Genomic DNA, 72,089 nt, shown 5'->3' with positions numbered 1-72,089 from the left:
AACCGTTCCCAAATCAGCTGGACCAACTGGGGGTGGAGCCTCCGCTGACACGGTGAGGCTGCCCATGATGTGAGTTTCACGCAGTGAATTGAGCTGGCTCCAAAGACGGTGGGCGAGTTGTGACATGTGACGGGAGCGTACGTCGATTTGGCGATTTATGTACGCTACCATCGTGGTGCTGTCTGATCGGATCAAGACGTGCTTGCCCCGACTCTAGGTAGTTGATGTGCCAATGCAGCAGGGGCCCTTTCCAGAGGCCCGCGGCTGCGTGCCCGTTGAACACGGTGCCTCAACCCTGTTTGGAGGCATCTGTGGTGACCAGAACGCTTCAGGACACCTGCTGAAAAGGGACTCCTGTCCGTAAAAAAACAGAGGTCTGTTCAGGGTCTGAAAGTCTGGCGGGGGTGATAATCACACGGTGCGTGCTGCTGCATATTTTTTGGTTTTATAAATATCCATATTTATAACTTTATAAACTATAATCACTGGCGGTAATAGCCGTCCATGCATTCACTGGCTTCCTCTATCCTCTGCGCTTCCACGTTCGTCACTTCTCACCGGAGCTTACACTACCCCTACGTCATAAGCCGGAACTCGACTCTCTCATGAACGCATGGACGTACCCATCAGAATGAACTACTGCCTTAATAAATTATGTAAAAACAGGGGTAACACATCCTGTAAGCTTGAGATACCCCATCAGAATGAACTACCACCTTAATAAATGAAGTACAAATAAGGGTAGTACATCCTGTCAGCTTGATATACCCATCAGAATGAACTACAACCTTAATAAATTATGTAAAAACAGGGGTAGCACATCTTGTCAGCTTGATATACCCATCAGAATGAACTAGGGGGGTAGCATGTCTTGTTAGCTTGAGACAAGCTACATACCTGTTTTTTGAAGTTAACATGGCACAGAACTCAAAATCCTTGGACTCTGGAGATATTTATAAACACTTATGTGCTCAAGCTGGTGTCTTGGACAGGCCGGTAGACCAGGGACTCGGTTTAGACGGTGCGGCAGGAGAAATCCAGCGGCAACTGGTGAGCATGTCTGTTATACTACCAAAAGTTGTTGCTGTAATATGCCAATCAATTACTGTGATGGAAATTAAATTCTGTAGCACGAGTTGGTTATCCCAAATTATGTATCAACAAGTCCCCTTTTTGCTGGTCAGAGTGAATTGTGAGGGGGGTTACTACACTCGGTGACCTATATGAGTGTGGAGTGTTGAGATCCTCTCAAAATTTGGTTAAACTTTTAGGGATTCCCAGATCTAAGTTCTATAAGAATTTACAGCAGGGCCACCTGTTCTCTACTGTTTTTGGGAGTAGCTTACACCCCCCTAAAGCAGAAAATACTGGAAAAGGTCATGAGGCATCAGTGATTACTCCCTGCTAATTCAGAGTCTGGAGGACAGAGCTTCAGCTTCTCTCAAGAAATTATGGGAAAAAGATCTGGACTTGGTATTGGAGGAGGTAGTGTGGGCTAGGATTATAAAAACATCAAGTCTACATCTAGAGATGCAAGGGTTCGCCTTATGCAATTCAAGATTTTACATAGAGTCTATTAGACCCCCTCTAGATTGCATAGGTTTGGTCTTAAAGACACACCACCTGCTGGTGGTGTCAATCAGAATATGCAGACACAACCAATGTCTTTTGGGGATCCAAAAATTTTGGTTGAGGATACAGTTTTATGTGTGGGGTATTGTTCTCAAATTTTATTTTGCCCCAGACTCTGTATTTTAGGAGATAGGGCGGTCGTTAATTTGGAGAATAAGCACATAAAAACTGGTTCCTAACTAGTATTATGATTGCCAGACAGACAATTTTTAGGTGGAAGTCGGCTGGAGCACCCTCATTTTAGGAGTGGTGTTCGGAGATGGCCAGGGTGGCAGCTTTTGAGGAAGGGGCATTCAGAAGACTGGGGAATTAAGACATGTTTGTGGAGAAATGGGGCAAATAATGTCTTTTTTGAAGGGCTCTCAGGGAGGGAGAGTGGAGAGAGAGGTGTAGTGGATGTGTGTGATTATCATATTTTGTTGTTTTTGTTATTTGTGTCTATAATTATGTGACCAAATATGGTTAAATATTGATTCTGTTTATTAATGTTTTGTTGTTCTTGTTCAATAGATTAATCAATAAAAACATGTTAATCACAAAAAACAAACAAATGTCCAGGGACGTAACAAAAAGCAACCAAATAATCAAATAGTGAAACAACAGATCAGCTGAAAAAAAATAAAACGCTATAATTTGCAATGGGTGCAATTATATTCTATTGGCAGCTCCTTAAGTGTTCCCACCTTGAACACAAATTGCACTGCACCTATAAAGAATCAAGTGAATTAAATCAACAATACATCAAATAAATGTTATAGTGTGAACATGGTGAATCTATGTGTCATTTACCATGGTAAAGCTGTCAGAGATATCATTGCATGGGTTTATTTTGTTACAGGCTGTGCAGAGGGCATTAACATTACCTTGTGGGATAAAGATACCAGAAATACTTTATCACTACGATCCACTTTATCAATACATTGTGCTTGGTTATGGAACCTTGATAATAAAGAAACATTAGCAATGCCAAGTATATGCTGATGAAGAATACAAAAAGGACTTCTACAGACCATAATATCAGTCTCCAGAAATGACTTTAAAAGGGGATTGTGAATTTCACGGCAAATAAACTTACCGATATGCTCAATTAATGTGCATGCTATACAATTTCCACAGATTTTGTATCCATCTGGACATTGAGAGCTGTTCCTTTAAGTAATCCTCTGCAAACTAACAAAAAAAAGTTAAGCAAGAACATTATTATACAGGTGAAACTCGAAAAATTAGAATATCGTGCAAAAGTTCATTAATTTCAGTAATTCAACTTAAAAGGTGAAACTAATATATTATATAGACTCATTACAAGCAAAGTAAGATATTTCAAGCCTTTATTTGATATAATTTTGATGATTATGGCTTACAGCTTATGAAAACCCCAAATTCAGAATCTCAGAAAATTAGAATATTACATGAAATTAATAAAAAAAAAGATTTTAAATACAGAAATGTCGGCCCTCTGAAAAGTATAATCATGCATATGTACTCAGTACTTGGTTTGGGCCCCTTTTGCATTAATTACTGCCTCAATACAGTGTGGCATGGATGTTATCAGCCTGTGGCACTGCTGAGGTGTTATGGAAGACCAAGATGCTTCAATAGCGGCCTTCAGCTCTTCTGCATTGTTTGGTCTCATGTCTCTCATCTTTCTCTTGGCAATGCCCCATAGATTCTCTATGGGGTTCAGGTCAGGCGAGTTTGCTGGCCAATCAAGCACAGTAATGCCATGGTCATTGAACCAGGTTTTGGTACTTTTGGCAGTGTGGGCAGGTGCCAAGTCCTGCTGGAAAATGAAGTCAGCATCTCCATAAAGCTTGTCTGCTGAAGGAAGCATGAAGTGCTCTAAAATGTCCGGTAGGCGGCTGCGTTGACTCTGGACTTAATAAAGCACAGTGGACCAACACCAGCCGATGACATGGCTCCCCAAACCAACACAGACTGTGGAAACTTCACACTGGACTTCAAGCATCTTGGATTGTGTGCCTCTCCATTCTTCCTCCAGACTCTGGGACCTTGGTTTCCAAATGAGATGCAAAATTTGCTCTCATCAGAAAAGAGGACTTTGGACCACTGAGCAACAGACCAGTTCTTTTTTCTTTAGCCCAGGTAAGACATTTGACATTTGAAGCCCATGTCCAGGACCCGTCTGTGTGTGGTGGCTCTTGATGCAGTAACTCCAGCCTCAGTCCACTCCTTGTGAAGCTCCCCACACATTTGAATGGCCATTTCCTGACAATCCTCTCCAGGCTACGGTCATCCCTGCTGCTTGTGCACCTTTTTCTTCCACAATTTTCCCTTCCACTTAACTTTCTATTAATGTGCTTTGATACAGCACTTTGAGAACATCCAACTTCTTTTGCAATTACCTTTTGAGGCTTTCCCTCCTTGTGGAGGGTGTCAATGATGGTTTTCTGCACAACTGTCAGGTCAGCAGTCTTCCCCATGATTGTGAATTCAACTGAACCAGACTGAGAGACCATTTAAAGGCTCAGGAACCCTTTGCAGGTGTTTAGCTGATTAGAGTGTGACACTTTGAGCCTACAATACTGAACCTTTTCACAATATTCAAATGTTCTGAGATTCTGAATTTGGGGTTTTCATAAGCTGTAAGCCATAATCATCAAAATTATATCAAATAAAGGCTTGAAATATCTTACTTTGCTTGTAATGAGTCTATATAATATATTAGTTTCACCTTTTAAGTTGAATTACTGAAATTAATGAACTTTTGCACGATATTCTAATTTTTCGAGTTTCACCTGTACATAATGTAAACCAAATCTTTGCTGATTTTTAAATACTTTGTTTCCCTACTTTTAAAACTAAGACTCCACAGCTGCTCCCATTCATCCGTTGCTCATGTTGTAAACTATGTGTAGTCCAAGTCGCAAGCATCAGATTGTGACTTTGCATGTTTAAAAATGAAACCTTTAAAAGCAAATATTTTATATTTGAGAGGACAGTTAAATTATGATAGACACCTATAAATGATTTTACTGCTTATGAAAAGTAAATCTTAAAGATGCAATCATTTTTTTTTTTGCCTCAGTAACTGTTTAGGTTTCACTGACCAATATGAAAGTGGTCTTGGACTTATACTAACACCTATTATTACATAGCTGTCTGGAATCCTCAATTCTGATTGGTCAATGGCAATCAAGTGGTCTGATATCTCCTTGTAACAGCCTGAGAAAGACATATCAGACTGGTCACCCGGGTGCACGCCATCTTTACTGCTTCTTGGATCTTTGCATTCTCTATAAGTAAGCTAATAAAATATTTTCAACTCAAATTAATGTTTCATGTGCATTTATTAATTAATTTGGCAAGTAATCTTATAACAGGCTCAAAAAGTTAGATGGTAATTTTCATAAAATTCCCAGCAACAAAACTCAGAGGTGGATTCAAGCAGTTCAACTACATATTTGTTCTCACATAATTTCAACGCAAATCAATATTAAATGTCCATGTATTCATTTATTTGGTTAGTAGCTGTGGAATAAGCAGGATTATGCACAGACAGCAGGTTGTTATCACAAAATAAACCCTGACGGACCTGTACATTATCCCTTACAAAGTGTGGGTGGAGCATCACTTAAAAATAGTTTTGGTTGGTTACCAGTGTCACTGTAGATCTGCTCTATTCACTGTCAGCCATGATTACTACATTAGTGACAGTGATTACTTTTCTTAAAGGTGTGTAAAATTTGTCTTTTGTCATGTTGTCTTTCCATTTCTGAGGTAGACTTTCTTCTTTCTGAAAAGGTTGACCTCCCTCCCATTCCACTGTTTTGGACTTATCTTCCAGTGTCACCTAGTCAACTTCCAACTCTACAGCTTTCCCTTTCACTGAATGTGACTTATACCTTTCCAATTCACTGTACTTCTCATCCAGTCTCACCTGGTCAACATGCAACTCAAGTTGGCCTTGCACTGCTTGCCGCTGTTCAGCTAACATTTCTTTTGTGTCCCCTTTTTTGTGTCCTTCCTTGTATGGTTTTACAAGGTTTAAATTGTATGTGGTTTTCAAAATAAGTCCTTCCTGATTTTTTAGTGCAACCATCTTCACTCTGATAGTGGAAATGGAGTAGGGCCCAGAAAAGTCTGACTGGAGTCTACCCCCCTTCCATCATTTTTTTGTGCATTAAAGAGTAAAACCTTGTTATCAACATTGAATGTGATGTTCTTGTATTTTTTATACATTTAATATAGGCCTCCTGTTGCTTATTCTGGGATTTCACTATATTTTCACTTGTTCTTTAACAAGTTATATTTGTTCTGCTCTGGTTTCAACAAATGTTTCAGAAGTGTGGGGGTGAACAATGTGAAACAGCTATGATATGCAGAGTAAGCCTATAGGTGCTGTTAGAAACTCAGCTAATCATAACAACAATGCTATATTTACACTGCTAGTCCTTTCTAATATTTTACTCAAATGTGATATGGCTAATTGATATTGGCACTAATAACTTTAAATCACATTTTCAATTATGTATTATATATTTTAAGAAAATGGAAACAGTTCTGTAAAGCTGCTTTGAAATTATGTGTACTGTGAAAAGTGCAATACAAATATATTTGACGCATATCCAATTTTCGTCCCACTTTGTTTACATTCACTATAATATAACCATTTGTTATAAGGTTTTACATTAATATCAATACATTAATACCCCGCAAAAAGATGGAAACTAACCTGTCTTTCGTGAACCACTTACAGAATATTCATGTATATAATATCTGCAAACAAAGCATGAAAAATGATTCGTGTGATTTCTACACATTCGTTCTACTAAGGAGCTGATGAGATTAATCAGGTGTGTTTGATTGAGGAGACAATGTAGTGTTGGGAAGCGCTGGTCTATGACCATAAAAATGTATTTTACATCACCACATAGACTACTAGCCAATTTAATATATTACGCTAGCATAAAAACGTGGTTGTTTTTTAATGTATGATGTCTTGTCAGTTACAAAATTCTAGAAGTTATTGGTGCTAAACAAAGTTCCATTTAAGTAGATTTCAGATATCGTTCTAGAGTATTTATATATATATATATATATATATATTTAGACACCTTTTTCGAACACACGTACTCTACCTATGGAATGATATTCCGGACATTGTTCAAAAGGAATTGCAAATTGTATTTGCAATTGCGTTTTCAATTTGTGGACGCATAAAATGTGACATAAACCAAACACAATTGCAAATCGCGCATTACGGTTTGCATTTTCGTTTAAGCGAACGCACAGTGACTGCCAAATTTCAAATGGAAAAGCAAAGTCCGTTTGCAACTGTGTTTTCCATATCTTACGAGTTTTGGCCCTGTCATATTTAAATAGCAATTTCAATTACCACGTCTGCTTTTTCACTTTCTCAGCGTCGCGTATGTAGCCAGCCAAAACTCAAATGGAATACTAATTCCCTTAGTATTTCCATTTCCGATGCCGTACACAGAAACCTGTCAATCAGGGTCAAGGGTGGGATTATGCTATGGGGCGTGTTTTTCTTGGGAAGTGACATCACTCACAGTCTATCAGGATCAATAATTAGCACTGCACTTTATTCATCTATAATCTCACACTGGACTGTCAACATATTCTCCTCAATATACTACTTCATATATATATATATATATATATATATATATATATATATATATATATATATATATATATATCATATACTCCTACTTATTGTATTGTATATTGTGTGTATTGTTTACTGTACATTGTATATAATTATTGTGTTGTGTAAGTATGTGTACATTTGATTTGTAAATTGTTTTGTGTAAGTATGTTGTTTACTGTAATTGGTATATGTCTCGTCACTGTCATGACTGCTATGTTGCTCAGAACTGCACACAAGAATTTCACCTACTGTTGCACTTGTGTACATGGTAGTGTGACAATAAAGTGATTTGATTTGATTTGATTTGATAAACCGGCGTCTGTTCAGGGCATCACCTCTTGACCGTCGACTGTGAGTGACATCACTTCCCAAGACAAACACGCCCCATAGCATAATCCCACCCTTGACCCTGATTGACAGGTTTCTGTGTAAGGCATCGGAAATGGAAATACTAAGGGAATTAGTATTCCATTTGAGTATTAGAAAATCAGTTATTTTGAATTCTTATAATAAAGGTGGCTTAAATTTCATTGATTTTGATTCTCTTAACAATACCTTAAAAATTAATTGGCTTAAACGTTTCCTTCACAATCAATCTTCTATTTGGAGTATAATCCCAAGATATATTATTTCTCAATTAGGAGGTATACATTTTCTTTTAATGTGCAATTATTCAATTAGTAAACTTCCTGTCAAACTTTCCAATTATCATCAGCAGATGCTTATGGCTTGGAAACTTATTTACAAGCATAATTTCTCGCCACACAATTTTTTAATTTGGAACAACTGTAATATTCTTCATAAGAGGAAATCTTTATTTCTTGAAAACTGGTTCAATAATGGGGTGATATTAGTAAACCAGCTATTTGATAGTGAAGGTAATTTATTTAATTATTCCGATTTTCTTTCAGGATACCAATTCCCAGTATCTAGTAAAGAATTTAATATAGTTTTCAAGGCCATCTCTTTGGAAATCTGTATGCTGTTTAGAAACAATAATAGTGCTACAGTGACTTCTGTTTCTCCCCTAGCCCTGAATCTACTGTGGTTGGTTCTGTTTGTTTTTCAATACATAAATCCAATTATAAAATTAGGTCATTATTTTTGGACCCTGTTACTTCAATTCCTTCCTCCATTTCTTATTGGAATAACCTTTTTGATGATATTAAATGGTCATATGTTTGGTCACTTCCTCAGAAATTCTTTCTAACTAATAAAGTTAAAGAAATATCCTATAAAATTATTCATAGATTTGATCCAGTTAAATACTTTTTTAAAGAAATTTAGAAATGATATTGATACTTCCTGCTCTTTTTGTGAAGCCTCCTCTGAAACTGTTGATCATTTGTTTTGGGAATGTCTTTTTACTCGGTCTTTCTGGAACAATATTGATGCTCTGATTGTCCAAAAGGTTTTATGTAACTTTTCTTTATCATATAGACACATTCTTTTTGGATTTTATGTTAAAGACAAGAATCTAATTAATGCATGTTTTTGTATAAACCTTCTTTTATATATTGGAAAGTTTCATATCCATAAATGTAAATATATGAAAAGTAAACCCCACTTTAGCTTTTTCAAAGAAGAATTGAAGATGTATTTAAATACAATTTCAACTTCTGTTAACAAGAAAGCAATGAAAACATCCAGAATTAGTGCCATGTTTGATATTCTCTCTTAATGTTTTTTTCTTTTGTGCCCTCTTCTTCTTTTTTTTCTTTCTTCTCTTACTCTCTTTTCTTTTTAGACTATTGTTGAATATATTTAAATTTCTTTCACATTTCCTCTCTTAATGTATTCTGAACCATAATTTCTCTTTTGTTTTGAAAGATTGTTTATATTTCTTGTATGTATCGTCTTGTTCTGTTTGTTAATATTGCAAAAAAAGAAAAAAAATTAGTATTCCATTTGAGTTTTGGCTGGCTACATACGCGACGCTGAGAAAGTGAAAAAGCAGATGTGGTAATTGAAATTGCTATTTAAATATGACAGGGCCAAAACTTGTAAGATATGGGAAACACAGTTGCAAATGGACTTTGCTTTTCCATTTGAAATCTGGCAGTCACTGTGCGTTCGCTTAAACGAAAATGCAAACCGTAATGCGCGATTTGCAATTGCGTTTGGATTATGTCACATTTTATGCGTCCACAAATTGAAAACGCAATTGCAAATACAATTTGCAATTCCTTTTGAATAATGTCCGGAATATCATTCCATACTCTTCAGTTATGTAAAGGTGGTGTTTAACTGTCAAAATCCTACCGCGTATATTTGTATCACAGAAAATGCAGAAATTATTACAATTATTGAGATTTGTATTTACCACAAAATACTATTTATAATTGTTTTATTATTCAGCAAGATTTTACTTACTTTTCTCACCCAAACTCGTGATTTTAAGGCAAGGTAGCTCAAAAGTATGGGCGTGTAGCTAGAAAACGTCTTGCGCATGCGCAGTGCGTGTAGGTAGCACATTCTGAGAGGTAGGTCAGATTGTCAGAACACCTGTACGAATCAGGACAGTGTTTACACCTCAAATGAGATTACATGCGTTTCTGACTACTGTTGTATGTGATTTTTGTGATACAGTCACAAAAGTTTTGCACCTTGATTTCAACAATAATTAGCGCTGACTATTTGTGATAGGATAATTCAAAACGTGTCTAAAATTACTGCAGCCGAAGCTAGCGAATGCTATGGAATGACTTCCAGTGGAAGTCACACCCACATCCGTTTCAAGCAAGAAAGAAACACTCTTATAGCTAATGTAAGACAAATGGGAGAATTTAAACCAGTAGTTTTAAGAGTATCTATAGTTTATATGGGGTCTGCATATTGAGCTAAACTGCAAAGAATAGTGGAGAAAAATAATCAAAAATAATTTGAATACAGTTCTGCATTGCAAGAATGGTACTAAATGATAACGAAGGAAAAGTTTGTTAGACTGATACGAAACGGCAGAAGCATGCTCAATGTCCAAATAATTTAAGAAACATAAGCATATCGATTCAACTAACTCGCGCATTTACGTGGGGTAGCCTATCAAGACTATTTCAATGCAGTTCTTCAAACCCAAGCCACATATTAAGTTGTGTAATTCTTTAAAAAGCGCTCTAATTGACCCGAGTTCAAGACTGAATAATGCATTTGATATTCGTTTTGAACTATACACTCCCCTGATGTATGCATGACTATCAGAGGGAAGAGAATCCGCTAATTTCCTTTCCACTTTGCATACGCAGTGATCATGCCCTTATGCCACCAACATCCCGGCAGAAAATCTATTTTCATCTCCAGCAAAGTGCATCTCGCGCTTAAACTGATTGGATTCTTGATGAGGCGGTCGGGGTGGCTCGCGCACTTCAGGCGAGGACGCGTCGAGCGCACGGGAGCCAATTCGGTGCAACTGAAGTGATTAAACGCGCTCTCGAGGCCTCTGGTAAATATCGGAGCGTGCATGGACCGTAATCAGCGCACACGGACGACGGAAAGTATAATAGCATTGCTCTGCTCCTTAACTGGAGACCCCGTAGTCTACAAAGTGCTCATATTCCCACCTAACCAGCATATCAGTGTTCTGGCATTGTCACAAGACTAAGAGGATGAATAATGCAGTTCAGTCCTAAATCATTTGCATACAAACTAGCAGATAACATGGAAGATTTTCATGCTTTTTCACATTGCAAAACAGAAAGATGCTGTTTGACAATTGGTTACGCCTACTCATAACACTATGACTGAAGCATTGGTTATTGTTTTGATTTTGTGCATGCACTGGCCCCATCCTGATACAGGTCAATTTAAAGCAGCATATATGGTTTTATTTATTATTATTTATTCACATTTAGTCACTGTATGTTTTACGGATGAGATGGCTATCCGATTATGAAGAACAATTGTAAACGCCCTCCAAAAATGAATTTTAGATGGATGGCAATCCGATCACTAGAAATGTAGGTGGTAGTATGAGAAGCAAATGATATGCAGCTCAGCCAAGTGTACATGAATCTGGTTGTTCAGGCCACATAAGTAAACTTAATGTAAATGGAACCATGTCAGCCATGTGGAAGTTTGGGAGCCCCAAAGGAGACAATGAAAACGATGGCGCATTACTATTGTTGCCTTATGTTATGTAATTTTATAACTACTCACAGCTTATTTCACTGCCCACCATTAGCATCATTGCGAATGTGAAATCCATAATGTTTGCATATAGCGCAGGAAGATCAGATTATATTTGTTTTTCCATTTACATCTATGTGACCAAGAGTCAATAGAATTTGCATAATCGGATATCAATCCAATTGATCAAAACACATTAACTGACTAAATGTATATAAGCCCTATATATCTGCATTCCAAGTCAATTCAAGAGTTTACAGAACCAATTGACGTGTATATATTTTCAGCAACAGAAGGAAAAACATTTGGTCTCCCAGCTGCTATTGCAATCCTCTCCATCATGGTAGTGGTCAACACAGCAGAACACACAGTAATCCACTTGATAAATGTCAAGTGAAATGAAGCTATCAGCTGAAAGCAATTTTCAGGGCAGCACGCGGAGCCAGCGACTCAAGATTTTCACCCCTCCATCGATCATGATCCTCTCTCTCAGGCCAAGGTACACAATGCCCCCAAATTGCTGACATATGGACCGGGTGGGGGATGCGGTCGGTGGGTTGGCCCTGCCCATTTCCTCTGTTTGCGGACTACCTCCTCTAAACATATGATTATACAATGACCTCCATGTTTTCACCCTTTATAGACAATGCTTCTCAGACCAGTTACTGGCATTGGGATACAGTGACTAGCACAGGTGTGCAAGGTGTTAGTTATTGCAAAACACTCCCACAATTCAAGGGCATTCTGGATGGTCGCCAGTGGGTGGCTATGTGGTGCTAAGTTATTTGGGTAATTGCTAGGGCATTAGTTCTAAGGTCTTCTGGGTGGTTACTTACTGGCTTGGGTGAAAATACCCCACCTTCAAGTGTCTATCCTCTGGTCCCTAGATATGGCTCAGATCATGACATTTATTATGACCATGAACTGCCAAATAATGTACAAAATTATTTAAGGGCCGGATAGGAAATTTGGCAAAGTAGTAAATACTCAAACAGCTTAAAGGAATAGTTCTCCCAAAAATGATTCTCTTATCATTTACTCACTCTCATGCCATCCCAGATATGTATGACTTTCTTTCTTTGGCTGAACCCAAATGATGATTTTTCCATAGATGGTCCATAAAATGCAGTACCCAAGTAAATGGGTACCATAATCTTTAAGCTCCAAAAAGCACATGTACAACTCCAGTGTTTTATTCCATATCTTCAGAAGTGATATTATAGGTGTGGGTGAGAAACAGATCAATATTTCAGTCCTTTTTTGATAGAAATGCTTCTTCCTGCCCAATAGGGAGCGATATGTACGAAGAATGTGAATCACCAAAAACACAAGAAGAAGGTGAAAGTGGAGATTGACCGAGGAGAATTTATTGTAAAAAAAATTACTTAAATATTGATCTGTTTCTTAACCACACCTATCATATCGCTTCTGAACACATTCATTTAACCACTGGAGTCATATGGATTACTTTTATGCTGACTTTTTGGAGCTTCAAAATTTTGGCACCCATTCACTTACATTGTATGGACCAAAAGAGCTAATATATTCTTCTAAAAACCTTAATTTGAGTACAGCAGAAGAGAGAAAGTCACACACATCTGAGATCGCATGAGGGTGAGTAAATGATGAGAGCACTTTCATGTTTGGGTGAACTATCCCTTTAAGTTTAATTGGGGGAAAAAAGGGGCCAAATCTTGCATTGGCATTAGCCACAATACGAAGAAACAGATGTATGTGTGCCTAAATAATATAGAGTTTGATTGGACGCACTGCCTTTGACGTCAACAACAAAAGATATGGGAAGTGTTTTTTGCCATTCTAACTATACACAAATACTATATATGGTTAGTTGAATCTTATTATTTGCCATGTATAGCATTGCTTTTTCTTATCAGAACAGACCCAACAGTTGAGAAACCCTGCGGTAAAACAATCATGAGCATAAAGTTCCAACATTAATAAACATAACGAGGCATGAGGAAATATGACTCAAACGATGAATAAAATAAGAAACACACAAACAACAGCATTGGCAACAGCACCAGAACAATAACTGATGCATTTTATTCAGTTTACACTGCTAGATGTGCTTAGTCCGATCATAAAAATGGGAAGGACAATTTTTAGCCTGGGGCTGCAACAGTGAATGCGAAACAAATGTTGGCAGCATGTTATGGTGTGCACTCGTTCCCCACCCTGTGCGACTTTCACCATCCTGTAAAGACCACAATTTACATTCAGTGCATTGCTTTTTATATAAACACCACGTTTGTGGCATTTCTTTGATTAGGAGGACTAGCCCAAATCACATTAAAAGTTCGTTTTCCTCCATTTGTTTGTTTGAAGATGTTAGAACAAAGAGCGCCACAAGCCACTGGCGTGCCACGGCAACATTTGTTTATGCATGAGAAAAACACAAAAACACCACCCAAAATGGCACCTTCGGCACTTGCGCTTCCATCAGCACCATCATTAAGTGTTTGTTTGTTTGGAGTTGAGAGATCAGGGGATTTTTGTGCCATTTGTTAGAAAAGCACACTGCCTTTGACCTGAGTAACACAAAAACTGAGAAACAAACAGGGTTGTAATGAGAGTTTGGAAGACTTGTTGTCAACCAAGTAACTCCTTGGTTTTAGTGACTAGTTGTTTGTCAACGTCTGCCGCAAAACTGTCTGCCATTTGTTGAACCTGGTGATGTTAGGAAAATAGACAAATCAGAACAAATGTCAACTGTTACTAATACATACTGGAATTGTACACTCAATATTCATGTACAACATACAAATATACATAAGTGTGTAATAATTAACTTAAAAAGCCCAATGAATTTCCATGACTAGTCTATGATTTTGATGACTTTTCCAATCGTTCATAATTTCTGAAAAAGGATTAAAAAAATGATCTTATACTAGAGATTACACTCAAAAGGAGCATTTTCTAGCCATCAAAATATTTTAGAGCCGAGCATAATTTAAAAAAATATATATTTACATATATAGACATTTCCATTGTATGACTTCATAATTATTACTTTTTATTTCAATGGCCTGGAATTGAAAATTAAAAAAGTCAATGATATTTCCATATTTACCATGAATGTGGCAACCCTGTCAAAGACAGTGATTCAGTTTCATTAGTTAATCCTCATTTATATCACCTGTTTTTCTATCAAGCGAATGGTGTCTTCGGAGACGCCCTCTTTGGACTTCTTCACTTGACTGACAGCGTTGGAGCGGACTCTCCTCAGCGAGTCCTTAGCCTTGTTACCGAACTGCTTAGCCAGTTTCACCAGATTCTCTCTGTGCTCTCGCGTTACCCTGGGAGTCAAATATACGGTTGAACAAGTTTATTACATTACTCATTTTAGATCATAATAATCACTGAAAAAGGATTCTATCAGATGTGCTGACTTCCTATTTATTTTCAGAGTACATGACATTTAAAGATATTTTTATAGATGCATTAAGAGTAAATTGTAGTCAGAAACCATGTTATTTACACTTTTATATTGCAATGCTGTCAGATAATCCGTTTATATGACAAAGTGCAATCCAAAAGCAGCTACAAGCTGAAAACTACAGGAAAAAAAAAAAAAGTTTGACAAATCAACAAACTGTTGTTCTCTCCCTGTTTCTGATAGGTGTAGAAGTTCCCCCATCTTATAATTGCCATTTTGCTGCGAGCCATTTGCAAACAGTCCAAGAGTAGTGTCTGTTTACGGCAAACAATGTTTATAATTACTGATTCCGAGCCAATCAAGCCTCCTGCTCTCTTTAGAGATGCAAATGTGAGCAAGGAGGCCGCGTTGATTATGGGTGAGACGTTCTGCCCCTACGTACGAGCTGCCAGACAAGCACCTGCTGATGTAGCTGTCGCACAGCCTCATAATAAAACAGGTTTGTGGTTTGTAGAATGAAGGCTGTGCAACGAGACTATTTGGCTTGGCAGGAGAGGAGAATGCGGTCAGGGATTGAAGACCACTGTGGAGTTTTCTTTTTTGTATAACATGGAGAGTGTATGGATTATAGAGACAGCATGTAATATTACAATAAAAAGATATGCTAACATGACTGAAATATTATTTGAATATATTTTAGATGTAAAACAACAGGATAAGATTAAGAAGAGATTAAAAGAAACACAATGGACTTCAAAAGGAATATCTCAAGAACAAAAAGAAACAAGATGATTACGTTTTCCATAAATGCAGTGCTTTTCATACAAAACCAGTCACCACGATGCAATGGTGTTGTCGGTGGTTGCCAAGGCATTGCTATGCAGTTGCTTTAGTAACCATCGCTTTAGTAACCATCACTTTAGTCACAAAATGTACATTAAAAATACATCACCATTGGCAGCCAGGCATAGTAGAGATAGAAAGACAGGAACAGGGGTGAAAATGATGTTAAAAGCAAAGGTGAGTGGTCATGAGGATTTAGGCCCTGGGTGGCAAAACACTCACTTGGGAATAGGCACCCTGATGATAGTGCCCTCCACCTCCGGGTTGAGTCCCATGCTACTGTCTTGCAAGGCACGGGTGACAGCTGCCATGGCCTGAGGACACATCACACACACATCAGGGCAAATGACACCCAGCTGGGTTTGTGGTACCTGTTGCAACCCTTAAAGTATCAGTTCACCTAGAAATTAAAATTCTATCATCATTTACTCACCCAACATAATGGTGAGTAAATTATGACAGAATTACATTTTTGGGTGAACTATCCCTTTAACATACACTTTGCATCTCTCCAAACCTCATTCCTCACTAGATCCCCACCCCCCAGATCAGTGAAGTACCCTGACCACCGGTCCTTTGATCCAGAAAGAGCTGGGCAGCATCTCCTCAAGATGGAGCTCTTGAGGAGAGAGAGGTGGAGGGTGTGGTGTAGGAAACGCTGCAGGGCATTGTCAGCACCAGATCCCTCGAAATGGAGCTGAGATGTAACAGTGCAGGGCAGTGACCCACCATGACCCAGTGTCGGGGGTTTCTGTCTGTTCACCTCATAACCCATTACTATTCCTGTGTCCAGATTAGCCTCAGACTACACTCTGAACTTGCCTGCAGGCAGCGTAGTAAGTATAAATCATACGGCTTTTGGATTCATAGATAAAGATTTAATTATGTTCAGAATGAAATAGTAGGGCACTGCTGAGTGCATACTGTATACAGCAAACAGTATTTTTTTTTGTTGGCAATGTTGTACACAATAACAAATTTATTTGAATATGTAATTGAGAGTCCATTTCTCATCTCAAAAATATCTTGCAATTTAAAAATAAAAAAAATGTAAATGGTAATACATTTTCAGTCTCGAGAATTTGTGTTAATGGACGGATTATTTTGAAGTATCTGATGCAAACAGATGAGACAAATTTCTATGTTTTAAATGGTTCATTAAAACATTTTCCCTCATAAATGCAAAAAATTAATATCAAATCCAAGGGGCAAATATTGCCCCTTACAGTAAAATGTATTTTCTTACACTGGTGGGCGGTATGATATTCCGAAAACAAAGCCTTATTTAAAAATAATAATAATATGCAGTATGCTACGATAAACACCATGTGTGCTCTGCTGCATATATTGGCAGTCATAGTCATCCAGGTAATTCTTGCTTATAAATAATGTGCATAATATGTACTGTATACACTGCATACAACAGAAATAGTAAGAGACGTATTGTGGTACAGTATGCCATTCTGGACTTCCCCTTAGATTAGTTTTAGACTGAGTTAGTGACATTAATTTGTGCAATCAGTAACACTTTAGCTTTGTATATGTTTGTTGGAGTCTGACTTTGGTAGAATCTGACAAATTCTGATGGAAAATGTTCATTATTGGTTCACATCTCTGTCAGACAAGTCCACTTTATTTATGTATGTGTATGTGCCCAAAGCTGTACACACATTCCCATAATCTTAAAGGGATAGTTCACCTAAACATTCTCTCATCATTTACTTACACTCATGCCATCCCAGATGTGTGACTTTCTTCTGCAGAACACAAATTATGATTTTTTTAGAAGAATATTTCAGCTGTAGGTCCATACAATGCAAGTGAATTGTTGCCAAAATGTTACCCTCCAAAAAGCAAAAAAAGGCAACATATGTTATCCATTTGACTGTGTTTTAATCCATAGCTTCAGAAATTATATAATAGGTGTGGGTGAAAAACAGATATTTATGTCCTTTTTTGTTATAAATTCTTCTCCCTGCCCAGTAGGTGGTGATATGCATGAAGAATGGGAATCACCAAAAACACAAGGAGAAGTATGTGAAAGCTAAAGTGGAGATTCACTGAGCAGGGAGGAGAATAGTAAAAAAGGACTTAAAATTTGATCTGTTTCTCACCTACACCTATCATATCGCTTCAGAAGACTTAAACCACTGGAGTTTTATGGATTACTTTTATGCTCAATTATATGATTTTTGGAGCTTCAAAATTTTGGTACCCATTCACTTGCATTGTATGGACTAAAACAGCTGAGAAATTCTTCTAAATACCTTCATTTGAGTTCAGCAGATGAAAGAAAGTCATACAAATCTGGGATGACATAAGGGTGAGTAAACGACTAGAGAATTGTCATTTTTGGGTTAACTATCCCTTCAAATGTCTGTGCTCTACACTTCTTTAAAATGCAGTCATTGTTTGCAGGCAAGTGTGATTCTCTTTTAACTTCATTTCATCATTCATTTCTAGAACGTATGACTTTTACGGTAAAACTTGCAATGTTCTGGTTAATGTGTTTAAAAAAAAGCGGTAAGCCTCCGCACTTATGATTAAAAAGCAAGTGGAGTTCAAAGTTGGCCCGAAGAAACAGTGAGTTAAAACTCCTTTCTTAATGATTCTGGATACCACGCAGGCATACGGAGAAAGAAAGCTTATGACGGCTGTCAGCACCACAACACACAACAGCCACTGGGGTTTTTCAACAAGACTGGACCTATTCTAGCCCTTTAATGAATGACTGAAAAACAATGTCCACGTCTCCAGAAGTGTGTAATGGATTAGAATAATCATGAAGCTGTTTACTTTTGGTCTGGGCCAGTCACCTCTGTGTTGTTTTATGCAGGCCTGTTAGGTAATGGCCAGTTTTTATTGACACCCTAAATAGCCACATCTGGCATTATGGTCAAACGCACATGAAAACTGACCCTTTAATATTGTGCAGGTTAGTTAATATAGATGTGATGAATAGAAAGCCAAATTCATTTGTAAGTGGTAAATTGTTATATCAATAACATTATACATGTCACCGCAGCCGCTATTACAGTAAGGAAATTTAAACTTGGTGATATATCTGGATATACATTAGAGTATTAGTATACTGCATCCTATTAACTATGTTTTATAGTTGAGAGACGATATTTCAAAGTATTACAATATTTCATCTCGCAAAACTATATTAATATTCTAACTGTATTCAAAATTCTTTTTAGTTATATATTTCAAATTCATATTTTGGGAAAAAAGAGATTATGAACCACTTAAATGTGTGAGAAGATGAAAGGTATTGCACATTAGGTCAAGGAACACTCAATTATTTCTATTTGTCTTTACATCTCGCATGCAGTTGGGGGTTCTAGCCTTTCAAAGTATACTCTTTTGACCGCAAGACTGTACAGAACTTTTGACACATACGTACTAGTACAGTAAATTCAAAGGACATGCATATGGCACAGAGTAAAAGATTGCAATCTATCACAATTCTGAATCGCAATACACCAAACATATTGAATCAAATATTATAATATTTTGACCCAGGTACCAGTATAACTTCGTATTGCCAGGTTCCTACAGATTCCCACCCCTAATATGTGCAAGGGCTTGTAGTCTTGAAGGATGGATGAAGAAACGGATTGTTGGGTTTTAGGCCCACAACGAAACCAGAGAATTTGGTATTGAGTGGACATAGTCCAAGAGGAGAGAACATTCATCTCATTAGGTTTATCTGAGCATCAGGCAGTAAGACAGATATATCAGTAGAGAGTTTGGTGATGGAAGAAGGGGAGGAAAAAACAGAAAGACAGGGTCTCATAATGTATGGAGAGGCAGCAAGACACAAGGAAAGAGGGAGAGATATCACACATTAACTCAGGTCTAAGTTCCAGAGGGCATTTTGTGGTCATTTCCTGTCCTCTGACAGCTAACCACAGACTCTTGGCCTACGTATCAATCGTTCTCCAAGAACAAAGGGCTTCCTCCTACAATCAATCAATTTCTCTGAAAATCTCAGGCTGGAAAGAGTCCATCACACTCAGGTTTCAGCAAGCGAAAGAGTGTCTTTGGTGTGTGTGCTTGACTATACATGCCAATGTATGAATGGAGAGGGTCTGGTATGAGGATCTGCTAGGAAACCATCCATGTTTTGGTGCCATACCTCTGGGAAGCTAGTCATATTGACCACAAGAAGCTGTGGAGGCTTCATGGATATCTGGCCCAGCTGGTTGAGGGGAAACTTGCCATCCTTTGTGGTGACTGTAATGTGGTCCAGTGCCCCTGAAAACATAGAAACACAACCCACTGAAGTTAATACCATAGAGTTTCTAAAACTTAAAATTGAAAAAAAGTAAAAACAAAACAAACGCTTACACATAAAAAAAACAGCCCTTACTAGGCACGTCACAAGTTTGAATTATCAAGTAATTTTCCTGTACTTGATGAAAGCAAAATGTGTGAAACAACAAAATCAAGGCCAGTCAGAACATATTAGATGTTTAAATTTACTGTTATTTAGAGCAGGTTCAATGAGTTTGGACCAATGAGATTTTACTGTGGGCAGAACTACCCAGTGAGACACGATGAAAATTGTGGAACTACCCAGTGAGATGCATCGAGAGCTGTGGAACTACCCTGAGAGTTGCAACGAAAACTGTAGAACTACCCAGTGAGTCACAACAAAACCAGCACAACTTCTGAGTAAGATTAACGAAAAACAGCAGATCTATCCGGTGAGATGCAATGAAAGCCATGGAACTACCCAGTGAGATGGAAGTGAAAACCGTAGAACTACACTGTGAGATGCAGCAAAATGCGCAGTACTAGTACCCAGTGTCATGCAACAAAAACTGAGGAACTACCCAGTGAGCCACAACGAAAAGCATGGAACTACACAGTGAGATACAACAAAAACTGTGAAATGCAACGACAACCACAGAAGAACAAAGTGAGATGCGCAGTACTAGTACCCAGTGTCATGCAACAAAAACTGAGGAACAACCTAGTAAAACACAACCAAAATCACAGAACAACCCAGTGAGATGCATTAAAACCATCAAAATGTTTTGTTGCGCAATACTGTTCACAATCAAGGCGAGTTGACATGCTGATAACAGTCATGGTTGTCAAAAAAAAAGAAGAAAAAAATAAAGAAATGTGATTTATTGCTTTAGGTTACCAACACATGTTCACACCATCAAAGAGTGTGGTAAATCCACTGATTTCAATAGGGATAATGCATTGCAAGGACGAAGAGGAAAAACTCAACAGGTTCGCAAAAATAATACTTTGTCATGCAACCAAAAGATGAGAAACATTTTCCTGCAACACATAGGCAATCTGATGTAGGCATCCTTTGATTGATGAGAATTTCAGACAGGCAGGTCCCATCTAGCTTTTGGAAACCCAATTTGTGGATTTAAAAAACATCAGGCCCTTATGCAAATGTTTGGTCAGAGCTTTCTCTACCAGTAGGGTCCTGGGACTTTATCGCAGCACGCCATAGCTGCAATATCAGCATTAGAATGAGTACTAAAATATAATTCAACATTTTATTAGCATCAACATGCACATGCTGTAATACAGGGGTGCCCACACTTTTTTGTGTGATGATCTACTTTTAAATGACCAACTCAATAAGATCTACCAACTAAAAAAAACACAGTTTCATTTAAAATAAGAAAATGCTTGTTGGGACTACTGCATGTATCCCTACATGGAATTCATCTTCTAATTAATAAAAAAATATATAATAAAGTTCAATGTTGATATCATTCAGTTTTAAATCTAAACCCAAAACACCTACAGCACAATATAAACAATAGCCAGGGCATTTACCTTATTCTGATGACGAGTAAATATTGACCAGGCGAGGTTTTCTTTATTCAGTTGCCATGACGACTAGGTTTGCGCATGACAGTTTTGCCTAATACGCGCAGTAGCATCGCAATTTCGCGCTAGTGCAATTTCGCGCTATTCTCAGAAGTCCTTGGAAGCCTGAACCTAGTTGTCATGGCAACTGAATAAACAAAACCTCGCCTGGTCAATATTTACTCGTCAAGTGCAATTCAGACAGAAACTAAAAGAAGGAAAGACATTATATTTATTTTATTAAAATTTAACCAAAGTACATTTACATTTTGTGCGATCTACCAGCATTACCTTTGTGATCGACTGGTAGATCGCGATCGACGTATTGGGCACCCCTGCTGTAATGATATAAACTACAATACATTCATTTTCTTCAATTCAGTTTAGTTTGACAGCATCTAGCCAACAAAATTATATTTAAAGTTGGAAATCGAGGAGGTTGGGGGCACTTCATTTAGGGAAAAAAAAAAGAATGGAATGATGTCACTTACTCATGATTAGACACTTGTTTGTATTCTGTATCCATTCCCAAACTACCTCTAAGAATCAAACAATGAAGAGGCTGCTGTCTATGACTGTTGTGATGACACATCTCACTCCCCTCAAGGGATGAAATCAGTTAACCTCTTCCATTCTCTCCAGACATGAGAGCCAGAACGTTTCGCCAGCATGTCTCCTTCCCAATCTGCCTTACCTCACACAACAATATTTCTCTCTCTCCTTGTCCTACCTTACTTTATCCCACACTCATGAAAGGGTGGAGGGCAGCTGAGATGCATCATTTGATCTTTTCAAGAACTAAGAGAACCTGCATGTGCCTTTTTGCTCTGAGAAAACACTCAAGAGCTTGAAATTCTCCATATATGTACAATTTTGCTAGTCCACTTGTTGAACGACAACATCTAAGAAGGTAATTTTGCTGCTCAGTGAGCTTTGAAAATCAGCATCTGTCCAATCTTTGAACGGGCTTAGCAGTACAGATAGGATTTCGACCAAACCTCCATCTTGTCAAGTGGTGAGCAAAGATTTGGCTGCATGCATTTGGCCTGGAGTATGGACTTGCGGTAGACAGCTTTGAGATCCCCTTTGGCACTGGAACCCATCTCAGCTTGTGCGTTCTGTGTACGCTACCTGGAAGCATTCACATCTGCTAACGCTTGCATAGAACACATTGCTGTTTCCTCCGCTAAAAAACTTTGAGGATCAACAGGGAAGCTATTAGCCAAATGGGCTCTTCCTGGTCATGGAATCACCTGTTGCCCTCTCCATTTCAAGTACCTAAAGGTTACTCAATATTCAGAAGCTATATTTGCCTGATGCTAGAATTGTTTTCAGGAAACAATTTTGAGCCCTCTGTTGGAAACACGTTAGATGGATTATCGTAAGGAAGCCGAGCCCTCGTTCTTGAGATGAGGTGTTTGGAAAAATACAAACGGGCCTGTGAAGCGATGTCCTCTGATGGCAGATTTATGCGGAACAGGAGAAGGTATGTTTGCGGAGATCCAAGCGCAAACAGTTGATCCTATTGCTGAAAGACAGACAGGCCGTAATCCCTGTGCAGTGTGCCTAGACACCAGGTCACCACATTAATACCCTTCTCTGAAACCTCTCTCCCTGGCCAAGGTGATTCTCCTGTCCTTCTCGTCCTTCATAGTAAATGCATCATTTAATGAAAGCCAGATGATTTGCTTGAAAAAAAAAAGACGTCAATAATTCTGCCTTCTCACTGGCCCAAGTCATTCCATGAATTTAGCCATGTTCAAGTCCAAGATGGCCCAAACAGCAAGGATGGGGGAGGGAAGATTTGAGAAAGGTCATGATGTGAAATTGAAGAACATGGTCTCTGAAGAGAGGCTACACCCTCTAGACCTAAATGTCTTAAAATGTCTCTCAAAATTGGGCTGCAGTGAACAGGGCTGACCTGGATGTACTTCAGGAAGCAGAATCACACACAAGGTAAATGACCCCATCTTGTGGAACAATAGTAATGGCCAGAATATCTGCAAAGGTGGATCTCTGTTCATTAATCCTCATCTGAGAATGAGGTAACAAAATGCTCGTCTAGTCTTGTGTAACCTCAGTGACCTCAACAATACAGATCCCCTTAAATGACAGATACAGATTCTCACTCAGGCCAGCCTTAATTGGAGTGGTGTAACATAGGTCACAAACACACTAAGTTTCGGGTGTGACAACCACATTTAAATGCAGGAGTGAATTCCAAAAATTTTCATTTCATGCATGTACGGACTACAGAACTAACTGCCGCAATTGCTAAGGTTGACAAGTAATAACCATAGCAACGCTACAGCATCTCGCACCTGAGAACAAGAAACATGAATGCCACCCCTTAACCAATTTTATACTGCCACGGTCCAGCCAGGTAGAACCTCAACCCGTCAAGGTGACTGGGCAGTGACATCAAGATAAAGGAGATGATAGTGGATTGCAGTGAGACACAGAAAAGTGAACATGTTGTCCACCTGGATGGAAAGAGTTTAAAGCTACAAGTTCCTTCCTCACCACATCTTTGAATATCTTACAGCATATTTTGTTATTCATTACACAGGCATCTACTTCAATGCTCCTGATTCATTAATGCTCTTTGCTTACATATACTGTAGAAGATTTGTATACACTACCAATACAAAGTTGGGACACACTTGACTGAATTATGTTTGTCATGATCTTAAAAACACGTTGATCCAAAAACTTGTAAATGCTTGAAATTTGCTTTTAAAAAACTAAGATTGTAATTCATTTATTTTTGGTTTAATGGATTGGCCAGGATTGTGAAGGAAAAGCAGAAAACAAGTGTCCAGAATACATGGGAACTCCTTCAATACCATTTAAAAAGCATATCGGATGGACCTCATGAAGTTGCTGGAGAGAATGCTCAAAGCTGTAATCTTGACAAAGGGTGACTACTTTGCAGAAGCTAAAACATACACATTTTGATTGGTTAAACATTCTTTGGTCACTACATACTGTTATTACCATACTTAGATTTTTGTTATTTCATAGTTTTTATGACTTCACTATTATTGTAAAATGTGGAAAATATTAATAATAAAGAATGGGTCCACACTTTGACAGGTAGAATACCTTATGTAATTTTGTGATAATAAACAATGTCTGTTTGCTGTATTGTGTTTCTGTGTCTATATTGTTCTGCGACTTGAACTGTGTATTAAGTGTAATGTACTGCCAAGATATGTCAAACAAAATTGAAGAACGAAGGGGTGTGACATCGTTACAAACAAAATCTGGCCAAAATGAAGGTGTTTTCTAGACTGTTGTGGTGGTTCGTAACAGCTTGCAAGCGCAAACATTCATAAGAACTATGTAACGGCTGTTCAACATCTTCTCACTACCATTGCTCAACATTATCAGTGGGTGTGACCCAGTGCTCCACCTTCAGTTAATTTCCTCACTCAGGCAAGATCAGTAAACATTATATATAAATATTACTTTAAATCATCATTGATTGGTTAAAACAGCTTCTTTTGTTTTAACTGATCTCATGAGGATTTTATCGTAGAATTAGTCATGTAGCAAATGGTAACACATTTAAATGCTCCTCTAAATGCCTCCCCCTGCAGCATGGTCGGTGTACAAATATTGCAAAACCAGTATACCATAAACTCGGGAGCAAAAGAAAATGAAACACAGTGAGTGTATCGGAGCCCTAGGGTGCTTTAGATAAAAGTGACAAAGTGACATTTGGGCAAGTCAAGTCATTTTTATTTGTATAGCACTTTTCACAACACACATTGTTTCAAAGCAGCTTTAGAGGAAATCATTCATTAACCCAAAAAAAAAGAAACCGTAACATCTACTTTATAATGCCTTACAGTGATTACTCTGTAGTTTGATTAAATATGATTGCAAAATGGGTATAGAAATTAACTAATTAAATAATAGTTGTATTTAGAACCACTGTGAGCTAGCTGAAAGCGACTGTGGCAAGGAACACAAAACTCCATAAGATGTTAATTAATGGAGAAAAATAACCTTGGGAGAAACCAGACTCACTGTGGCTCATCTTGAATCTAATGCCAATATTAGTTATTTATGTGCAGTGCAAGTCATGGTTTCAAATGTATAAAATGTTAAGGTCCAGAGTTTTAAAAATAAAAGTTTTTCTTTTTTTTATGAACTTTAAGATTTGTTAGTGGGCTGATGAATGCTTTTGTTGGCAATTAAATTATAGTCTATGTATTTCATTTCAAGTGTGTAGTTCACCAATAGGCAAAGGTGATGCAGACAGAGATAAATTATGAGGTGCATCGCAGTTCAATCTGCAGGTCATTTCGTTGAGAGTCGGTGGGGTCAATCCTTTGTCCAATGTTAAGGCCATGGCACATGAAGTATTTGATGTCTTAAAGTTGAAGTTGGCATCAGTTCATCTTCTGAAGTCAAAAACTGAAAGTGATGTCTGGCTGTAGTTTGTCACCAAGCAGGAACAGAGCTGGATCTGGCAGGCTCTGGTAACCTTGGGATATGAATATTAAATAAAATAATATTAGCGTAGATGCCATTCAATTTTATGCTGAGTTATAGATCATGATGGATGTTTCTGGTTCTGGCAGACCTAACTAAAGCAGCCTAATTGTGAGTTGAAGGATAAATTAGGTGTATGCCTGGCAAAATAGATGAGTCTTTAGTCTAGACTTAAACTGATTGAGTGTGTCTGCATCTCAAACAGTGTTAGGGAGACTATTCCATAGTTTATGAGCCTAGTATTAAAAGGATCTACAACCTTTTATGGATTTTGATATTTTGGAATTATTAACAAGCTAGAATTTAGTGATCATAATGAACGTAACGGAATATGGCTTGGTAGAAGGTCACTTAAGTACTGCGGAGCTAGACCATTCAAAGCTCTGTATGTAGTTAACAGAATTTAAAAATTAATATTAAATTTAACATGTAGTCAATGTAACAAATATAACTATATAACAAATATAATTGTGCTAATATGATCATATTTCTTAGTCAGCACTCTGGCATCTGCATTTTGAACCAATTGAAGTTTATTTATTGAACTTGCTGGACATCCTCCCAGTAATGCATTACAATAACAGTGAGCATGTGTCATAATTTTGCAATATTTCTCAGGTGGAAGAATGCTGTTCTACAAACATTGGATATTTGATTTTCAAAGTATTGGGCTAAGTTCTTTGCCGAAGAAGATGACATAACGGTACATTCATCGAGAGACAAATTATATTTTAGCAGCATATTTTTAGAGGTTTTTTGTCCAATCATTTTTACATCTGTTTTGTCGGAATTGAGTAGAAGGAAATTTCTGGCCATCCAATCTTTGATTTTATTGATACACTGTGCTAATTTGAAGACTTGTGAATTTTCGTTGGGTTTAGAAGAAATATAAAGTTGGGTATTGTCGGCATAAGAGTGGAAACTTATTCCATGATTCCTGATAATATCTCCCAGGGGAAGCATGTATAAGGAGAAAAGCAGAGGTCCTAAAACTGCCTTGTTTACACATACAAAGTGGTAGTGGTCTGATAAATAGGACCTAAACCATGCTAATGCAAGTCCACTAATACAACATAATTCTACAGCCTATTCAATGAATGTCGTGATCTATCGTGTCGAAGGCAGCACTAAGATCTAAAAGCACTAGTAGAGAAATGCAGCCCCAATCAGATGATAAGACCAAGTCATTTGTAACTCTGATAAGCGCAGTCTCTGTACTGTGATTGTTCATATATTCCACTTCTCTGTAGAAATTAATATAGTTGGGAGAACACTACTTTTTCTAGAATTTGACATAAATAGTAGATTTGAAATTAATCTGTAATTAGGCAATTCTCTAGGATGAAGCTGTGGCTTCTTAATAAGCGGTTTGATAACTGCCATTTTAAAGTCTCTTGGGACATGTCCTAAGGAGTTAGGAGTTAATAATATTAAGAGTTTCTGAGATTACTGGGAATACCTCTTTTAAGAGCTTTGTTGATATTGGATCTAACAAACATGTCGTGGCTTTTGGTGTTTCGGAAAGTTTCATTAGCTCTTCATGACCTATGACAGTGAAGGATTGAAGTTGCTCATGAACAAAATTCTGAGACATTGTTTTCTGAGGTGCTTTGACAGTTGATTGCATAGTTCCAATTTATTTCAGATTATTTATATTTTATCAGTAAAGAAATTCATGAAGTCATTTCATGAATTTATATTTATGAAATGTAATTAATTATTAATTTCTACATTAATATTGTGCTGCGATGGAGTATCTGGTTCAGTCGATGCTTTATTCCTTACCAATTTAGCCACAGTACTGAATAAATACCTAGGATAGTTGTGGTTATTTTTTATGAGTTTGCTCAAATATGGTGACCTGGCAGCTTTTAGTGCCTGTCTATAGCTACAGACACTATCCTTCCATGCACCACGAAATACCTCTAATTTTGTATTCTTCCACTTGCGCTGCATTTTCCGAGCTGCTCTCTTGAGAGCATGAGTGAATTGAGGGGGGGCGACACTTTCAAGTGTGCTAGAGATGACTGTATTTATATTTTCTGTTATTTCATTAAGTTATTCTAGGCTTTGGGGTTTACTGAGTGTATGAGGTAGAACTGGAAGGTTATTAGTGAAGCTATCTTTGCTGGTCGAAAGAATAGTTCTACCTGAACGATAGCATGGTGTAGATTGAGTGACATTAGCTGATCGCAACAAACAAGAGACGAGGTAATGATCTGAGATGTCATCGCTCTGCGGTAGAATTTCTATAGTATCAACATCAACTCCATACGACAGGATTAAATCTAGTGTATGATTACGGCGATGAGTTGGTCCTGTCACATTTTGTCTGACTCCAAGAGAGTTGAGAATATCAATAAATGTTAATCCCAATGTGTTACTTTCATTATCTATGTGAATGTTGAAGTCACCAACAATTAAATCTCTATCTACATTAACTACTAGATCAGAAAAATATTGCTAATTCACCAAGGAAACCAGAGTAAGGCCTGTGTGATCTATATAATGTAGCAATGGCAAAAGATGACAGAGATTTTTTATTGTCATATTAAGCATTATTAGTTCAAAAGACTTACATTTATATCCTCTCAGTAACACCAAAAACTGCATTATTTATTGAATTTGCTGGACATCCTCCCAGTAATGCATTACAATAATCTAGTCTTGAGGTCATGACTGGACTGTACTGTAAATTGTAGCAACACCTCCTCATCGACCCTTCAGATGGGGTTCATGTTTCTAACAATACTTTTACATTTATGCATTTGGCAGACACTTTTATCCAAAGTGACTTACAGTGCCTTTATTACAGGGATAATCCCCACGGACCAAGCCTTGCTCAAGGACAAAACGGTGGTGTTTGTGGGGATCGAACCGACAACCATCTGCTTTCCAGTTCAGTGCTTTATCCCACTACGCCACCACCACTCCCCAATAACCTGAAGGAGTAGGTTAATTAAACGAATATATTCATCCGGTTTAAGCCAGGTGTCAGTCAAACAGAGCACATCCAAACTATGATCTGTAATAATTTAATTTACAATTAGTGCTTTGGTAAAAAGAGATCTAATGTCTTATATGTTTACCTATATTTTAACTTTTTTTTTCCAAGTTTGACCATCACATTTTTTCTAAATGATTTAGTGAGAGTTTTGCTTTTGGTAGTTCGGGGAACAGACACAGTCTCTATATGATATCTAGATGATACAGTCTCTATGTGTTGTAGATTATGTGACATCTCAAGGCATCTAGCAGACGTTCGGTTTAACCAGATTGTCTGCTTCCTGACCTGGGCCACAGTTAGTCAAATACTATCATTATTAAGACTATGATCCAAATTACTAGAAGAGAGTGGCACCTTCCCTGGAGGGATGGAGTCCATCTCACTTTAGCAGATCAGGTCTACCCCAAAAACACTTCCAATTGTCAATAAATCCTATGCTATTCTCCAGACACCACTGAGACATCCAGCCTTTCAGTGACAATAATCTACTATAAACCTCGTCACCATGACGAGTAGGGAGGGGGCCCGAGCATATTACAGTGTCTGACATAGTTTTTGTTCACACACCTCTTTAACATTATCTCTAGTGATCTCTGACTGGCAAAGCCAGACATCAATAATGCCGACATGAATAACAATTTTAGAAAATCTACATTTAGCATTAGCCAGCACTTGTAAATTTGATCTGATGTCAGACACCCGAGCCCCTGAAATGCCTTTTAACAATAGTGGTTGGAGTCTCTATTTCCACGTTCCTTACAATAGAATCACCAATTATTAGGGCTCTTTCAACATGATTCTCAGTGGGTGCATCACTGAGTGGGGAGTAGGGCGGGGTATCGAGATCGATACATTTTAGGCACCGACCGAATTGCCTCTAAACTATAGAGTATTGAAAAATTTCTTGTCGTTCGGTACCAAATTTCGATACCTAAGGGGTTAATCTCGTCAACGTCAGTGATAAGCATGTAGCATGCTAGATGTGCCCATATCTAAAAGTGCCGGTGATTGGCTGTGTTTAGTCATGAAGGAAAAACACTAGTTTACGACGGTTACACCTAGAGACAAGGCTCACACATGAGGATGTAGTGTGTATGCATCTCAACCCCCATAGATGTAAAAGATGTGGAACATTTGTGGCAAGATAACTGCTGCCAAGACCGGCACCACAACAAATCTTAAACTTAATTTAAAGAGCAGAAAGTTGCTCTGTCTTCGACTTCAAGAAGACCGAGCTGGTGCAGTCATCCTCTCAACATCCTCCTGCCACAGAGCTTCCTTCAAAACTACTGATGAATGAAGCGGCGCTATGACTGGGACACCAACAGTTAAGGTTAACCTTTAGCAAACAAATCAACAAATAAAATCGGCTAACTTGTAGTGGTACATGCTTGTGTAAATGTTAAATTAACGTTTCTGTGCGCAGTGACATAGTCCTATAAACTGGGACCTACGTAACGCAAAATATTGTTTGGATGTATGGCTATAGATAGCCAACTAAATCGATGCTAAAAATGCTTTAAAGTTGACAGTAACTGATCAAGTTTAACGTACATTAAACTAGTTATCTTGTTAAACCGTACTTATCCATAGGGTTGGCTGATTTAAAAGTTTTGCTTTCTTGTTTGTTTGTTTGTTTTTCCAATTCGCATTAATGTTACGGCCTCTGCCGACCCTGGCATGAGGAGACCACAAGGCTCAGGTGATGAGTCTTTCAGTCTGTAAAAAAAAAGTCAACAAAATGTAAAATTAAAACCAAAGTTTTTTTGAGGTATTGTGTAATTTTTGTAATCTTGTTCAAACGGATTTCCTAAAATTGGTATTGAAAAAGTATCGTTTAGGAACCGGTATTGAAGTCAAGGTATCGATATCGACATTTTTTGAACGATACCCAGCCCTAGTGGGGAGAATCAATTGGAAACCCTAACAGGAACTGGAGAGTGGTGTCACTTTGCTGAGCGAGTATGCCGCTGAGATGCACCCAATCGCCCTGCTGCGGGGGCTCTAGAGCCGGAACCAAAGTGTGTGTGTTGCTTGCTGTTCTACTCGCATCCGAAACAGTATCTACCGGCTTCTCTTTCTCACTGACCTCCACTAGTGTTCGGATACGTGTCTCTCGCTCATTAACCTTCTCTGTCAGCCTGACTAATTCCTTACCTTTATCACATGTGAATCCCTCACTGCTGACGGAAGAAGCTATAGTAAACATGTGTCATGTAATGAAGGAAGAAATAACATGAGCTGATGCCATGTCTTACCGCAATTGTTTGTTGTTGTTATGGTTGTTCTTGAGTGGCGAGGGTTTGAGGTTGATGTGGTTCCTAATCAGCAGATGTTTGAGACTGATGCAATAATCAGTGTAAAACACAGTGGAGAAAACAAATGCATGCAGTCGAGACGCAAGATATAGACAAGCGGAAAAAATAAAAAACAATCAGAGAAATGGGTGCACACAGTATAATACACATAACAGAAAATAATAGAAAAGGGGAAAAACCCAAAGCATGCAGTAAAATGGCAAAGGATAAAACAATGAATGTATAAGAATAAGCAGTGCCAAGCAGGCTAGCAAGCTACAAACACTCGTGCAGCATGCCATCATCAACAGGAGCAGGAAGTGATGTCACTGGGTAACAGGTTTAATACAGGTTTGCATGTCTGTGAGTTTCTATTTCCTGACCTGGTGAGGTTCGGATGCTGAGGTTGCGGCTGAAATCGTCCTTCAGGATCGTCAGAACAGCCGCCATCTCTTCCTTCACCTCCTCAAGACTGATAATATCCTCCACCAATGCTGCATTGATGTTCACTTTGGCTGTCTGGCCTTTTGCCTTTGCTAACATCAAAAAAGTAACAAGAAGAAAGAAACATTAATGTATTCATCAATGATGGCTTTAAAAGGAGCAAGATGGCTATAGAAATGAAAGACTGTGACCAGCATGCAGGCTGATTGTCTTAGCTATTACAAATGAAAGCAGGACTTGGTGGTCAGATGGCAAAAAAGGGAATTTCTCCTCACTTCAGAAGGGCTCAAAGCACACTTGTGTGAACCTAAAAAAGCACTGCTATGGAAAACAAATACAGTATCCACTCCGACCCCTATGATATACGGTCTTTGTTGTGGTTCTGTGAGGGATAAGTAGCCATGGTGCTTCACTTGCCTTTACTCTTCTTTGTGGCATAATGACGGACATAATTCGGCAGAACCACGGGACAACTCGCTCTGGGTAAAGAAGGGACTCTTAAGGCAGCTTCCAACGGGATCCTTGTGACGGAAGGCAGAAATCTGCACAATACTGGCCGCAGCAGGCTAAGATGACTCAACACCATGTCTGCGTAGCTATTGAAAAAAGGAGAGCAAATAATTTAATGCAAAGATTACACAAAATTAAGCAATGTTGCCAAATAGATTAGGTTAACTCTTTTTGTTTTTTATATACATTGACTGTTAGGACTGAGTCAATGTTACCACCAGGAGGCGTCTTTCAAATTTAAAAAGCTTGTAGAAGAACAGAGAACCAGAGCACCACTTCAAAGTCAATATGAACTCAAAACCATAAGTATATTTTGAAATAGGTGAACCGGTAATTGTACTTTCAGATCAGACACCTCTAATCTGAGTTCTTTTAAATAAGATCATAATCTATCCAACAATTTTTATGAAGATGATCCATCTCAAAACATATTCTAAAGAAAATGGTTTCTTGCTTGCAAGTCATAAAAAATTGCAGAAACGGTTAACCCATACATAGATTGATTTCCCTGAAAAGTGTAACACTGTTTTGCAATTAAAAAATGTAGCCTTAGCAAGCACCACTAATAAATATAGATCACTGGTCCTTTATTTGCAACTGTTTAGCAGCATAAATCTTACAATCATGGCTGTTTATCAGGCTTGACTGTGACAAAAGTGGTGTCCCGCAGGTGCTTTGACAAAAGCTAGCTCACGGGCTGCTCGCGTCTCTGTCATTGCCTCTTTGTTATGTCTATGTTTGAAGTATCCCTCTAGTCAAAATATACCTTTGATTCTCGTTCCCCAAACAACAGCGAATGAAACAAGTTTTTTCAGATGCTGTACTCCACCGTGATAGAGATAACTCAATGGCACAGGTCTAATAGCAGCCACTACGGTTTCCCCCTAAACACACGAGCTGCGATTTTTATCAGGCCTCGATGATGTATGTAGCAGGTTCAATGCAAACCGCAGCTGTTATGGTAAGAGGCAGATAAAAAATGAGAAGCATGACTCTTCTTGTCATCCATGGGAGATGGGAGGTGTCTGGCAAGGGTGTTTTGATCTAAAGGGTGAGGATGGAGAGGAGGTGGTGGTGGTGGTTTTTGATGATAAGTCAAGCAGAAAAACTGTTGCACAGGTGGTCCATGGGTAACAGTACACTGCTATTTGATTTATACGGTTTGGAATGAGAGTGGTTGGTGAACCCTCATTGGATAAGCTCACCTCATGAAAGAAATGTTTAGTGTGAACTGCTAAAGTCCTTACTGGACAAACTGAGACAGCGTTGCTTGTCAGATTTGTTGTTGTACACAGTAGACCTCTGGTAGAATATCATGAAGTACAGTTGATCAATACATTACAACATGCGAGAGCACAGGAGTAAATGGCTCGCCAGTGATTTTTTCTACAGCTCTGCCTTACATAATGTCTTTTAAATTAAAGGAATATTCCCAGATCAATGCAAGTTAAGCTCAATCGACAGCATTTATGGCATTATGCTGGTTGCCACAAAAATGAATTGCGACTCCTTTTCTATAAAAAAAAAATCTGTGTTACAGTGAGGCACTTACAATGAAAGTAAATGGGGCCAATCCATATCAACATTAAAATACTAATTATTTCAAAAGTATAGCCACAAGAGGTAAACAAAATGCATGATAACATGATTTTAATACAATAAAATCACTTACTAAACTTTTCTGTGTAAAGTTCTATCTAATTTTACAACTTCGCTACCATGACGACATAATGTTACTGAAAAATAACTAAAAGTGAATCTGCCAAGAACAGTATTCCACTGCAATAACTAAGAATTTAACAATACATAAGTTTTAACAGAAGAATGAATATAGGTGCATTTATAAAATAGTAAGCTTCAAATATTGGCCCCATTCACTTCCATTGTTAGTGCCACACTGTATCACAGAAATTAGCATTTTTTTAAAGAAAAGGAGGGAGTCATCAAAATCATTTTTTGTGCTAATCAAAATTATGCCACAAATGCTGCTGATTGAGCGTAACACTGAAAATTCCTTTAATGTTTTTACTAATAGCCAATTTATTATCCTAACTTTAGTCTTGAATCTTTAATAACAGTTAGTTGTTTGTTTGCTTATTATTCTTTTAATGCCATGTCAGCATTAATGGCTATTTTCATGGCAAGATCAAGGTAAGTAAAACAAAAATAACAACAAAAACTATATAAGATCCTTCAATTTCACATTAGATTAAAACAAAATATTAATTCTGGTGAGGCATTTTGAAATAATTCCAACAAAGTAATTTAAATAGATATGTTGTGTAGTAGTGTTAAAAACAGGACAGTCCAGTAAAATATGCTTAATAGTCATTCTTACAGAAATCACATGCTGGTGGTTCTTCACCTTTCAATAAAAACATAAGTAAGTCCTGAATGACACCTTGTGTATACAGTATGATCATGTCTAGATTCAAAGGGGAAATAAAGTATCTTTCATTTATAACAGAGTTTTATTAATAGATATTAATACGATAGAATCAAGGCCAATAGATTGGTCGATATTTTAACTCACCCTTGTTCATTCAAAAATCTAAGGACATCCTTGTCAATTGATGATTTTTTTTTCTTTTGTTTTCAAAACTTTTTTGTACAAATTTTGTAAATATTGTGTAAAATAAGTGTTCATTTCAGCAATTTTATGTACGTCTCAGTTGCTATAAAATGTAATCATTAAAGTGAGCCATTGAAAAACCTATAACATCAACCACAATTATATATATATATATATGTATAGTGTTAATTCAAAATAATTTTTTTAAATGTAATTATTTAATTTATTGCTTTAGTATTTTATTCTAAAGGCTCAAGCAATCAGAGGTATGCTGTTATTAGAATGTGATCCATCATATAGGAAAGGACATTTTAGGCCTTGTTAATAAAAGTGGAATAATTCTTAAACTATCCTTCCTAAAACCAATGATATGTGAATATATACTTCAACTCAAGAAAAAATGCTTTGCTTTAAATATAATTTTTTACAGTATGCCATATTCTATTCATATGTTTATAAGGATTACCCATGAAGTAATTTATGAACAAAAGGATTATTTATAATATTTTTTTAGATAGAAAGTGTAGTTCATTGCATGCTGCTAGGCTACATAACTGAGCCTTGGAAAAAAATGTCCCCCATCGCTAACAAACACAAACTGACAAAACTGTGAGGACAAAGAAAGTCAGAACACATTCAAATGTAATAATACAAAATCAATATACACATACTTACTTTATTCATGTAGAAGAGTGTGCATTGACAAGCATGTCTTGCAGTGTATTCCTTTTTTGACAAATGGGCAGCCCAAGGACACACTTGTGGAGAAGTCATCGCATTTTGTTGTATTACATCATCAGAATAGGCTGTAAACGTCACTGGACTGCGCCGTTGTTGATGTTTTGAATGCTAAGCTAACTGGAACCAGCCGATGTTTTGTCTGACTCGTTCGTGTGGCAGATATACGAGGTGACGGTTCAGTTTTGAGGCATTGACACCCATTTGTATACATCGTGTCTTTTAGTTGTGTTTACAGAGCAAAAGGGAGAAACAGGAAAAAAGGGTGAGTGCTCTGCTTACGTAATAATTGTGTTAGCATCGCTCGCTAATTGTTAGCACATAAATGAGTCGTTGATTTCTAAATTATATAATGATTTTCATCTCAGTTTTCTTAATTGTGACATTGTTAAGCATAATAGTGGTTTTAAACGCACTAATACAGTGCTGTGCTTGTTTCTGCATGAAAAATATTTTGTAAAATGCACATTGACATTTTTTGCATTCAAATTAACACACTGTTATGATTGATTTGAGGTCCAAAATTTATTTGATGTCCACTTTTACAAGACATAAATTTTCATAATCAAGAATGCTTGAGTAAAAACATGAGTATGCATGACTGTTATTTTTAAATTCAATGATTATTAAGCCTATGTATTTATGTGATCACTCATACAATGCAGTTTGTTCAATGCTGTTGTCTAGATAGATAGATACTTTATGAATCCCATGTGGGATTTCAGTTATGATGCCTTAGTAGGGAGGCAATATTGTGTATTGTTCATTGAAAGACCAATGTTTGACATTCAAATACATTTATACATTCCATTGTATCATGCTCACATGACAGTTATTTGTTTGTCTATTTCTTTCATTCTGAAGTCACAGAAACGGCTCATTCATTGTTCTCAGGACCCCAATGCAGTCAGCTGCAGAGACTGTGGAGAATGCCTCAATCCTGTCAGGTGGCTTGGCACAGGAGGGTCATCGGCTCTGGATCGGCAACATTGACCCCAAGATCACAGAGTGAGTCTTTGCCTTTGTAGAAACCCTGGGCCGGGCTCTCACTGCACTGCCTCCCAGGCAGACCTGCGGACCTGTCCGGGTGATTGATTAGCTGTATGTGTCTTTGTGCTGGAGAATGAGCAAGGCGTGTTAAAGAGAGCCATCCGGCCGTGGAGACCTGTTTTGCTGAGGGGCTGCCATAATTTCTAATTCACCTGGCGTGTTTACTCTGTGAACCTGTAGCGGCTGCTCAAGGTGGAGAGGGGGTGGGTGGGTGACACAGAAGGGAAGCCGGAGAGAAACAGCACACATTGCGAGAGCACCCCTGGAAAATGTACAGCTTGCCTGGGCTGGCGTCTAGACAGGCGTTTCCTTCCCACTCGTTCCTCTGTTTTTCTTTAAATAACATGCTTGAATGAAAACAGCCGTGATGCCCACAGGCTGGTGATTGGGAAGATTAATTAGTTCACATACTGGGAGTGTTTGTAGTAGCGACCTTCAGGGTCCTGCAGATCTCAAACAAACACACATATGCACACAACACACACTGGTGTAATCTTGCTATGTGAGATCAGCATTCACCCAAATGCAATTTTTCCTAGGCTTTTCAGTAAGTGGATCATTGAGAACAGTAATTGAGATTTGGGGTAAAACTGGACTTTAGGTTTTGCACTGTAGCTCTTGTGGACAGATTCAAAGAGAGATTTATGAAGGCTTGGAAATTGGTCAGTTGGTGTTCAGTACCAAGACTGGAGCACAACAACACAAATGTTAAAGGGATAGTTCACCCAAAAATAAAAGTTCTCTCATCATTTACTCACCCTTATGCCATCCAAGATGTGTATGACTTTCTTTCTTCTGTAGAACACAAATTAAGATTTTAGAAGAATATTTCAACTCTAGGTCCACACAATGCAAATGAATGGGTGCCAAAATTGTGACTGAACACATACACAAACACAGAATAAAAGTAATCTATATGACTACAGTTTTTTTTAATCCATATCTTCAGAAGATATATGATAGGTGTGGGTGAGAAACAAATCAATATTTAAGTAATTTTCTTGCTTGAAATTGTACTCCCTCCCAGTAAGGTGCGATATGCGTGAATATATACATTTAATCACCAAAAACACATGAAGAAGAAGGTGAACGTTAAAGTGGAGATTGACTGAGCAAGGAGGAGAATTTATAGTAAAAAAAGACAAATATTTATCTGTTTCTCACTAGGGCTAGGCGATATATACAAATATTATATCAATAATTGCCTTAAAAAATATTGCGATATCCGATTACATCGTCAACCCACCTGCCAAGGGTCCGTGAATCTTTTTGCTTTATTGATTTTGCTTTAAACAAAAAAAACACTTAAACAAAAAACATTTCTAAATTCATATTACACTTTATACTAAACGAAAAAAGCATTAAAATAACAAAGTGATCTAAAAATCTTATTTAACCACCTCCCCAAATCCAAACATTTACTGTCGCCAAGAGCTTGATTTGCCATCATGCAAGCATCCGTCAATGGGTGCAAAGTTACTAATAGCCTACAGATTTAGAACTAAAGACAATTATAAATGTAAAAACATTCAAAATCAAAATAAATAAGCCTAATAAATTTCCTTGTGTTCCCAAAATAATGCTGCCAAATGTGTGTTCTTCTCGAATTTGTGTTTGTATTGCTAAAAAGCTTCATTGGCCAAAAAAATTTACTTTTATCACAAAAACCAAATTTTTTTTTTGGTCCTGGCACAAAATGACCAGCCAACATTAATTCACTAATCATATTAGCAGAACCTGGGAAAGTGTGAACGAGTACTAGTCAGGTGAAATCACTCTATCATTCTGACTGGATTATAAGAGCAGACTGTTTGCTATAAAAGGAGAGAAGGAGTGCTTCCAATCATTGTGTTCTTGTTAGCAATGGTTACCTGGAATATAGATAGTCCGGAGAAGAAAAGGTGAACGCTACCATGAGTCCTGTGTCGTGCAAACAGTGGAGCATCCTGAGACCATCCATGTATGAGGGAGTGGGCTCTCTCACAATTTTGCCCAAAAACACTGCCATGAATAAAGAATGGTATCAAAATGTCCTGCAAGAGCAACTTCTCCCAACGATCCAGGAGCAATTTGGTGATGATCCGTGCATTTTCCAGCATGATGGAGCACCATGTCTCAAGGCAAGAGTGATTATGAAGTGGCTCGGAGATCATTACATTTAAATTTTGGATCTGTGGCCAGGCAACTCCCTGGAGCTTACTCCCATAGAGAACCTGTGGTCAATCCTCAAAAGCAGAGTGGACAAACAGAAGCCCACAAATTGTGACCAAATCCGAGCACTAATAAGTCAAGAATGAATCGCCATCAGTCAGGATTTGGCCCAGAAGCTGATATCCAGCATGCCAGAGCGAATTGCAGAGGTTATGAAGAACAAGGGTCAACACTGTGAATATTGACTCTTTGCATAAATGTAGTGTTTTTGCCAATAAAAGCCTTTAAAACTTATGAAACGCTTATCATTGTTTTCCAGTATACCATTGAATCTACAAATACTGAAGCAGCAAACTTTGCAAAACACAATTTATGTCACTGCCAATACTTTTGGCCACGGCTGTATTTGCCTACTTCCCAGATCCATGGTTTTGCCATTTCCCGATATTGTCGATCATGTCTGTTTGGAATCGGCATCAGGATCTTTGTAAGACATTGTTGATATCTGATTACATCATCCTATTTCCCAGCCCTAATTCTCGAAATTTTGGCACCCATTCACTTACATTGTATGGAACAAAAGAGCTAATATATTCTTCTAAAAATCTTCATTTGAGTTGAGTAGATGAATGAAAGTCGTACACATCTGAGATGGCATTTGGGTGAGTAAATTATGAGAGATTAACTAATATTTTATGGGCCGTAAGCTTTGAGTGATCATGTTAGTTTCACTTTAAATCCTTTTTGATCTTTTTGCCAGTTTTGTTCATATTGATAGTAGAGAGGAGACAGGAAATTATATGGAGAAGAGAATGGAACAGGATCGGAAATGTTGCAAGCCTAAGTCAAACTTGTCACCTACACAAGCACCATGACTGCTAACCGATATGCCAAGTCTCCAACAACATGCAGTTTTTTGTTAAAGCACAATTGTTTAACTAGTGGGGTGAATCTTACCAACAGCTGTCCAGGTCATATATCACCCTTAAACCAAAAGGACAAAAATAAGAACTTATATTTTGGCATTACGAAAGCTTATTTTTAGCCCCTTAAATGATTTTTTGCATTTTGAAATTGTCATGACAATAAGTGCTTATCCACTGCCGGGACGTGAGCATGGTGAGAATCGGCTCCAGTAGCATTTCCACTTGAATATGGTTCGGTAAGGTAAGATTAGGAGCTCTTCCTGGCTCAATTTCTCACCATGGTTCTCAGCAATGATAATTGTCCACTACGATGGTGGAAAAGTGCCAAATGAAGAACATTTCTCCCTCAAATTCTCATTATTGTAATGTGAAAAAATCTCATTCCTATTTCTGATAATAAAGTTTTAAGCAGCCAGTAGTTTTGTGATTTGTATTTTTGCTTTTTGGTAAGTCTTCATTCGTCTCCCGCAAGTTATTTTACAGGCATATTTATAGGCAAATACAGCTAGTAGACTGCATGCTCAGATTCTGTTTTTGCAGTAATTTATGGAAAAGCTGCTTTTTTTGTCAGCCATTCCATCGTGACTCTCTCATATATTTCATCTGATCTATCTTAAGGGACCTCAATATATCACAGGTTTGGAAGAACTTGCAAAGTTCACATTTCATAAGCTTGCATTCACCAACAGATTTTTGTCTGACAGAAAATCATCCTTCTCTCTTCCTCTAAACAGTCTCTTCATGGTGCTAATTAATCTAGCTTATTGACTGTAAGTTTCATCATCATCAACATCACATTCATCACAAGCTGCTAGTCTGAACTAAAGAAAAAACTGTTTCTGGACACATTTGCACAGTTGCTCAATTGTTTTCCACAGAAAAGTGGTGAAAATATATGGTACTGACTTGTGGTAGTCAGTGCGTGGGCAGCATGACACTTTCCACCTGTCACAGAACCTGTGAGTCTTCCCTGCTTCGAACACATAAAAGGATAGTTTACCAACAAATGAAAATTCTTCCCAGATGTATATGACTTTATTTCTTCAGCAGAACACAAATTAAGATTTTTAGAAGAATATTTCAGCTCTGTAGGTCCTTACAATGCAAGTCAAATGTGATCAGACCTTTGTTGCTCCAAAAATCACATAATGGAAACCAAAGTAATCCATAAGACTCCAGTGGTTAAATCTGTATCATCAGAAGCTATATAAAAGGTGTGGGTGAGAAACAGAACAATATTTAAGTCATATTTTACTCTAAATCTACACTTTAACTTTCACTTTCAGATGTGAAAGTGAAACTAAACAGGCACAAGATGTGACTTTCAGATGTAAAAGTGAAATGGTGACTTAAAAGACTTACATTTTGATCTGTTCCTCACCCACTCCTACTAAATATCGTCTGAAGATATGGATTTAATCACTGAAGTCATATGGACAACTTCTATGTTTCCTTTATGTAATGTTTGCAGCTGCAAAGGTCTGACCACCATTCACTTGCATTGTATTGACCTACAGAGCTGAAATATTTTTCTAAAAATCTTAATTTGTGTTCTGCGGAAGAAAGTCAGTCACATCTGGGGTGGATTTAGGGCGAGTTAATGATGAGAGAATTTAAATTGTGTTAACTATCCCTTTAAATGTTAGCTTGCCTTCTGTTATCTAGAAAATACTGTGTTGTGACTCATGTCAAAGGTGTTTAATAAAGTCTCCAGCATTGTCTGCCAAACCTTGTGAGCTGCCTACATAGGGCAGCATTTTAATGCACCATACCTGGCCTCTTGTCACAAAGGCTGTTCCAAAATGTAGGCAGCATCATTTTGCTGCTTCCAAAGATTACAAACTATTCTGGGGCCGGATTTCTCAGCATGGTTAACTAAATGTGCTCAACCATGCTGGTGGGATGGCTTTAGTATGTGACTACTCACAATTTTCAATTTACCAATGCCAAGGTAAGAAATTTAGATTATAAATGTATCTGTAAACCAGGGAAGAAAGCAGTCCTAAAACCTGGAATATGTGATCATCCTCTGCAGCGTACAACTTGGCAGTCTCTCCAATGTTTACCTGTCATGCATTTGCCAATTGACTTATTTGTTACTTGCATTCTTGACTTTGCAGCACCACACAAAGAAGCCGTAACCGTGCCAAATCGCCCGGAACACCAGGGTTTCTCAAAGAGAAAGTTCGGCCCGATGGTGGAAACCAGCTAAAATGTTGTTTACTAACACGTTTCACAGACTCCGACACCTTTTTGCTTTTATATTACATTTGTACTCTATACTTTGATTTATATACCCTTGAAAACTAGTCAACACTGCTGTAATGGGTTTTCAAATACATCTACTGTGGAAGTGACAGTAAATTTGTATATCTCTTTCTCTCTTCTGACTGCCGTAATCAATTACTCTTGTTTTTTCGCTTGTTTTTTCCAATGTTTGTGTGGCATTCTGAGTTGCTGCCAATGTAGAGAGTTCCAAATCATTCACTTGTGAGAATCCATAACCATTAGGATGATGCCTTGGAAGGCTGCTATCCATGTAGGCAGCAAGGTAGCTCACTTTGTTGTGGAACAGAGCCACTAAATTCTCAAGCACTTTGGCCTCTGTCAGATCCACCTAAACTAATCCTTCAGTTTGAGTGACATAGTTGTTGCAGCTTGACTGAGCTATGATGACAACAGTGAGAATGATGTTTCTTTCGTCTTATGAGAATATCTTTCAACAATTACAGAGAGAAAAGTGCTCCACCTCACACATGTGCTTTGACATCTCTCTGACACAAACATACAAACTCTTTCTTTCAGGGCCTGTTTCCCACACTTAAAGTCCGTGGCCTACCCGGTTCGTTCACACAAAGCAGGGGCTGCTGTCGTAATAAGAGGCTGACATATTGACCTGTCCGGGCTCCGCTGGGGCCCATTTAGGGCCGGTGATGGATCTGCCATATGCTGCAGGTTGTTTGTGCTTTTTTGGCTGTTGGAGCTCTGTTTTGCATTGTCCGTTATGCCGTAGGCACAGGGGACAGGAGGCTATATCCGATGGGACAGCCGATGAAGACTGGCCTCACATAGCACGATTCAGTCATCTGAAATGGACACGTGTCTGTTGAAATCATTCCTTGACCTTGATATCCGTACTCTTTTCTTAATTCTGCATTCATCCTGTTCTGCTAAATGTTTCTCAAGGTCTGTCAGTGCACTTTTTAAGCCAGCAATATTGAAACTGGAGAGGCTGCAGGTGGGTGGGCAGCTGACATGCTTGGCTGACGACTACTTTCACAAGCCACTCCAGGCCAAAGAGTTTGTTCAATCCCTGGACGGACCCTTTCTTCCTCCCCACAGCATATTTTATGGCACTCTGGGGATGTGCATTGTGGTTTGAAAACCTCTACATGTTGTCCCTTTGAATCGGGCCATTATCGATTCCTCAATCTGCGGCAAGCCAGGAAGATCCAGTGGCCTAAGTTTGAGAGGGTGGAGTCTGGGAAAGTGCGAAATCTACTTGAAGAAAAGCTCTTGGGAGAGAAGGGGAAAACATTAATACCCAAGCCAGGATCTGTCCAAGCTCCTACCTTTCCAGTATTTAAAAATAACCTCAAACATCCAATACAAAAATGAAATCTCAGGCATCTCCTCAGCTCCTTGTACAAGGCTACTCCCAGAACACTCTTGCTGACATGCTGAAAGAACAACAATAAAGCATGAAGTTCCAAAAACGTGTTGTTGTTTATCTAGTATGTTTCGGTATGACTTAGTTTGGAGTCTTTTAGTTTTCCCATCCTTTTCCTGCTGAAAGAAATGTATGCCTGGATGCCTTCCTAAGCTGTGTTACTGTATTTTTGGCATTTTGTTTATAGAATGCCCATGCATATGCCCCATTCATCACCTCCACACATCAGAATAAATCACTGGTGATTATGCCGACACATACCAAAGGCAAATATACTCATATTTATTTGGCATTGCTTTCATAAAATGTGGTTTGCCGCATAACCGATTAATGCAACTATGCGCGCAAATAGACACTCTGCAGTCATGTTCGTGCCAAGTCATATCGCATTAAATGTTAATGACTTGGATGACGTACGTGTTAACATGCAGGAGCGGGGATTCTTGGCAAAGGGAGAGAAAACACTCTCTTTTACGTACAGACTGCTTGCTAGACTGCCCTCAAATGCAGAGGACATGGCTGTTTGAAGAATCCTGTTTGTACTTCTATCTCTGTGTTTGGATTGCACAGGTTTAATGTAATCCAAAGGTTCTTCTGTTCTTTGGAAGAGAAATTCATTATTCCTGTTTTATGAGTGCTCTCTTCCTGTACCCTTAAGCCAAAAGTATACTTTGAACATGTATTGTGAAAAGCGCTATGCAAATAAAGTTATGACTTTCATATTTGTGTAAAGTTTCATGCCAACATGAAATCAAAATTGGCCCTATTTACTTTCATAATACACATGAATGGTCTGATTGTGAATCATCCATTGGTAAATGTTACTCCAAAGAAGAAAAAAATATATATTTTATCGAAGACCTGGTATTTCACCTCTGAAACGACTTTCCTTTTGACTGACATCACCAAGTACTTCTTAGTTTTCAACCCCTGTCCACCAGCCATCTGTCAAATAGAGACCACGGCCATCTAGCTGCACTCATGCTTTATAGTATGGAATGTCCACTTTTCACCACCCAATGATTTTCTGACGATCACAATTTAGCGATCCAAAGTAGTGGCGTCTTACATATTTCTTTTTTTTTTTTTTGCATATCCTGCTTCACTTGGAATACACTTTCAAAAGGAGGTGCAACACCCATTCTTTAAGCAAAAATAGAGCTACAACTTTATTTGTTTAAAAAAATACATGACGTTTTGGCCACCCTCAGGGCCTTCGTCAGACATCAAGAAGACCTTGAACAAACCCCTTGCAACATTGTCCTGTACACACATATATATATATGTATATATAAGATTTTAGGTGTCAAAACTATCTGCTGTTGTTTTTTGCATTTATAATGGATTGGGGCCGGGCCATCGTGATTTCCTATGTCTCTTATTGGCTGTTACATGACAGCAGGTTGTTGAAGCTGCACACAGTTGTAATTGTTTGTCTTAAATTAAACTCTTGAGGGAATTCAGGCTTCCGCTATTTTATATCCTCATTGTACCACTGCTGTATCCTTTGTATTGTGTGAATAAAAGATTTACAGCAGCTAAAAAGGTGTAAAGAGACCTGTCATTCTGATCAAGCTCAGCTTGCAAAGAATTATGATATCATTCCCTTGTGGCTTTAATAATGGTTGTTTCTAATTTTTTATTCTTGCTCTGTCCAATTATTAATGCTATTTGTTTGCTAAGGCAAGCATCACTATTACTGTTGCTCATACTTGGGGCTTTGTTCAAATCCTTAACACAACTTTAAGTACCTCTAAATACCCAGTTTAACAACCTAACAAAAACTTTGTCCTATGGAATAGAGCCTGATCTCATGGAACAAAAAACCTTGACTGCAGTGGCATTTTTGCTAAATGATATCACATGGCTCTTTCCAAGGTGAAATGTGAGTTAAATTTTCTATTAAACATATGAGATCTTTAAGGTTAATGCTCAATCAAGTTTTAAATAAAAAAGCCTATGGGGGTTGGCATGGTCGAGCACCGGCTTGTGAATAGAGAGCGAGATCGGGAGATGAGAACAGTGAGGGTCATCACCTGACATTGATTGCCTCTAAAAGCGGTTTGTCACTGCAGTAACAGTTGAGACGTACTTAAGAGTGAGCCAGACGCCAGTGTGGGAGAGAGCTACACACACACACCCAGATACTGTGTTGGTTTTGATTCTGCTGAAAAGCAAGTTTTGTGTTTCTCCCACTTCCTCCTTTGTTAAAGAGCTACGAATTTTGTGACAATGGTGCCTTAACCTGGGATTTAAGGATGAAGAACACCACCATGTATGCCTCACCATTGGAGGAATTATTCAAGAACCTTGTCAGCAGCCACCAGTCACAGCATCCGACCCTCCTTGAGCTGCGCGTATCACGCTTTTCCAGGCTCAAGTGGAGGACCAGCATGTGCTCTGGAGCTTGCTACCTCAGAAGGAGCTGCCGCCGTGACACCGGGCCCCGCGACCACCCCATCCCATGTTCCTCTGGTCTGGATGACATCATTATAAACAGTAGTGATTGGCAGTGGCACATGCAGAACCTGAAGGCTGTTCAGAGGTTGCTGTGATAGGTGGGTCTCACGACAAACCCCAAGAGGTGCGCAATTGGATGGATGGAGGTACGGTATCTGCGGTTCTACTTGGCTTCTTCTACAGCAGCAGGTGCATCCCCAAATTGCATCCCCAAATTGATAAGACCGCAGCAGTTGCAGCCTGCCCGAGACCCAAGACCAAAAAGGAGGTGAGACAGTTCCTTGGACTGGCTACTATAGAAGGTTTGTGCCTAATTATTCGGACATCACCAACCTGCTGAATGATATCACTAGAAAGAAAGCCCCTGACCCGGTCCAGTGGATGGAGCCATGCAAACAGGCTTTTATGCAGGTGGAAGCTGTGCTTTGTGTCGGGCCATTGTTACACTCTCCTGATTTTGCTCTCCCTTTTGTTTTAAACACCGATGCATCAGACAGGGGAGCCGTTTTGTCCCTGGTGGTCGAGGGGGAGGATTGTCCGGTGCTGTACATCAGCCAGAAGCTTTTGGTGAGGGACGCAAGGTGTAGCACCGGGTGATGGGGGTGTCTGGTCAGTGGAGCGATGGCTTGAGAATGCATAGTGAGATCGGGAGATGAGAATGGTGAGGGTCATCACCTGTCACTGATTGTCTCTAACAGCTGTTTGTCATTGCAGTGAGAGTGGAGACAGATTTGTTCCAATTTGGAATGCCCATTTCCCACTACTTAGTAGGTCCTCATGGTGGCGTGGTTACTCAGTGCCAGTTCTTCTATCCATTTAGGCTGTCTCAATTGCTTCGGTCTCTGGTTGCTCCGTGTATCAATCTGGGTGTGGAGGACAAGTCTCTGTTGCCTCCGCTTCTGAGACAGTCATTCCACGCATCTTATAACGTGGCTCGCTGTGCAATCCACGCACAACTTACCACGCACCCCATTGAGAGCGAGAACCCTTAATCGCGACCACGACGAGGTTACCCCATGTGACTCAAACCTCCCAACTGGGCCAATTTGGTTGCTTAGGAGACCTGGCTGGAGTCACTCAGCACGTGCTGGATTTGAACTCACAAAAGGGTGGTAGTCAGCGTCAATACTCGCTGAGCTACCCAGGCCCCACAGTGGATACGGATTTAAGAGCAAGCCAGATTTCAGTGTGGGAGGGAGATCTACACACACACACACACACCCAGAGACTGTGTTGGTTTTGAGTCCACTGAAAAGCAAGTTTTAAGTTGTTAAATTCAAATATACCTTTTGAGTTTCAACGTCTCCCGCGTCCTCCTTTTGTTAAAGAGCTGTGAACTTTGTGACCGCCTACCTCCATACTCTAAACCTTAAACCTAACCAATAGTGTCAGAAAAGCAAATGTGAGAATAAAAATGCAATTGCTGAAGCAACCACATTATTTTGTGTGGCTTCTGACATTTTAGACTTGTGTGACGATTTACGTGCTCTTCAGGACTCATATCCTGGCCCACTGTGCAGTTTGATAGTTGATTATGTAATGCAAATGTTAAAATGTATCACCTTCATGCACTTTAATAAGTGTTTTGAAGTCATAAGATAGCATTGTGTGTGGGACAAGGCAAAAATTAAGTGTTTATGAACTGATCATCTGCTGTTTTTCTTGTGATTTACCTGAAAGAGAATAAAAGTTGTTGAAGTGCCTTTAATGTTCATTGCAGCAGGAAACTGCCACTATACAACATACAGCGAGCCAAGTACAAAACATTTAGCAAAAATGTATAGTAACGTGTTTCTAGAAGACTAGGAAAGTTATTGAAGGGAGGTTTGCTATTATTTAAATAAGTGATCAGATTTACAAAAAACACATTGGTAAAAATCCCATAGATTTACATGGAAGAATGGTAAATGGTCTGCACTTATATAGTGCCTTTTAACCTTAGCTGTATCATACAGACTTTTGGTGGGCTCTTTTGACTTGGGCCAGTAAGCAACCCTACTTACACCTTGTTAACCAGCCAAAACAGCCTAGAATAATGGCGACAAGTTTTGCAAAGGCAAAAATCTAGTTAGTGTAATTCCAGTATTCATAATCATGTTGCCACAAATGCTTACCCCAACTTTGGGAGTATGTTGCACAAAATGAAATAGATTTCAGAACTTCAAAATAAGGATATCTCACTCTGTGTTCCTGCAGGTACCATTTAGTGAAGCTCCTGGAGAAGTTTGGCAAAGTGAAGCAGTTTGACTTCCTGTTCCACAAGTCGGGTCCTCTGGAGGGCCAGCCAAGAGGATACTGCTTTGTGAACTTCTACACCAAAGAGGTTCTGTGCCTTCTCTTTACCTATATACACTGAGAATTAACTAACAAAACGACATTTTGATGGATCTTTTGATCGTATGGAGGCCCAAATAAAGCACCTAGACATCTAATGGAGGAAGGCTGTTGCTCTTTTGAGTGTAATGTGAGGCAGTCCCAAGAGTGTTGTTGTAGGGGAAATGTGTGTTTACAGATCTTATTCACACTCTTCATGATAGCTTGGAAAACTAGTGATCCATCATCAGCCATTATTGTTCCCTATCATTATGCCGTGCTCCCAGTAAGAGTCACAAGGAGCGAGCAAACAGACAAACAGGAAGACTCTGAATCCAGAGGCTGTAGAGATGTTTTCTTAAAAATGCCAAATGGTTTAAAAGATAATTTGAATTTGAAATAATAATTATCTGTCATATAATTAAGTTGTGGGTGCCACTTGGTGTCAAATTCTCTGGTCAAAGCATAGTGACAAATGTTTAGAAACATTTAAACATAACCTGTATTATTGTGATAATCATTAAATCTAATTTTGATGTTGGCAATCTCTGTTATGACAATCAAAATTAATGTTGTTTTTCTCCCCCATTACAGGAGGCTGAGCGGGCCATTCAGTGTCTGAATGGAAAGTTGGCGCTTTCTAAGAAGTTAGTGGTACGCTGGGCTCATGCTCAGGTAAAGGTGGGTATCGCAAAATGAATTGAGTTTGCAAAGGGTTATGTATTTTTAAACACACACACAAACCAAAGTATTAACTTTGGTGCCTGAACAATACTTTAAATCTTGCAGCTTATTGAGTAGAGATGTGCTTTTTCTCTTCTAAGTATTCGAATTTAGGATTTTTACCTGGAGGACATTAAAGTCCCATAAATTCACATTGAAGGAGGTACCTAAGCCATATCGTTGGGCTAGCATTTGAGGTAGACCGATGCATAATTTTTACGATTAATCCATGCCTATAGTTGCTTTTTGGAACTATCGGTTATGGGCAAAAATCTATGTAGATAGTTTTTACTTTTCATCCGTATATATATGGTGGCTCAGCGGTTAAGGCTCTGGGTTACTAACCGAAAGGTTGGAGGTTCAAGCACCATCAAGATACCACTGTTGGGCCCTTGAGCTGCTCAGGGGAGCTGTTTCATGCGCTCTGCGCTCTGACCCCAGCTTAGTTGGGATATGCGAAAACAACTGCATTTCATTGGCTCTGTAACTGTACTCTGCACAATGACAATAAAGTTTAATCTTTATGTATACACATATATATGTATGTATGTATGTGTATATATATTAAGATTAAGATTCAACTTTATTGTCATTGTGTTTTTATATATATATATATAATATAAAAACACAGCATTATCCCATTTATGGCAACTACTTGTCAATCTGAACTATTATGGCTTTAACTTCAAGTCTACATCAAATACAAATGAAGCCGTAAATAATGCAAAAGACTCATGCCTAGGCCTAGAATTGATAATTATAAATATAACAACTGCTACATTTTAGAAATTTGCTAAAATGGCATTTTTGCCTCAAACCTTGGTTAATTTCTGACCCTGGTAAGCCGTAGTAATAGCTAAATATGTAGAATATGTAGAGCTACATATAGAGACTCCTCAGGCAACCCTGGTGTTTAACAATAGGCAGCTGCCGCTGTGAGTCAGGAAATCCTGTATGGTTGAGAATCACGCCCCTCCTGTGCACCCCTTCTGGCCCTCCCAGTCTGAGGGGAAAGGGACACCAGGCTGGGGTCAAGGTCAACAGAGCAGAGTTGTTGACAACAAGTAGTAGGTTTGGATCCAGGTGCTCTTGACCACCCTCCGCCCAATATTGTGAGGCTGATGAAAGTGTGTATGTGTCGTCAGTTTGACCATCTCCCTGACAAAGGCCCATAGATACATTTGTCTGAGTATCAGAGTATTCTTCAGCGATGTGTTTATATCTGCCGTGCCCTCGGAAGCCCCCTTGTTCAGTAAGCTGTCTGAAAAATGTGGTGTATATAAAAAATTATTTGCCCTTTATACATGTGTTGTATGGGTGGAGTGTCGCAATCTAAAGGAAAATAAACACAAGGAAAATGATTTACTTAATGTAACCTAATGAAATGTATATGATGAGGAATAGGTTGTAAGAATATAGCCTCGTGGCTTTCTGTACTCAAAAAGAAATTACAAATATGGTTTCACAAGTGAACTTAAAGACAAAGTTAAATCAAATAGACCCTGTTTACTTTTGTAATAAATTTCCCTGGTTTTATTGTGGATGATTAATCAGTGCACATAATTTTGTAAGAAATAAAGGTTTGTTTACATAACCTTCATAAACATGTAATAGGGTGTTTCTTCAACTTTGAGCACATTTACTGTGAACTTCTAGAAAATAAACTCCCGTTAAAACAGTTTTTTAAATGTGTGTACTAAAACTGTCCTGTGTATGTGTGCATGCATCGCTGTAGAGTTATGTAATCCCCCCACACACACACACCCCATAGTGTAAATATTAGAAGAATATTTCAGCTCTGTTGGTCCATTCAATGCAAATGAATGGTGGCCAGAACTTTGAAGCTCCAAAAAGCACATAAAGGTAGCATAAAATACTCCATAAGACTCCATTGGTTAAATCCATGTCTTCAGAAGCTAAATGAAAGGTGTGGCTGTGGAACTCTTAGGAAAGAAGAGAGAGCTTAGGATGGCTGTTTGAAAGTGGATATTTATAGTAAAAAGAACTTAAATAGTTATCTGTTTCTCACCCACACCTATCATGTGGAGTTGTATGGATTACTTTTATGCTGCCTTTGTGTGCTTTTTGGACCTTCAAAGTTGTGTTCACCATTCACTTGCATTGAGTGGACCTACAGTGCTGAAATATTCTTCTAAAAACCTTTGTTTGTGTTCAGCAGGAGAAAGTCATCCCTTTATCATGTTTTAAATAAAATGTCTGACTCCTTTTGTCTTGCAAAGACTAATTATAGCTTACAGTGTATGTATTCAAAATACACACAATTAAATAACATTTTCAGACATTTTGCATAATTTTACAAAATTATAGCTTGATTGGAAATGATAGCCCCCCCCCCCACCCCCAAAAAAAATTCTGTTCACAAGTGATATTTACCTTGATTTTTCTTTCTTTTTTTTCTGGTCTCATATTTCAACTCAAGTATGCTCTTCACTGACAGTTTTGTTGACCTGGTTAACAAGCAAAAATTTGTTAGGTACAAAATGTTTTGTGGTAGAGCCTTAATTTTTGAAAAACTGATAGAAAACATTTTCACACAATTAATATTGAAAGTGGTTGTTTATTCTCTCTTTGCTTATATTATCATAGTTTTAAACATGTAATAATTTGTATTTTTATAATGGATTTTAATATTTTCATATTGAAAGTCTGGGTCACGGTTAAAATGGTAAAATTTGAACATAAAAAGCATTTTTTTTTTTAAGTACTAAAAATAAATTATGAGGGCCTGGTAAGAATTTTACAAGTCAGTTTTAATGTGACCTTCATATAACAAAAGAAAAAAGTGGAAATCTGTTCGTTTAATAAAATACAACCCCTGGGACATGAAATTTGCCTGAAGTTGAAAAAACACCCGGCAACTTTTCAAGTAAGGCTGCATGATTAGGGAATAAATAGATTAACCAATAATAGAATAGCCTAGCAATCACCATCCAATCAAATCCCAAAGGATAAAATCATGTCCTGCCCTATATTATTTTTGTTTCACCCATAAATGACATTTTCCCAGTTAAGTGTGTTGTGGAGGCTGTTTCATGTTGTCTTTAACATTGAAAATGTATTCTTTAATACAACTTGTCATTTCATAACTGTTTTGTCATTTTCACTTTAGTCTTTCGTTATTATAGTTTATTAAATCATTCTTTGTTTTTATTCCCCACAGATTCCCATAACATGACTTGGCTGTTACAATGCTCAAGGTTGTAAGGATTTTTGATTGGAATTAATGCATGCCAATTTTTTGCAGTCCAGCTTTTCCCACAATGCCGTACTGAGAGAATAAGTAGCTTTTGTGGCCTTTCTTTGGTCCCTGACTGGAACAATTGATTATAAGATAGGTGGCGATAGAGATTAAGTTTAATCTCTTCTACCTGACCTTTAACCTCAAATGTCCAGCTTTATGGTGAAAAGTTGGTTCTCATTTTTCATAAACAAATCATGTAAATCAGCACTGCACAGTTCCTCATAAGTGTGTGCCTCACACGTGTCTTCCCTGTCTATTGTTCCACTCGGTGTGTGTGTTTGCTCTATTTCAGAGGTTCGAAACCTTCAGAGGAGACAAGAATCTGCCTGCCAGTTTAGAGCCTTCATCCAGTGAAGCAGGAGAGCAGCCAACTTCACTGAGGTTTGGGATATTTCCGCTCTAAGCTAGACTTCTCACCCTCTTGTTTTCCTTCCATCTCTCCCTATTTCACTTCTTGCTCTTTCAAGTTCTCGCCTTTGTGTTTCTCTCTCTCATACAATGTTTTCATTCTCCTGTTAATACATTTTCTCAGCCTCTCCTTTTGCAGCTAGGACGAAAGTGTCTTGTGCTCGAACCAGTCATGACCAATAGCTTCTCCGAAGTGTGACTTTTGTAGAAAAATGCTTGTGTTCCCCCATCAGAACAGCCACTGAAGTGCTCTGCATGGAATGGAGAACATGGTTAATGCTCTTTTCTTTCTTGTATTCCCTCTGCTTTCTATAGTGTTAATGCAAAGATTCATGCCATTGAAACCAAGCTGCAGATGATGGACGACAACCCAGATGACTTTTCTGGACCCTTAGTGTATATCTACAACAAGCCTTCCGATAAGAAGGACAAGAGATCCCAGCCCTACCGCAAGCAGTTCCGCAAATTCAGGTGGTGACCTCTCCTAAAACTGGCCAAGTGTCCCTGCACTGAACAGACTGTGGACTGAGATGTACGGAGATAAGCTTTTCTTATCTCTTGGCCAATGTTTCTTGACTGTAATGCATTACGAGAAGGAGTGTTACACCTTTGATTTGGACTGTTGTGCCTTTTCCAGGCCAATATAGGAGTAATTTTACCATGAAAGACATTATCTGAAGTAAGCGGGATATAAGAATATTCAAGTGAAATGAGTTTATCCTCTTTTTTTTTTTTTTTATACCGATGTTAATTATTTCAGTTCTTCAGGTGATGATAACTTTTGCACCTTTCTGAATTTTCAAACACATTTACGTACACATGTCCCTTATATTCTTCCAGAATGCTTGCTTGTGTTGGGTTTTTTTTTTTTATTCAATTGTAAACTACTACTGTGCTGCTTGCAGAAGTGTTGTTGTGTTGTGTGTTAGGAATCTCACGATCTCAAATCTACACACTATTACCTATATTTGTTAGACTGTTTGAGTCATTTATTTATATAGGAAAGCACAAAATTCTGCTCATTAGAGCTGCATTGTTGCTGTACAATTCTTTCACTATAAATATCTTTGCATTTTTATGTCAAAATTTAAAAGGGCTCACATGTCATGGACAGTTTGGATCAAGTGTAAAAATATTGGTATTTTGATAGATTTTGCTCTTGCCATATTAAAAAATAAATAAATAATAATGTTCCTTCTAATAGGTGTTCAAACTGGATTATTGCACTTTTTAATTTGACATGTTTGTGAATTTAAATCATAGTAATGGAAGTTAGTCTGCTGGGCATCTGTTGCATTGCATTGAAGTCTGTCTGTAAATGATCAATAATATTGGCTCCACCTTTAACATCTTTTTCCTTTTTGATACCACCATTATCTTAATGCGTTTATTATTACACAGTGTTCAAATTAGAATAATGTGAAGCAAGACGTTAGACTTTTGTCTTAGGCTTGGCTTAAATATTTCAGTATATGTTGAACTCTGTTAAAGTTATCTGTTATTTTCCTGGTCAATGGATGTGCAAACAATGCTGGCACGCGTGCCATAGGTTGCTGACCCCTGTGTTAAAGTAGTCGAGTTTGTTGAGCCTGCTTGAGTTTTAAAGTCGAAGTACAGCGCCCCTGTGGATCTGTCGCCCTTCACATCACGCTTCACTTTTTACATGTCGTAATTTGAGTCAGTTTTGCTCATTTTCAAATCGTTTATAGGAACGAATCAGTCCGATGCATATTTCTGCAGTGTAGATGTAAAAATAATTCAAAATAAAACAATTACGATACTGCAATAGAACTGAAGAATATTCTGTAGGTGAATATGATGTAACAATGTGAAATGCTCGCAGGTTACAACAGAACGTCACTGTTATTGCGCTTTCATTCGAATGCTTTGACAAAACGTGATAAATTCAAAATTTAAATCCAAACGGAAGAGGAATAATAGTGTGGTTCTATAACGGCTTTTTCGTTTTCCTTTATGATCCCCTTCTTTTACTGCACTTAAAATACCTTCATGTTCAATAGACTACATACATGAATACATCGAGTCGCACACAATCTTTTCATCGCCTTGCAACTGCTGTTTAAGAGAGAAAAGGCTCTCTCTCTCTCGCTCTCTCTCTCTCTCTCTCTCTCTCTCTCTCTACCTGAATATTTTACCCGAATAGTTTCTTCCCCACATAATAATAGCGTTCTGTGTGCTGCATTGGCAAGGGGAATATAGATATAAAATTATTATTATATATATTATTTTGTAAATTTTCTTTAGATAATCACAGTCTTGGATATGTCAATGATTAGTAACAACATTGATTTTGATGCATTATTATTTTATGTGCAGTGCCAGATAAAAAAAAAAAAAAAGACTAAACAAAACCTCACTCTCAGGACCTCAGAGGACACAAATGTCCATGTCAAAAAATTGCCATAAAAATATTATGCATTTATATTATTTTCCACTTTCAATGACTTCAACCAGCATCAGTCCTGATCATAACTACCAAATATTCATTCATTTTCAGGATTTTAAGCCTCTAAATGCCAGTTTGTTTACATAAAGCCACTGTTGTTTTTTTACACGCACACACATTTCTCAATACAAACACACACTGACATCCATACCAACACACCCACACAATTTTAGCTGCATTATTTATTCATTTGGCCTGCAGTGCTCTATAATACAGAAAATAGGAAAAAAGCATGTATTTGCTCCATAGGCTAAACATGAGGGAAATGGTGCCATCTGGTGGAAAATATTAAAAATATAAATATTGTATTCATGATTTTAAAGGCACTGGGATCAAATATTGGAGTTTTGATGGGTTTCAATGGGGACATTTTTGTCATGAAGGCCCTGGGTGTAACTATTTTGTATACACAGTATATTATAGATGTATTTAGAAACTGAGGTTGAAATGTCAAAATTCACTAAAAAATACACACACAACTTAAGCCGTTGGCATGAACACAAGCACAAATGAAAAAGGCAAAATGAAAAAGGCAAAAATGTCCCGAAGGTCGCACAAGGGTTAGGCTTATTTCAATTCAGAAATAGAAAGAATTTTAAATGAATGCAGTTTGCAATACGGAACTGAGTTCGCTGCATAAAAATATGGAAATCAAAATGTATTACATAGGCCTATACAAGCTTTGATAAATATATAGGCCTATTCTGCAATGAACTTTATGTAGCCTAATGCTCGAACAGTTTGAGCTCTCTAAAAAAAATCAATGTTATTTAAAAAAAATCGAAATGTTTTGTGTGGACTTTTGCGTCATTACGAATTTGGATAATAATAGGCCTTTAGTATGAGACGTGATCCCGATTATTAATTATAGACCATCTATAACTTATATATGGTGCCACATTCAGAACATGACAATATAGTTTCTCACTGTCACAAAAGCTTGAAAGCTCAGCATTCAGTTTATGAGATTTGAGAAATGTCACAAAACAACTGAGTAAAATCTTAACGTATTAAACCGATGTTAAAAAGAGAGATAGATGTGATAGATTTGACCTGATGATAACGTAAATATTCGGGGGATCCCTCCTATGCCTAATACATGCATCTTATTGTCTATTTGATTTTTCGATACACGCATCATTTTAGGCTACGTATTGTATGTTCACATTTGTAGATGTGGCCTGAGCAATTTATAAAGCAAATGCGCAATGAAAGACTCTTAAAAGTCTTCAAATAAATAAATAAATAAATAAATAACTAGTGCCAAACAATTATTTAAAAAATATCATGTTTCAATTATTATAATTAATTCAATAAAACCAGCTACATAACTTCTTTACGTGCCTGTAATTTTTTATTATAATTATTTTATTGGAATTTTTCAGTAATTTGTCAGACAATTAAAAACCATCAAGCATAGCTAATGCAAGGATTCACTATCACAAAATCTCGATACACACACTCCTCCGTGCCGGATCATATATTCCCTCCCCTCTGATCTGTAAACTTTCAGAAGGTAGGCTGTGCTTTGACTGCCTATGAGCAGAGCTGGAGCAAAACCTGCCAGCCCCTCAATTTTCTATACTTCCTGTATCAAGCAACTGCATCCCAAAAGAGGAGGAAAAGTCGTGCAAACAGTCCTAAATAAGGCGTCCCGACGAACCGCTCGCGCTCGACCGCATCTGGTCCGGTTTATTCACCTATAACGAATCTGAAGACTTCCTTTAGATTTGTAAAAGTTTATTGATAAGTAGTTTCGTTGCTGATTGACTTTTCGAACAGAAACGGCGAACTTAGTTGATCTAAGACCAAATTTGGCCGCGTATATGAGGGTAGCGCGCGAGGGAAGACAAAAATATAAGAAAAAGACCTAAAGAGAAGCTTCACTCCGTCACAAAAAAATATATATATATATATTATTTCTTTCTTTTTTCTCCATGTATTGGAAAAATGAGGCTTTGGCCCCTCTATCAGAGGGAAATCAATTTTTATCCGAAGGAATTCCCTCAAAACAGGTACGATTTTTACTATTATCACGTGTGTATTGTAACAATGCCGATTTTTAATGCATTCATTTTCATAAAAAAGAAAAGCTTGGTTGCACACGTGAAGGAGCCTCATTTTCTTCAGCCAACATGTTGCTCAGTCTGAAATCTCGCTGCCAAAGTCCTCCTCGCTTTATCATCTCACGAAGCCTGTAACATCTTCACCTTAAAGTGATGTCATGAGAATCAGGATCTATTATGAATCGTGTTATTTTTCGGTCCATCCCCTTCACATGCCAAGTCTGCAGAGGAAAAATTAGATTTTAATTACAGCCATTAAAAATCAAATTTGCAATTCTTTGGGTGGCCCTTTGCTTTCTCTGATTGGCAGTTGAAATTGACACTCTCTGGTCCTCTTATCGCGAGCATTTCAAGCTATTTGTAATTGCAAGTAGTTTATTATTTTTTTTCCAGCTCCCTGGATTGCGTGGAAATACGATTATGGAAAGAGGCACGGGTTAAGTGTGGGGGGAAAAAATCAATCCAAATTGAAATCGCTTCATTAAAACAGGCGCTTTTGTTGCGAGGCTCTCGACGCACAGTTAAAAGCGGTTTTATTGTTTTGGGGTGCATATATAGACCAGGAAACGATGGTTCGAGAGATGAGATGCCTGAGATGGAGCACTGTTGGTTGACTGTGGCTTATGTGTTGTAGGTGATCTCTCCAGATTCACAGAGCACACCGGGAGCATCACGCTGCGTGGACGGTCAACACGGACACGCTATGGTGAGTGTTTGGAGGAGAAGCTATAAAAGCAACCTTTGGCATCTTTACTATGTTAGTGCATGTGCTTTGCTTTCTTTTGCAGACTAGGCCTTTGACACAACACTCTTGACTATTTCCAATGCATCATAATATTTTGCATATTGAAAATCATCGAAGATTTCTGCTTGTTCCACATAGCTATTGGAGTCTCTTAACTTTAAAAGTATTCATATTGATAGCCCTCAATTGTGTCAGTAGAACACTCGTGTCTTGAAAGTATCATAATTGACTTCCAAATATCAGTTGTCATTCGATGCTAAACCATCTAAACGTTTTCAGTCACAGTCTGACGGGGAATCTCACAGATCTAATATGGAGAAAGACGACACTCGCTCTTCGCCGAGTCCCCCCTCAACTCCATCCATCTGCTCGCCCACGTCCACCGTCTCCTCCGTGCCGTCTACCGGGAAGAACGTGTGCGCGAGCTGTGGACTCGAGATCCTGGACAGATACCTTCTCAAGGTACGAGGGCGCGCGCGCGCGCGTGTCGTCTCAGGTGTGACGAGTCTGTTTACGAGTGAACCGGGTGTGTTTTTGTGTTTTGAACCGTTTGAAGCTTTCTGACCGATTGACTTTTGCAGACATTATGTTGTTAAAATGATCGAGTATTTTGTTGTTTACGTTATGTATTTTGATTGCTTAGTCAGGAGGACCCTCTTGTTCTGGGATCTGAGAGTATACATTTAAGTATACGAGGTTAATAATAATAATAATAATAGTTCTGACTTTTCCTAATCTTATGAAAACTGATTATTAAAAAAAAATCCTCCATGATTTTTTTTATAAAAAAATAAAATAATATTTAACATGAATTTGATTTTGTGTCTCAGAATCAGAGGCCCAAGATATAGCCTAATAATGTATTATATGCAAATACTTTTCAAGATAGGCTGGTGTTAGCATAATCACACGGGTAATCGGTTATATTTGTAGGCTTAAACCTGTTGAAAACAATTTATTTTATTTTCTATTTGTTTATTTGGTCTTTTCTTTACTGTGTTTTTGCTGGGGTTAAAATAACCTCACACTGAAACAACGTTACTTGCATGGCATTTCTGCACACACAAATGGTGACAAATAATACTGGGTTTTGATTTGGTCAGAGGAAGACAAAATAATTTCTGGGGACATTAATAGATTATTTCCGAAAATGACAAGCCTATTATTATTGTTACACAGACATCAGTGGGGTGTGTGGGAGCCCATCCATCTCTCAACAGAACACGAGGGTTAAAAAAATAAATACAAAAATAGGCTGTTGGATATGATTGATTTATTTTATTTGTAATATTTGCAACGATGAATATCGCTTCTTTTCGTTATTTTCTAAAAACGTTGAGCCTTTTTAGTGGCTGAATTGACAGCATCGATGCATGTGCTCGCGTGCTGCTTGTTTTTCAGGAAGCGCGTGCGTGAAGCGCGAGGATCATAAGCTCGCGATCTGTCTCGGTTTGTTTTGGGTCTTTGCGGAAACTAATACAACAATGCGCGTGAGTTTATTACAATTCATCCAAGGTGAACGATTTCAGACGTTTTTTTCAGTCAATTTTCCTTTTTTCCCTTAGTTTTTATGCAGCGCGTGTTTTATTTGCATTTTAGAAAGGGTCTGACAGAAATTATCACACAAGCTTAAAATTAAAAAAAAAAAAAATAGTTTCTTCCAGTAGCCATATAATTACGTATATTTGGGCTTGATCTTTTTTCATCGACGGAATAAAAAAAATTCTAAGATGCACCCAACATGTGCCCAACATTTTCCAAAGACAGTTTGCTTTAAATACTCATAAATATATTGATTTATGGACGGATTTTTGTTGCAAGTTCGATTAAAATTTTTTCGCTTGAAATTCAACAAAACTGCTGCTTATGCATGCGTATTTATAACGAAACCCAATGCAACCATGAACACAGTGTCAAAGTATTTAGCAACATCTTTCAAATCATAACTTTGATTAAAAACAAAACATTTTATTTAGCAGCCAACCACAATTTAAATGCCAATATTTTTGAGATTGTAAATAGGCTACATGTTTGTTTCGACCTAAACATTTTACTGCATTTTGAAATTACATTTTACATTTCTATGCACACTTAAAACGACAAATTTTGCCAAATGTAAAAAAAAAAAAAAAAACGTTTCTTTTTTTTTCTTTTCACTTTTCTCCTAATAGAGAGATTTTGTGTCATAAAGCACATGTATTATTATTATTATTATTATTATTATTATTATTATTAGTTATTATTATTATTACTATTATTAATAAACACATGTTCTGTTTATTACAGGTTAATAATCTGATCTGGCACGTGAGGTGTCTGGAATGTTCCGTTTGCAGGACTTCACTGCGACAGCACAACAGCTGCTACATTAAAAATAAGGAAATCTTCTGTAAAATGGATTATTTCAGGTAGGGTAAGTTTTTCACTTTTTGTCCTCAAAAATATCAAGTGGGCATTTCAGCGAATTACTACTAGGCCTACATTATTTACTTATGGTTGATCATGTTTTACGTGTGTGTTGCGTATAAAGGTTTAATGCCAAAGGTATGATTTCTTCAAAAAGTTACGATCTCATTTTTTACCACAACAAATAGCAACACAGAATTACACAATTTACCGTTTGTAATTTATTTTAGTGGCGTTGATACAAAATCCGCGATAAAAACCTCTTGAAACAATTCAAATGATTACAAACAAACAAACACAAACGTTTGTCTTGTACCACTTTCCATATTTTTGCGCCATCAAAACACACGCGACCTTCAATATTCATTACAATCGATTTATTATAAGTATATTGTAGATCATTTATTCATCAGTGTGAGAATTAAGAGCTATATTAAACATAATATCTAAGGCTCCCTTATGGAAACACGTTTGATGTAAAATAATACAATTATGTTATTATATTGCCTGTATTACAATAATTGAGCTCAAGCCCTTAAATGTCCTTGGTGTATGCAAAAAGTTTCCAATTACTGCCTACAAAGGGATATGGTGCCAATAGGAATATAATAAGAGGTCTAAATAGTGCTTGATTGCTTGAATATTAGTACAGTATGCCATTGAAAAGTGTTTAAATCAAATTCCAGTTAAACAATTGAATCTAGTAAATCTCAAGCAATTTTTAAAACCCATATTATGCTCATAGAAAGTCTGTGAGTGAAGGAAATCCAAGAGGGCAAAGCTGTGATATTGCATTGAGGGTACAAGGGTTGCAATATGGCATGATTGCAGAGCACTCAGAAGCCTGTGAATGGCAGTATGTTATTGGCTAGCTTTCCCTGCTTATTCACTGTCAGTGTGAATTACTGGACCCTTTAAAGTCAAAGCTGAGTTGCAGGAGAGGGTTTGTTTTTAATCCAATAATCTGAAGAGATGCTCCACGAGATGCTGCATCAATGCCTTGATCTTCACTGAGCAACAGTAGTACTATTGAGACTGGGATATTTGGGAGCTCTCAGTGGCTGGCAGATAGCTGTTTATCCGTAAGAGCAAGTGAGATAATATGCCACAGAGGATGTGACAAGTATATTTGAATTCAAGAAAACAAACTGGATCGTATTGGGTAGGGATTATGTTATTGATCTTATTTGGGGTGGAAACCATGTTGTCAAGATGGCGAGTTGCGGTTCAGTACAATAGAGGTCTACAATTAAGCAACTGTGATCATTCTCAGTTGAGAAATGCTTATTCACTCCAGTTGAATGAAATGTCCTCTTGGTTTAATGTATATTGATTTATTATAATTATACTGTTTATCTCACATTTATAGTATTCAGACACATTTCTAAAATGTGTTAACCTGCAATTTGTTAACTTAAGGAGCTTTTTCTATCTGTCCTAACTATTAGAATTAATTTGGTTTGTGTAAACTAATGTATCCAGGTTGATTCAGACATTTTAAATAATATTTAAACTTATTCATAATATGAATGAATAAAACATTAATATTAAGCCAGCTAATATAGATGTTATCACATGAAGCACATTTTTAGGTTAACTTTTTTTCATTGTACCTATAATTTAGATATTTACAGGAGCGAATGCATCACCCAAAACAAAACTGAAAGTTTTGCCCTCGAGGAGTATTTTGTTTAGTTTCACGTTCCTCTACGGTTTTCTATTTTAAAAAGGCAACCACAGGGACTTTGGTTTTGTCATTGCTAAATATAGCCTCAAAATGAAGCACTATTCCCAAATTCCTGTTTCTCTGACAACTTAATCAGTATTTGTTTGCTTAACTCTATTTAGAGTTAACATTCTTTGTTTTTAAATTTAATTGGTAACACTTTAATTTATTTTAAACATTAGTTTGCATAAACTAACAACAAATAATACTTTTACAGCATTTATTAATCTTAGGTAATGTTACTTTCAACATATACTAATACAACTTTAAAATCAGAAGTTGTATTTGTAAACATTAGTTACTGCACTATGAACAATTGCATTTGTATTAACTAACATTAACAAAGATTAATACATTCTGTAAAAAATGTATTGCTCATTATTAGTTCTATAACTAGACAATAACTAATGTTAAACGAATTGAACCAAATTTAAGTTACTTTATTTTTACATTGAATCGCAAAACCGTACACAGTAGCAGAATAGTGGATAATCCTGTAATGTATTCGTGTTTACCCTTTAAAAGAGACAGTATTTGCTGCAAGCTTGTAGACTTAAGTTCAGTGATCTGAAGTACAGTAAATGTGCATTTTCCTATGGTGGCACCGAAACATCTCTCTTGTCATAGTCCTCTGCAAACTTGAGAGCAAGAGATCATTGAGAGAAGCCAGGAAAGAACTTTCCATCAGGGTAGAAAGAGGAGGATGATGAGTGTTTTTGAAAGGAACTAGAGTGGCAGGCTCATAAGTGGTTTCCACCCTTTTTTAGTTTGCTAGAGCTTTGTACCCTACTGAGCCTTTCATTTAAAGAGGTCAACTTCATACTCTGCATCATCATAACCACTGCCAGTAAGCAGAACATAGCCATCTTTATATTTCAAACATATTCTGTACATTTATGTTCATATTCATACTGTATATCAGTGCTGAAATTTACCCTGTGGTTTTATCCTGCAATGAGAAATTACTTCACTGTCATTACCTCATTGTAAAAGTTTGCTTGGAAAATATTTGCATGTTCTCTTTCATAGGTAAGGTGGTTTTTACTGTGGCTGACGGTCTTCAGGCATGTCAAGCTACTAACAGATTTAAACTGTGCTGAGGTGGCTATTATGATCATAAGTACAGCTGTGACACCGAGAGTTGTGTTTATCTATAGTGCAAGCTCTCAAAACCCAATGCCAGACTGATTTGGGTCAGTTTATTTTTTGTCTGCTGGATTGCTACTACAGAACATCGTTACAGGACAGCCATCATATGCTTGAAAGGAAAAGGATCTCCATTGATTTCTTGCAAAAAACAAAAACAAAACAAAAGGAGATATGTTTAATATATGTTAGTCTCATATCTGAGCCAGATTGACAGCTCCTCTAATAGAATGTAATTGCAGGAAATCAAAGTGGGTTTACTCTGTGTGCAAGGAGGGAGGGCGGGCAAGTGGTCAGAGATCTGGTGGTAAGGGTCAGAGCGGAGACTGTACCTAAACTATGTCTGTGGACAAGAAAAAACAGCAGCCACAAAGGCACAAGCATCAGGCCACACAGGAAGTCTAAGGAGGCTGTTAATCAGAGGAGCCAAAGGATAAAGACAGAGTGAAGGAATAAGGCAGTAACCTGAGTGGGTTTGTGTGGAGATGAGATAGGTAGATTTTGGAGTAGATGACGTACTGTAACGGCCCATATGCACATACAAGACTTCTCTGTGTTTAAATGCAGAAAGGTATGGAGATAAACAGAGCTTCTGCATAACATAACCTGTAGCATTGCAGAGTGTGCAGGGAATTATATGAGTGACTGATGACTGAAGTATGAAATGTGTTTCAAGATTGAAATTGACTGAATGTAAATATGAAAGAGAAGAATCATGTTTTTAAGGATTTATTCTGAAGGTCAGAGATGTCATTGCATTTACCAAATCCATTCTAGATTACACATTTGTTTTAAATGTTTTTAGATTTAAAATTTTTGGAGAAACTGTTTTTTGTGCTTGCCTGTGCAAAACTCACCAACACTGCTAGGGTGTTGTTGTGTATGGTTGCCAGTGCGTTGCTATGCAGTTGATAAGGTGTTGTGTGTGGTTGCACGAGTGTTTTGCAAACAGTGTTGGGTGTAATCCAATTACAAAGTGGTTTGTTAGTATAATCAAATTACTTTTAACACAAAACCTATTGTAACACGTTACATTTAACATTTTTGTTATCAGTTACTTACTTTCAACATTTTACATACATTACTTGGGTTACACATTTCTGAAATAATATTATTTACAACATTTTTAAAATATTAATTCATACTGTATGTACATCTGTTTGCATTGCGACAATGAACAAGGAGAAAATATTCAAATAACATTATTTTGACTGAGCGGAAAAACTAAATATTTCTGTCAGTAAATTAAAAGTAAAGCAATCAGTAATGTGATTACTTGTTCAGTTAAGTAATCTATAAAGCAATCAGATTACATTTTTATTGATGTAATTTGTAACAGATTACTTATTTTGAGTGACTCACCAACACTGGTTGATAAGCAGTTGGCAGTGTATTCTGGGTTATTGCGATGGTATTATAGTGGTTGCTTGGGCATTCTGGTTGGTTGCTTACTGGCCCAAGACAAAAGAGCCCACCCCTAGGTCTGTATGATATTCTGGTCCCTAGTTATGGCTTGGGTCCTTCTTTCAATGTGATTTTATTCCTGTTTTATCATCCGCTAAGCAAAAATTGTAAGTCTGATTATTTAGAAAAGTAACAGGACCACTCATCCACAGGTTTTTAGGATTTGAGCAATCATTTATGTCTGTAGCAAAAACGGTGCCTAACCCTGACCCTAACCCAAAATCCCCTTATCCAAAGTATGAGCAACAGTAATAGTGTTTCTTGCCATAACATTGTGTTTTAGCAGTCTTGCAACACGTATTGCCCATATTGTCCATCTCCCTCTGAGAGGGAGATTTACCTCCGATTATAATACAGTATATAAAATATAATCTATAGAATTTGTTCCTCCCCAAGCATCCTTATTCCAGCCAATGGTGATTTCTCAGGGGCTGAGGGAATTGTTTTGCGCAAGAATTTTCCCTTACGAGTTATGATTTGCAGGACAGTAATAGATCCAGGATAAGCACAACGATGCACAATCAGACACGCTGCAGATCTGAATGAAAAAAAATCCCCCTTAAGATTTTTACGGCTTTGTGGTAGATGAACTGACATGAGAGATTACAAGTCTGTTCCGCAATGTTTCTCCTCTAAACACGCGTCTGAAATGCATCATTACTCAGACGCTGTAGTCTTTGTCTGGAATGATGCTGTCAGAATATGGTTTGCAATATACACAGAAAAGCCTTTGAATCATTTTCGCAGGCATTAATATGTAAGGCATGTTGTGCATATCAATACTTTGTAAATAAGAGGAAGGTAAATATTTTTCAAGGTTTGTGATTCAGGTTTGGTTTCGGTTTTTGACCGAATCATCCTCCTCAAGTGGAGATTGGCAGAGACAAATTATTCCACATACATACAAGTGCTGATCAAAGAGGCAAGTTTAAGAATCACAGTAACCATTTTCTTATTTCCTTGAGCCCTGTGGGGCTCCCTGCAAGGCTGTGATGTCATTTTTGGTGGATGAACTCTGCAGGGGCCCCACTGCAGGGAATCTGGCGCTCAGGGCCCGTGTCATCATTCTTCAGTAGCCTAGATGGGGGAAGCTCGGCCAAACCGGCTATCTTGATATCCCACGTTTCGTTGCAGTTGGAGGAGGTTGTGTACGACATTTTGTTTACATAAGAGCTCCCAATGGCAGAGGTGTGGTGGTGGAGGGAGGTATGGGGCCATCTGCAGAGCATTAGTCTAAGACTCTGCTTCTAGCTCCATTGGTCCTCTCAACACTGGAACAATGAAACTCTCTCTTGGTCACCCAAATATGATGTCTGGGTCAAAAACAGCATGGTCAGCGGAGTGCAGTCAAAATAACACCTGATCTTCTGACTTCAATACAGCAGGCTCTGTGTATTTACTGTGGGTTTATATGGATGATTGTTTATTAAGTCTGGTTGATCACAGAATAACAAAATATGTGCTTGAAGCAATAATGTGGCCAAATGTCTTCTGGAAATGCAGGGCGAAATTAAATATGGAATATTTGCAAGCCATTTACAAATAAGAGCTGGCTGAGTAATTGATGATTAACTCATAATGTCAGTAGAAATATCAACAATATGCAGCATTTCAATTATAACATACTAGTGTTCAGAGATTTACTGTTCAGAGAAGGGCATTAACAATATGACATTGTCTTTGAAGTGTAAATGTGGCTATAGATGGTGAAATAAATAAAGAACCACATGACAACAATAGTATGCAAATAATGCAAGAAAGAAGGCCAATCGCAATATAGTATGTAAATATTACAATGTAGGTTCGATTTTGAATGGAGAACATTCCAGCATTGTAATTTTCTAAAATTATCTACCAGTTAAAGTTTGAATGGAGTCTGTACATTACGCATTCATTTTGACATTAATTGTATTAAATTTCAGAGAAGAAAAGATAAGAATTTAAACTTTTACTGTATTATTACAATAGTATACTCTAATATATTATTTTCAATACTGTAAATAGTGCAACCCTGATGACCTTTTACATGTGAATAATATGAAAACATGAAATGCAATAATGAAATAACTGAAGAGTGTATAGTATTTAATATTACGTATTAACAATAGTATTTACTCTAACCCAGCCTTCATTCATTTGGTCATTTAAATGCATACTATTTTAAATCCTTCACACAAAAGAAAAAGGACAGATGGTTTAAAAATAGAGGTGTTACAGGTATGCATTACGCACTTTGTTGGATAAAATCAAGACCCTGAGTGTGGATCCTATCAGCACAGTTTATCAGCAGACATTTCCTCCCGACCCGCAGCTCATAGAATTACTAGTGGTTTGTTTGTGCTGAGAGTTTTATAGCCGTGTCTGACACGTTTAGCGGTTATCTTTTTGGACACGGTTCAGTCTATCTGTGTTCTGTCTTTTGCCATTGAGAGCTATATAGAGAGAGAACCTATTTATTCCACTATTAAACTGGAATTCATTCATGGACTTGTCAAAGATTTGAGTAATCTCATTTCTGAAGCTACTATGCATTTAAAACTTCAAGTAAAATATAATCTTTGACAAAGACGAAAAGCTTCCATTACCATGCCATATAATGGATTTTTGTGAGAAATGCATATATAAAATTACCATATAATGTTTGTTCAGTACAGTGTTTGTAATGAGTATTGATGCCCAAGCCTTCCTCTGTCTCACAGTAGGTTTGGTACAAAGTGTGCCCGCTGTGGTCGCCAGATCTATGCCAGCGACTGGGTACGGCGAGCCAGGGGCAATGCCTACCACCTGGCCTGCTTCGCATGTTTCTCCTGCAAACGTCAGCTGTCCACTGGCGAAGAGTTTGGGTTGGTGGAAGAAAAAGTACTTTGTCGGATCCATTATGACACAATGGTGGAGAACCTAAAAAGAGCTGCTGAAAGTGGTATGTGTATGCATGCGAGTTTGAACAATGAGGTTAGTCTTGCTTCTCTCGAAAGATTGTCTAACCAATGAATCACTTTTTCCCTTCGCCCACTTTTTTACGCAGGAAGTGGGCTCACTCTGGAGGGTGCAGTCCCATCGGAACAGGATAGTCAACCAAAACCGGCCAAAAGAGCACGGACGTCCTTTACTGCAGAACAACTACAGGTTAAATGATCAAACAAGTCATATTAGATAACTGGGATTTATTATACAAATTGTTCTTATGATTCAAAATGACATAAAGTGTATATTTGATTAAATTCACTTGATTAAATTCACTTCCGTTATAAGTGCCTTACTGTAACCGCGTGGTGATCAACATTATGCCACAAATGTTGTCGATTGAGCTTAACTTGTATTGAACCTGGAATATTCCTTTAATATCCAGTTAACTGGTATTTTATATACTTGTATGGTTTACCCTTGCATGCGATTCATTAATATATAAATTCTATACAAATAAAAGCTATTTTCTCAGTAAATTACCTAATGTTGGTTTTGATCCTTGTTGCATGCACAGGTAATGCAGGCACAGTTCGCACAGGACAACAACCCTGACGCTCAGACCTTGCAGAAGCTGGCAGACATGACAGGATTGAGTAGACGAGTCATACAGGTGAAAAAAAAACAGAATGTATTGCCCTATTTTTGCCTCTGTCTACATTTCATGCTTGTTCATTTCAATAAAATGCAATCAAAAGAGAGCTTCATGATGCTTGGTTGTATTTTCATAGGTTTGGTTTCAAAACTGCAGAGCGAGACATAAAAAGCACACTCCACAGCACAGCGGCCCACCTCAAAGTCACCCGCAGGCCCGCATGCCCCCCTCACTCCCGGACGAGCTGCATTACTCTCCCTTCGGCAGTCCTGAGAGAGCACGCATGGTGGCACTGCACGGGTACATCGAAAGTGAGTGTTTCCTGAAACATGGTAACTATACAACTCGAATTACAATACAAATGTATCTTATGACCAAACTTTATAATTTAAAGTTACAACACAGTAATCAGAAATCATAGGCATTAGAATAAAGATTAACATTATTAATATTCCAGGTTCAGTACAAGTTATAACAAATTATTTAGACTCATCCCTCCTTTTCTTTGAAAAGCAAAAAAGAGAGCATAAATTGAGGTTACAGTGAGACACTTACAATGGAAGTGAATGGGGCCAATTTTTGGAAGGTTTAAAGGCGGAAATGTGAAGCTTATAATTTTATAATCACATAAATGTATTCCTCTGTTAAAAAGTGTGTATTATTTGAGCTGTGAAGTTGTTTAAACCATAATATATATATATATATATATATATTACACTAAAATTATCTTTACAATATATTGCTTACATCTTTACTATACATAGTATTTTAATGTTTACAGATTGGCCCGATTCCATTGTAAGTGCCTCACTGACTTAAGTTTATGACTAAAGAAATGGAGGGACAGGATGAAATGAACTTTTTTGGTAATCAACATTATGCCACAAAAGCTATTGATTGAGCTTAACTTGTATTGAACCCGGAATATTCCTTTAACTACATTTATCTACATCTTGGTGCTAGCTATGCCAAGTAATTGGGTTTGATTCCCATGGAATACATTAACGTACTGATAAAATGTATACCCTCAATTCACTGTAAGTTGCTTTGGATAAAAGTGTCAGCCAATGCATACATGTAAATGTTTCTTTTGTTTGGTTTCGCAGGTCATCCGTTCTCGGTGCTTACCACACAGAGTCTCCCTCATCAGGCCATGACATTGCCTCAGCTCCCTCTTAGCCGCTAACGCCTCCCTGCCTTTCCATACCCCTGACCTCTGACCCCTTCACCCTGAACTCCTGCTCCAAACTTCCGCCCACTCCTCCATCGACCCCAGAGGTCAGATCTGGGGAGAAGGTTGCGGTCCGTCGTGCTCTTGACCTCTGAACTCCCAAAGAGAGAGACTGTTTCCTCTCTGGTTTCATTGAACAGGATTTTGCTCACCTGCATCTACTCACACTTGGTTACGGGAAACCCTATTTGTGACCTGTGAATTATGGACTTGTGTCACCAAGACCAGGATCTGGACTTTTGGGAAAAAAAGAAGAAAAAAAAAAAGACACTTGAGCACACACTGTAAGACTAAAGCGCTCTTGGTTCATCCCCTTCTCCTGATAGTCTCATCTCACTCTGCAATTGTTCAGCATTTGGAGATGACTTTGAAAGCAAACAAAAGGAATGTAAAGTTACCAGCATCAGTGTTAAAGATATAGGTTGAAAAAGGCAAGGAAGAATGGAAAATAAATGGCACAGGACATGGTGGTAAGACATGTTTTATCTTATTTACCTCAATGAAACACGCAAAACATGCTTTGCCTAGTGACACAATTGATTATGCATGTTGTACTGGGCATTCAAATGGATTTATGCTACCTAAAAGATCTTAAGTTCAATTCATTATTTTTGTCCCTCCAAGGGCAAAGTTCATGCAGAACTAGTAGTTTTACCTCAAATGTTTATTAAGATTGAATATGGTGCTGCGCTCGATTGGTCCAGCATACAGTCTTTTAAGTTGAAAAGAATAAAAATTGTGCATTGTTTGAAATTAGATTTTTTGAAATGCCCATTTAATTGATTTTAGGGAATATGTTAAGAAATATTTTGTTTCCAAAGCAGCAGATGGTTTGTGAGAAATTAAGTGAAATGGTTTCATGGAATGTATTAAGGAACTTTTTTGTTTGTTTGTTTAAGAGTTAAGAAAATTATTTAAGACATCTAAAACCTTGATATCTTCCTTGACAAGCTGCAGCTTTTGGAATTGTTATAATTTACAAATATGCTTTGCAATAACTGTTGCTATACTGATTTACTTGAGTTTTTTTCCCAGCTGTGGTTTAGAGCAACCATAATTAACATTAACCTTAAGACGAGATTATTTCAAAGTGAAAACAGTGCTCCAAACACACACACACACACACACACACACCACCCACACACACACACACACACACACACACACACACACAAGAAGGGGATCAAGAAGGGATAATAAATGGCAAACAATATTTTGTGTACAAGAAAAAGAAGAGGTAGATTGAAACTAAAAAGAGCACTTCAGTTAAATGTAACGATAACTACATGTCAAGAAAATTTACATGTATTTTATTTAAGCAGTGTCTTTTATGTGGAAGGCAAATGTGTCTGTGTTTTATTGTTTTATCCAAACATGTTATGCCTCAGCCATGACAAGAGAGCTGGAATGTTGTATACTTGCTGCATACACGTTAACAGATCGGAGTTGTGTACAGGTCTGAGACCAGGGAAAAAGTCTGAAATTGTAATTTAAATTTGAGAAATACATTCTTGTGTTCTTAATGGGGGACAAGGCCTCTATATTCTTGTATTTATTATGACAGATAGCCTGTAAGCACTTTTCCCCACTGCCACTTCTCTGTTTTGTAAGAAAGAAAAAAGGAAATAAAACAAAACTATTTCTTTGACTGTGCATCCAAAATGTTTTCTGAAATAAATGTTGAAATACTTGAAAACATAAAATATGTCAGACAGATATCACATGTACTTATATATGTACTTTTGGGCACATTATTTATTATTGCTATTTTCCAAATTTTAGAATAATAATAAAGTAATCAAAAATACTATGAAATGTAAAAATCTAATAATCTAATAATGCCACTGTTATTTTCTTACAAAACAAAAATATTATTTCCATATACTAAATGCAAAGGGGAATTTATTTACTTAATTTTTTTGTTGATTATCACAGTCTGGGATATGTCAATGATTAGCAACAACATTGATTTTGATGCATTGTTATTTTTTGTGGTGTCAGATTTAAAAAAACAAAAAAGTTCCTTAGAGGACAAAAATGTCTGCATCAAAAAAGCGGCCATAAAAATATATATTAATATTATTTTCCACTGTCCTGAACATAACGACCAAATATTCATGCATTTTCAGGATTTTAACCCTTTAAATGCCAGTTTGTTTACATAAAGCCACTGTTGTTTTTACACACACACACACACACACACACACACACACACACACACACACACACACACACACACACACAGCTGCACCATTTATTAAATTGGCCTGCAGTGCTCTATAATACAACAAACAGAAAATAGGAAAAAATAATGTATTTGTTCCATAGGCTAACACAAGAAAAATGGCGCCATCTTGTGGAAAATATAAAAACTTTACATTTTGAAGCCAGGGCTCCGGAATGAAAGCATAATATTATAGAATTCATGATTTTATGCTTTATAGGCACTGAAATCAAATACTGTAGTTTTAATGGGAGATTTTTGTCCTTAAGGTCCTGAGTGTAACTATTTTGTGTACACAGTGTATTATAGATGTATTTTAGGAACTGAGGTTGAAATATCAAAATTCCCCCAAAATGTATGCCGTTGGCATTAACACAATGATAAAGAAACACAAATAAAATAATTAAATGAAAAAGACAAAAATGTTCCAAAGGTCACACAAGGGTTAAAGAAATTAAATCTCTCTTATATTTTTGCTTCTTTAAAGTAGCCACCCTTAGTCTAAATTACACCTCTGCACACTCAACATTCTCTCAACCAAC

The 72,089-nt window shown here is 37.7% G+C and overlaps 3 protein-coding genes across 6 annotated transcripts; 2 read left to right on the top strand and 1 right to left on the bottom strand.

The window, feature by feature from the left end:
• Positions 1-13,421: 13,421 nt before the first annotated feature.
• LOC127635717 (ribosome-recycling factor, mitochondrial-like) lies at positions 13,422-35,621 on the bottom strand. Its single transcript, XM_052115946.1, has 7 exons — positions 35,488-35,621; positions 32,148-32,326; positions 31,670-31,822; positions 19,771-19,889; positions 15,849-15,940; positions 14,544-14,703; positions 13,422-14,074 (listed from the first exon to the last, which is right to left on the bottom strand). The coding sequence occupies exons 2-7, from the start codon at positions 32,314-32,316 to the stop codon at positions 13,997-13,999; spliced, it is 771 nt and encodes a 256-aa protein (XP_051971906.1). The 5' UTR covers positions 32,317-32,326; positions 35,488-35,621; the 3' UTR covers positions 13,422-13,996.
• Positions 35,622-35,644: 23 nt separating this feature from the next.
• On the top strand, positions 35,645-53,705 carry LOC127635718 (probable RNA-binding protein 18). 2 transcript variants are annotated; one of them, XM_052115948.1, is made up of 6 exons: positions 35,645-35,815; positions 36,445-36,558; positions 48,004-48,130; positions 48,715-48,795; positions 52,398-52,486; positions 52,829-53,705. In XM_052115948.1, the coding sequence occupies exons 2-6, from the start codon at positions 36,452-36,454 to the stop codon at positions 52,989-52,991; spliced, it is 567 nt and encodes a 188-aa protein (XP_051971908.1). In that variant the 5' UTR covers positions 35,645-35,815; positions 36,445-36,451; the 3' UTR covers positions 52,992-53,705. The 2 variants fall into 2 exon arrangements, with proteins under 2 accessions (XP_051971908.1, XP_051971907.1); XM_052115947.1 differs by having other exon boundaries at positions 36,415-36,558.
• A 2,929-nt stretch (positions 53,706-56,634) lies between these two features.
• On the top strand, positions 56,635-70,939 carry LOC127636000 (LIM/homeobox protein Lhx6-like). Of its 3 annotated transcripts, none has more exons than XM_052116347.1 (9): positions 56,635-56,995; positions 57,681-57,752; positions 58,071-58,253; positions 60,078-60,199; positions 67,236-67,453; positions 67,559-67,659; positions 68,015-68,110; positions 68,229-68,424; positions 69,199-70,939. In XM_052116347.1, exons 1-9 carry the CDS (start codon positions 56,918-56,920, stop codon positions 69,276-69,278), a joined length of 1,146 nt encoding a protein of 381 aa, XP_051972307.1. In that variant the 5' UTR covers positions 56,635-56,917; the 3' UTR covers positions 69,279-70,939. The 3 variants fall into 3 exon arrangements, with proteins under 3 accessions (XP_051972307.1, XP_051972308.1, XP_051972305.1); XM_052116348.1 differs by having other exon boundaries at positions 67,233-67,453; positions 68,229-68,403; XM_052116345.1 differs by having other exon boundaries at positions 67,233-67,453.
• Positions 70,940-72,089: the final 1,150 nt, after the last annotated feature.

Source organism: Xyrauchen texanus, chromosome 43 (genome assembly GCF_025860055.1).
Source record: "Xyrauchen texanus isolate HMW12.3.18 chromosome 43, RBS_HiC_50CHRs, whole genome shotgun sequence".
Lineage (NCBI taxonomy): Eukaryota > Metazoa > Chordata > Actinopteri > Cypriniformes > Catostomidae > Xyrauchen > Xyrauchen texanus.
Note: the sequence above shows the minus strand (reverse complement) of the source record. Positions and strands in the feature narration are given on the sequence as shown.

Bases quoted from the DNA above. Each gene is read 5' to 3' on its own strand.
- LOC127635718 (XM_052115948.1), top strand. From the start codon at position 36,452: ATGCAGTCAGCTGCAGAGACTGTGGAGAATGCCTCAATCCTGTCAGGT. The intron at 36,559-48,003 runs GTGAGTCTTTGC...GTGTTCCTGCAG, and splicing joins ATTGACCCCAAGATCACAGA to GTACCATTTAGTGAAGCTCC. The intron at 48,796-52,397 runs GTAAAGGTGGGT...GCTCTATTTCAG, and splicing joins TACGCTGGGCTCATGCTCAG to AGGTTCGAAACCTTCAGAGG.
- LOC127635717 (XM_052115946.1), bottom strand. From the start codon at position 32,316: ATGGTGTTGAGTCATCTTAGCCTGCTGCGGCCAGTATTGTGCAGATTT. The intron at 15,941-19,770 runs GTATGGCACCAA...ATGTGTCCTCAG, and splicing joins ATATGACTAGCTTCCCAGAG to GCCATGGCAGCTGTCACCCG. The intron at 14,704-15,848 runs GTGAGTGTTTTG...TTTGACTCCCAG, and splicing joins ATCAGGGTGCCTATTCCCAA to GGTAACGCGAGAGCACAGAG.
- LOC127636000 (XM_052116345.1), top strand. From the start codon at position 56,918: ATGTATTGGAAAAATGAGGCTTTGGCCCCTCTATCAGAGGGAAATCAA. The intron at 60,200-67,232 runs GTAGGGTAAGTT...TCTGTCTCACAG, and splicing joins TGTAAAATGGATTATTTCAG to TAGGTTTGGTACAAAGTGTG. The intron at 68,111-68,228 runs GTGAAAAAAAAA...GTATTTTCATAG, and splicing joins TGAGTAGACGAGTCATACAG to GTTTGGTTTCAAAACTGCAG.